This window comes from Rhinolophus hipposideros (genome assembly GCF_964194185.1).
Source record: "Rhinolophus hipposideros genome assembly, chromosome: 21".
Lineage (NCBI taxonomy): Eukaryota > Metazoa > Chordata > Mammalia > Chiroptera > Rhinolophidae > Rhinolophus > Rhinolophus hipposideros.
In genome coordinates, this window is record NC_138067.1 from 14,374,742 (window position 1) to 14,446,830 (window position 72,089).

Here is a 72,089-nt window from a genome sequence, read left to right on the forward strand (position 1 = left end):
TCCCACATTAAACCGCACAGCGTAAATATGAGATAACCCATATGGCTCAATCAATTGAATGGGTACCCAGTTCATAAAGGTGTCAGAATGTGTCAGACACAGTGGCTACTGTGACATTTACCAGCTGGTATCTATTGGCTTTTAGGCAACAGAAGAAAAAAGAAAGAAGATTTTTTTCTGTTAGTGTTATTGTCATGTGGACTCTCTCAAGAATTGCTTGCCTGCTTAGTGGCTCTGTACAGCTTCCCATCACGCTGCTGTTACACACACACACACAGATTAATTTCTATATGGTGCTTTGGAGCTCTATTAGATTGTTTTTGATGACTAAACTAGCATAACTTGGAAGACCTTTTTATTGAATTTCTCAGACAGTCAGAAGAGTCTCCAAGGGGGTTTTTGTATGAGAGCCAAAGCTTTTTATTAGAGTCATGATTTCTTGCATGGTCTAATGAGAAAAGTCCTTTAATTTTTCTTTTGTAGAAGTCACTACACAACAAAAATTAGGAGCTGGAATATTGAAATATTTCCCTTGATATTTATTTCGTAGAAAATGTTGAAATGTTCAACAGTGTGTATCAAATACCTACTATGAGCTAGGTACTGTGCTGTCACCATCCATTTGTAATTTCATTTCATCCTTATACTGACCAGAAAAAGCAGATAATGTTTTATAATTTTACAGAAAAGAAAACCAATGAACAGATTTGGATAACATGTTAGATTACAAAATCCATGCTTTTAAGCTATAGGTGAGATTTTCTAAGAAGAGATCTTTGTATCAAATAGTAAAAGTTAGCCAAGTTATTCGAAAAAAAATAGTATGCATTGGTTGCCTATTTAAGGATTTTGATTGATAATCTACTTATTTTCTTAAGTGACTATTCAGTGCTCAGCTTCAAAAATATGTACAATATAAATATATATTGTATAAATACAAAAAATGATAAACAGCCAAATCCTACCATGCACAACTAACTAAAGGCAGTCCTTGCTTTGTATGATTTAAATAGGCACAGTTTTCAGTTATAATCCTTACTAAATAACACACTAGTCCCCCCAAAACACAGTTCAAATGTCAGTAACTATGGTATAATAACTGAGGAACTGCAAAAAGTACAAATGTCCCCGTTAGTTATTCAGTCCACAAATCACTACATAAACAAATGGACATCCTAATCAGTGATCACTCACCTAACTTCTTTGAAAGAATGTCAGTGATTGGACACAATACATCCATTTCACTTCATGCACAGAAAGCAAAGCATGTGGTTGTGTTGCCTCCTTGTCTCCAAATGGTGTGACATTTTACAAAACTGGATAATTGAAAGAAATAGCCAACAAAGATGGATGTGCATAAAAGAAACAAAAAGTGATTAACCATGGAAGTAAAACTGGATGTGATTAGAACATGTGAGAGGGTGACAGAGAAGTTGAGAGCGTTGTGGGAGGGAGTAACAAGTAGCGTGTACACACCATGACAGAAACATCTGCCATGTTGTACAAATAGTTTGCAGCATTTGGATTGAACACAAATGAAACATTGACGTTGCCACTGTGCAAGAGACTCTGGATATGCAACAGGGGAATTTAGTGAAGGATAAAGTTATTGACGTAAATAAGGAAAAAGATGAAGAGTCCCCAGATGAAAGACACTGGCACAAACGTCACATTAAAGGAGTACTCAGAGATAATTTATGACAAGGAAAATACAAAAGATAAAATACTGGAAGGTGATCCAAACTTAGGTTTATAATACACTCTGTATGGTAAATTATACAAGAGGAAAGCAAGCACTGTGCAAACTACTCCTGCTAAGTTTTTTTACCAAGAAATAAAAATAATAAGAATAATGAATATATTTCTAGTATTTTGCTTACAGTACACGAAATAAATATTAGATGTACTATTTTATTTTTATTTCCCCATACATCTGTAAAAGACAGTAAGAGAGATTTTAAATGTCTTGGCAGATTTTTTTTAAAGATCACAGAACAATCATAATGTTTCCAAATGATTTTTAAGATCACTCTGCACGTCCTACTTACATGGACATTTTTATGGTTCTGTACTACCGTGCAAAATGAGGGCTGCCTTACTTTTGTATATATCTTTGTATATATCTTTGTTTACATATTTTTCTTTTCTTCTCAAGTAACATTTGTGAAGCATTCCTGCTGGAAAATCTAACTTAAGTGAAAATTTGCAAAGAGGCTGTTCAACTGGAACAATCTACTGTCATCAAAACACCTTTTGTCCTATAGTTACAAAGCCTTCCCAATCCAGGAATCCGAATACAGTAGTCCCCCTAATTCGCTGTAAATTCATTCCAAGAACCCCAGTTGATGCCTGAAACCACAGATAGCACCAAACTCTATAAACACTGTTTTTTTTCTTATACATACATACTATCAATAAGGTTTAATATATAAATTAGGTACAGTGAGATATTACCAATAATTAATAATAAAATAGAAAATTATAACAATATACTGTAATAAAAGTTATGTGAATGTGGTCTCTCTCTCTCTCTCTCTCTCTCTCTCTCTCTCTCTCTCTCTCTCTCTCCCCTAAAAAATCCCTGTGCTGTATGTACAGTGAGGATATGCTAGACAAACGGGTGATTCACATCTTGGTTGGGATGAAGCAGGACATTATGAGATTTCATCACGTCACTCAGAATGCTGCACAATTTAAAACTTACAAATTCTTTATTTCTTAATTTTCTCTTTAATATTTTCACACCATGGTTGACCATTGGAAACTGAAACCACAGAAAGCAAAACTATAAACAAGGAGGGACTGCTGTAAGCAAACTCTTTATCACATGGCAAGTAAATTACTCATTAAGAATAACTGAACCTACACTGTGAATCAACTAATAGCTTTGTTTTAAACACCTGTAATTAGCAGACACTTCACTTGGCTCTACCTTCTACTGTAACAACCATATTAAGTACATTTACATCTTGTGTTAAATGTAACTAAGAGATGAGTTGCAGTTGACTGATTCCAATAAAATTATGCATTTTAGATATTTGATCACACTTTTTTAAATCAAGCTATTGTCATATTTTCAAAGTTGGTGACATAAATTTTCTTTTGGCCCTCGAACAGTTTGCAAGCCTTTGTTTTTCAGTGGGTTTAATGGTTAAAAATGACCCAAGGGTCACTTAAAATGATGTGGTTCTTATGACCAGTGGCCACTTAATTTTATCCAAGATCTAATTTGTGTTGACACATTGTTTTAATCCATGACTATAGAACACCAGCTTTGGCTTAAGTGGTCTAGGTACAGTTCTCTGATACTTAGGTTCTGCCTCCAAATCAAAGCTATATTGATTATAATAACACATAACTATAACACTCATTTTCTCCACTGTGAGAGTGAGGTCCATTTTAAATCTTTCTTGATGAAATAATTGCTTCTTTTTTGGTTCCAAACTACAAGTAGGTTTTTCTCTTTTCCTAAATGCTACATGACCTTTCTTGCACAAAGCCATTGAGTAATGACCGATGATGTTACTAAATAATCAATCACTCCATGCAAATTTCATGTAAATTATGTGTGATTACATAAATAATTTATTGTGCTTTGCTCGTTAAATATTGTTACATAGGCATTTGTTTTTAAAAGAATCAGTCCTTAATAGAGATATTGTACTTTCTCAATGGTATGACATTACATGAATACACTGTAGTTTATTTCTTAGGGATTTAAATTGGTTCAGATTTTAGTAAATTTACATATAACAGCAGGAGACATTCATTTGCAAATTTGTGTTCAAATTTCAGATTATTTCCTAACCACTATATTACTAAGTAAAAAGAAAAATCATACTCATTTTTAAGGATTTTGATATATATTAACAAAATATTTTCTGGTGAGATATTTATTTACTTAGGATCTGAAAAATGTATGGGAAATTTATACAAATAGAATCTCAATCTTTCAGGTCATAATGGCATAAATGTTCACAAAAATGATGAGGTAGAATTTTGTTTCTTCTTCTTTCAACCTGCACATACAATGCCAAGCATGGGAAGTTAAAGGAAGTTAAATTGCATATTTCTATCTGATAAAAGATCATTTCAAAGCATCATACTACTACACTCATATTATTGTATTAAATGCAACAATCAGATTTCTAAGCACTGTGATTGGTAATATATGTTATGGCATTTTTAGTCTCAAATTCAAGAGAAAGAATATAATATTTTCTCGTTCATAGTTTTTAGTTAAGGAAATAAGCAAAGGCAATTTGTAGATAAAATCTCCCTGTGCAGATCCCTCCATATATTGATAAAACTACCGTGTTTCCCTGAAGACCTAGCTGGACAAAAAGCTCCACTGCGTCTTTTGGAGCAAAAATTAATATAAGACCCAGTATTATTTTACTATAAGACCTGGTCTTAGATATGATATGATATGATATGATATGATATGATATGATATGATATGATATGATATGATATGATATGATATGGTATAACGCTGGGTCTTATATTAATTTTTGCTCCAAAGGACACATTGTCCAGCTAGGTTTTATTTTCGAAGAAACAGGGTAGTTTGTCTGCTCTTCATTAATGTATAATCTATAAAGTTGCTAGGTCCAGAGAAATATCTATGTATCTCTAAAATGTCATTGCTCTGGTCACCTGGCCTCAGTATCAATATAAGGAAGACACTGAAAACAAAACCACAATATTCTACAACAGCAATTGGAATTTAAAGCAATGTTTATGAGCATTTTGAGGACCTGTGCTGTCTTGGAATAAAGGTAATTTTCCCCATGATTTAATTAATATTTGCTGACAAATTACTATGTGTATCTAGCACAATTCTAAAATATAGTTTTATAAAAGAGGCGAGTGTTACATCAATTGCAACAAACATGACCTGAAACCTGCTCACAATGACATACTGACTCATCAAAGTGATTATTGAAGCATTTGGATCATATGTTGAACTATTTTTCCCTCTTTTAGTCTTTTTCCTGATTGAAAAGAAAGCTAATTACTAAATATTGTATATGAAAACTGGAGCAGCTCTGTAACATGTTTTATTGTGTAGAAGAACATATATTTATATACAGATTTGAGTGAGTATTCAGCTACTTCAAAGCTGGGGGCCAGAGTTTTAAAGGCTGGTCTAATTCATGCTTACCATTACTTGAACTTGAACAGCTCAGTGTCACACCTGAGTATCTAGGGCATTATCAAGAACCCTCACCCTTAGTGGGATCTGAATTCCATTTGTATTTGTCCCCAACACTAGGTCACTGCTGCAAACTACTTAGCTTTACAACCTCTATGTGTTTACTTTCTTTTCTTCTCCTATGACAAAAACTAGAGCGAAAACATGAAAATGCAGTAGCTAATAGGAGTACTGAATACCGAAAAATATATTTAACCAAAAATCAAAAAGAGAAAAAAGACAACGTAAAGGTGAGAGTAAGAATAAATGAAAATTTAGATGATAAATATAAATTAAAGCATATCAATATTTTAAATGTAAATTAATAAATGCTTCAATAAAAAAATAAATATGGTCAGAAAGAAAAATATATTTTAAAAAAGTAAACACATGTTTCTTCCAAAAGTCACAATTGAAATACAATTATAGAGAAAGAATAAAAGTAAAATAATGAACTTCTGGTTTCTTTAGCTCTGGTTTCTAAGAGCTAAAGATCTTAGAAGTTAAATCAACAACACTTCTTAGATTCATGAGAAAATGGAGGTCACAATGTAAAAAAGTTATTTAAGATAGTTAAGCCTTTCATTTTTTTCTTCTGTAAAATCAGAGTTAAAACTGAACAATTACTAATGATCCAGTTGAGCACTAATATATATATATTTTTTTGGTGCCCTTTGTATATGTATATACATATACAAAGGGCACCAAAAAAATGTATACACATTTTAAGAAAGGAAAAAACTATTAAAATTTTAATACTCAATACATACTGATAACAAAAGATGAATATAAGTCACGTTTGACTTCTGCAGTTACAAGAGGTGCTCAAAGTGGTTACCATCAGTGTCGAGACACTTCTGATTATGGCGAACTACTGCTTGAGTAAAGCTGACCAGTGTCCACTTGTATACATTTTTTTTGGAACTCCTGGTATATCAACACACAATTTTGGCAACATAGTAGCTTCTAGAAGACAAATAACCTGTTAAAATTTTAGACATGAAAATACGGAAATTAGTTCCCTAGAGTTTTATAAATATGAGTAAAACAAGAGCAATTTTAAATAGCATCTACATTAAAGATTTATTTGCCATAAGCAACATGAAAGAAAAAGAAAAAATGAAAATGTATACACATTGACATAAGTAAAGAAAAAAGGTCCTCTGTGGAGGAGCATAAAGTGGTTGCTTTTGGTTGCAGGGAGTGATATAGCTATTTTTTTGTTTCCTTTTTCTTTTGTTCTCTTTTAATAACGTTCTTAAGAATCAATGATGGTACATATAAGTACTATGTACACTTACGCACGTACGCAGACACCGTACTCAATGTAGAGGGGAAAAAAATCTATTCCGAAGGCCGCAAAGCAGTTGGATATTAAAAGTGATGTGTTTTCTTTTTTCATATATGTTTGATTTAAATAATGATCTATTTATTATTTAAAAGCTCGTTTTGCTGCAATGAGTTATCAGTGGTAGGTTGATCATCAATTCACTGAATCGATTTTATTCTTAAAGGGCTACCTCAGTGGCCCACTGAAGAGGCACATCTCTTGAGGATGATTTTACTCTCAATCATTCCGGATAAGTAGAATGGCACATTCTGACTTTTTTTTTCCCTCCCTACCACCATCTGGCCTTGGTGTGAGAAATCAATTCCACGGCAGCCATCGAACGCTGGTGCACTGAAAGGCATGTCCAAACTATGCTTGCTTCTCTAAATACCTTTAGCACAATTGACCTTTTGTTCTTGCAGAAACAGGCTCAATTGGAACAAGAAGGAACCTGTCATGCCATTTCCCTGCTACAATATTCATTAGCTGGGGGGCACGATCTTCAGTGTCTCTACAGAACATTCTCGTTAACAAGCTCAAGTCAGCAGTCTGCTCTTTCCTTGCACCTCAGTAACGTTGTTTCAGGATAACTAATTCTTAAATGAGCCTTTCTGGTGGCATAATCCCTGAACACGTCTGGACACTGTTTCCTTCAGTAGTTACTCTTTGATGACAGAACAGACTGTATTCCATAGCATGATATTTAAAACCCCACAGGCCAAACCTATCTCAACTTCACTGCTGAATCCACTTTCTGGGCACAGCAGTTATTATAAAGTAGAAGTTTAGCCACCAGGACTCTGTGCGGCTCTTGGTTTGATGTGTTTATCCAGGAAAGTTGAGTCAAGGTCCTCCTAGATTCATATCTTCTAGGAGGAAGCTTTGTTTTTGTTTTTTTATACTGCCAAGAAAGTTTGAAAATCACTACAGGCTCTTCACAAATACATAAAAGAGAATATCAAAGAAAACATTTTGGGTCAATATACACATTAGTGAAAATAATGATTATATTTGAGAATCACTATATATTTATATAATACATTTCATCTTATATTTTGCATTTATAGATTTCTTCATAGTATGTTCAAATAGGCTACACTGAGGGGAGGGCTTAGAGGCACAGATGGCCTAGAGGAAGATAAGTTGATCAGGAACAGGCTACAAGGCTTTACAGAATAATTCAGCTGACTGAGGAAATAGTGACCATAGGATGAGGTGTCATTTATATGAGCATGGTATCCTTTTTCTGGAATTTGTTTGATGAAAAAAAAAAAAAGCAATGTGCTTCCTCAAATTTGTGAGACTGGAATTTGGAGTGTTTTCATGTGCCTTTAGGGAGAAGAGCTTATATAATCGGAGGTCATATCAGGTGCAGGAGCAGAGCAGAAATAGATTTTCTATCTCTGATATCCTTCCCTTTTTCTATGTCCACATGTTCTGTCCCTAGGTCTTAATTTATAAAGGTGACTTAGTGACAATGTGAAGAAGCTAATGCTTTTAAAGAAGATTTCTGTCACTTCTATTTCCCAAGAGAATGGGGAATGCCATGCATGGCAGGGCCATGGGAGAGTGGAAGGGGGAGGGGCATCATAATTGGATCAGGAGGCAGAATCAGTAGTGAGGGAGAAGCCAAGGTCAAAACATTTATTGGGGTTTCTGAAGGTCAGGCAATGCAGGGCAGGGTAAATCGCTCAGGACTGAACAGTGTGAATAACATAGATGGGTTCTGGAATATATGGATGGTACCTGGCCCTGGGCTGATTTAGAGCAGGGGAAATACCAGTGTGTGAAGGTATAGACTGTGGGTTGTTTGCTTGATATATGAAAGGCATGTTCCCCTGAGCCCTCTGCTTTCTCCAAGAATTGGCTAGTCCTAGAAGGAGCAGTCTCTCCTCAGTCAGACAGGCCACAAATACCAGAGCATCAAGAAGAGAGCAAATAAGACAGTAGAATCAATATAATAATAGACGCTGTGCTGAATGGATGCAAAACAGACAAGCACAGAACCTAAGAAAATACAGAGGCACTAAACTTCTGGGGATGAATACATAAACCAAGATTCAGAGATACTGTTAATTAAGCTTTATTATTATCTGAAATCGAGTTTACCAATATCAGAAGGAGAAACATTTGTGTTTATGGAAAACTGATTCCAGTGAATCTGGAAAAGCAGACCATGTTGGTCTATCCTCCCTGATGGAGCCAATGACCTTGAGAAACCTCTCCAGAATGGTCCAGACTAGGTGTTGACAAGATGGCAGCAAAGGAGAGAAGCAAAGGGAAAGGAGAAGAGAAAGGAGGATCAGAGAAAAGTGGGACTCTTAGACATTCAGTGTAAGGAGAGGAAATGCACTCAAAAGTGATTTATGCTGTGCAGCATCTTAGACCCTGAGTTCACAGGATAAACTACAAGCAAAAGTTTCCCCCTTGGGGATGAACTGCCCATTGGCATTCTTCCATGTGTCTGATATTCAGATAAGGATACAGTGGCATCTTTGACAAAGTATTATTACACTGTTACATGAAACCATATAGGACAAAAGTAAGACTCCCTGGCAAAGCCATAACAAGTTTTGGTTCAGTTGGTAGTTTTAAAAGGAAGTAGTATTACTTTACAGGAGGGAGAAGCGCTAATATCAGACCCTTAAATGTCCCGGGGTAATCCAACTTTCAACTGAGACATCAGACAAAGTGGCCTCTAAGTTTCCACATCTTTATCAGAGTGTTGACCTGACTTCAATACTTTTTATGTAATAGTATGTGAAGCTTTTTTACTTATTAGGGGGGAAAAGACATAGTTAAAATTCTATGGGCCTTTGCGTCAACAGAGTAATAATTAGCACTGAAAAGTATCCTATGCCAAAGGAAGAACTGTGAAAAATGTCATCTTTGAAAAAAATAAAAATCTAAGACCTCTTTCTCTAAAGAAAATGTCTTTAGTTTCAGCAAGCTCTGCTAATTTTCAAAGGCACCTAAATTCCATCGAACTCAGTAATGCCATGCAGCTGGTTAAAGATAAAGTTAAGTATTTCACTACCTATAAAAGGTCTCCTTTTATTATGTCTCAAGAAAGCAATATAATATTTCTACTTTAATAAAAACTAATATCAATATGTTCCTCCTCATTAATATAAGCCAGGTCCTTCTGGGGTTACAGCTCTTTAAAGGAATCTTGTATTTGGGTTTATGTACTAGAAATAGAAACCCTAAAATGGAATATATATATTTGAGCTATTAGAAATTGATGTAAATTTTTAGCTGAAAATACTTGGATTTTTTTCTAATGCCACATAATAACTATAATTTTACCTGATGGAAGGTAGTTTTGTGCTCACCAATTTCAGCCTAGAAGCAAAAAGTAGATATGGGACAGAACCCAAAAACCAGCTACCTGCTGTTAAAGAAAAATTATACCTAGGAAGACATTTTATTCAACCCACCAATTACATGCAAAAGATTTGGGTCAGATACTTTCTGTCTGAATTAAGCACCTGAATATGACAAGCTGCATTCAGGCATAATATTGTTCTTTAAAAAATTAATAAATATGTTATTTAAATTTCCATAGCTTGGAACTTAAGATAACAATGTCCAAGAAAAACGAAGCAAAAAAATGGTTTTCCAAGTGTTATTTGTACTTTTCTTTCCTTCATGCTCTAAAATTTTGTTCTAACCTCTCCCTATGCAGAACATGGAACTGAAGTATAAGGAAAATAACATGCAATCATTTAATCATTCATTTATCAATGTACACTTATTATGTTCAGATATTTAATACTGCATTATCTCACTTAACTTTCATAACTTTTCAACAGTTTTTGTTTGTTTGTTATCAACCCCCTCTTTCGAAGGTTGAGGGAATTAAGAAATTGAATAACTAATTCAAGGTATGGTATGAAATAGCAAGGATTTAACAAAGTTTAGTCAAGCTCCACATTTCTACAATAGCTGCTAATGCATTTCCATAAGCCCCTCTTTGAAAAGGGACGGGTGAAAACAAATAAACAAAAAAATAAGTCAGAAAACAGAAAACCATGAGAGCAGATTGCAATCTTGTGACCTTGTAGTCTGTTTTTCAGCCAGCACAGAATCCCTCAGTAATTCTAAAACAATTACTCTGAATTTAACTACAGTTAATGCCTAAGCTGAAAACCATTCTAGTTGTAATTATTTTTATTGTAGTCTCTTTGTACTTCCTTAAGCATAACCTGGAGACTTTAAGCTGCTTTTGAAGGAATATCCCCATCTAAATTTTCCTTCAAGCCCTAGTCTTTACCATGACCATTTAAAAAGAGAAGTCATTGATGTACTACCATTAAAGATAATGTTTTATTTCCTATTCTCACTTGATGGCTGGCTACACCTGCCGAGCTATATCCTGGGGCATTTTCCTGGTTAAATACATCCCTAAGGGAGGTTATAACTTAGTCTACTGCTGGACTTCTCCAAGCATTTGATGTAACATGGGCTTATGGCCATCCCATTGCCTCTATATGTTTTCCTGTAGAAGATAAGTATGCTATATCTTTAACTTAATGTGAGAGACAGAAGGACTTGTGGATTTCCATGGTTGAAAACGGTCACAGTGTCAGAGGGTGAGAGTCACCTTCTAATTTGGGACAAATGGGTGGGCATAGCCCTTACTCTGCTAAGTTTATCACATGTAAAATGGGGATTATATCCCTACCTCATAGGGTAGTTGGGGGATTGAATTACTTAATAGAAGGACAGGACTGAGAATGGTACTTTTAACGAGAGTGCTATAGAAATATTAAACATAATTGTTACCTTGAGGTAAATAGAAGTCCGTGTCTCAATTCAGATGAAGACGGAGTACTAGCAAGGAGAAAGGTAAAATTTGAGCTCATCTTACCATTTACAGAATGGCTATTTAGAGGATAAGAATCTTGTTTTAATGATTTGCGTTGAAAATGAAGTCAGAAAAGCAAAATTTTGGGTTGATATGGGGAATATCTTATCGGGAACATGGAGGGAGTTTTATGCTATTTTATATACACGTGGTTTTAAAGCAATAAGATCCTTGCCACCAATGCTTTCATCCAAGGTCTCTACATCAATTCCGAATTTATTAACTCTACATACCCCTTGCTTAAAACTTCAATAGCTTCCTATTTCTCTTAGAATACAGATGAAAATATTTAGTATAGCCTCCAAGTCTCTATACAATTGACATGACTTCCCAGCTTCAAGTAGAATGCTCTCTCAGTTCTGTGCCTAAGCCCCTCCTGCTCTCTCAGTGTTTAGAGCTCCACATGACCTCCCTCCACTGGGCCTTTGCTTATGCTGTTTCCTCTGTGGGGAGGTCTCTCTTTTTTGTTTAGTTACTTGCCTTCACTATTCATATTTCAGATCAAATATAATTTCATGGATGAAGACTTCCCTGACGCCGGAGATAGAGCTAAGGTCCTATATGTTCTTATTAAACTTTGACACTTTTTTTCATAACAATTAATATGCTTTTTACTTCAAAATCAAATCAGTCCTTCTAAAAATAATAAACTAGTTTGGTCAATGTTTATGTGAGTATTAAAAGAAAAGTATTTTGGAGCACTCAATTCAGACATTGGAAAACTTTTAAGTATGTTTGGAACACGAGGGTATGTGAATTTACTTTTTCTACTGCAAATATTATGAAATCCAAATATAGAAGATGCTTTTGAAGAAAAATTAGCATCTTAATTGAAATATGCTATAAGTTTAAAGTACATACTGTGTATTTAAGAACTAATATGAATAAAATATTTCATAATACTTTTACATATTGATTATATACAAAAATGATAATATGTTGGAAATATTGGGTTAAATACATATATTATTACAGCTAATTGTACGTTTTTTATTTAAAATTTTTAAATTACATATGCATCTTGCATTACCATTTCTACTGTTCACCACTGGTCTAGCACTATCAAGTATCTGACTAACATAAGATAACTGATACCTAAACGATTATTTGGCACATTTGTATGTTAATGTGTTCATTTGTAAACATTCCTTTCAATTCAGATTGAATTCATCTGTTAGTAACCACAAAGTTAAGGTTATTAGATTGCAGACTACATTTCATTTTGTTATTTTTCCTTTTTAATATTAATTCTGACGATTTAACTCTCTGCTTCATCTATTACAATTAAGAAACATAAGAACTTTAAAAAAAAACATGAAGGGGATATAGCAAAGAAAACAAACATTCACAAACTGTGGCAGAGGTGATGTCTTGTTAATTTCATCTAATGACACAGATGGATGGAGTCACTCAGTGGATCCTTAAAGTTAATAACCAAAGTGAATCAGAAATGTTACTATCTCATTGTATGATATTGGACTTAAGAATCAGCTAGATCCTCCCTTTTATGTTGAATTTAGAATAATTTTTTTCACAAATATAGGAGGGTTGATTGTCCTCATCAACATCATTTAACTTTTATTAAAAAATTATTAGGATTTTTTTATGTGTTGGTACAAGTACTTTAAAGAAATTTTCTCATTATCATTATTATTATTATTATTATTATTATTATTATTATTATATTTACAACTCTAGGAGGTAAGCTTGAGTTTTTCTCCCATCATATAGATAAGAAAATAGTCTAGGCAACATCAGGTAATTTGTATAATGTTCAAGATGCTGAGAATATCAGCGGTGGTGTATGTGGACCTACTATTAAAGAAAAAAAAGTGTCACAGATAATATTTATATCCTTTCAGGGCACACTCTTGGCACTAATGTTTGGTATTTAAGACAACTATGATAAGTTGTTGTTTCCTGGCACCTAACAAAAAATATTGAAAACAAAATATGTTAAAACAATAATCTAATTGGAACTTTCATCTTAAAAGGAGTAATAAGGCAGATTTTCTTTAAGAAAGGTCCAGCTCAGTGCTGCCACTTAGCTACTCACCCAATCCAAGAAACACACTGACTTTGTTGTGACACACACTGCTGAGCTCGATACCTTAGCTAGACTGTTTTGTCACATGGTATTCTCGGCAGCTACCATCAATAGATCAGCGTAAGCATATATGTGCCATTCTTGATCCAATATGGCAGGTCTATGAAAAACTTCTGGGACCAGTTAGAAGAAAGGAAAAGATAATGTGTAAGTAGTAAGAGCAATAAGAGAAGTCAACTTGTAGATTGCAAAGTAGGGGATCATTGCATGGTGTCCTGACATTCTCTTCTCTTCTGAGAACCTTGACCAGGTGAAAAAAGATTTGAAAAGGCAAGAGTCAAGAGCCCAACACACTGCAGAATCTAAAATGCTGAGGTATCCTAGCAACAGAAAAGATTGTTCTTCTTTTTTTGATGAGAAGGTGTTAAAGGCTAAAGCCATGGCATATAGCTGCTTGCCTCCTGGCCCACATGTCCTACGTCCACAGTTATTAGAACCAGCTGTCCTGCGTGTAAAAATTTCACTGCCCTAGTCCTACCACAAGGGACTCAACAGTAGAAGGGGTACTCCAAATCCATCTCATCTTCTGTGAATGTGTGTGTGTGTGTGTGTGTGTGTGTGTGTGTCTTATGCCAATGTCATTCCTGCTTTGGGATATTTTATTTGCTGTTTCTCCTGCCTGAAATACCTTCTCCCTGTGATCTTTGTAGATCTCAGATTAAATGTTATAGCAAAGGGAATCATGAAGTCCACAACACAATGGGTCTTACTTATGTTGTTTACTGATAAATTGCCCCTAGGTTATCTGAGTGCCTGGTACACTGTAAGCCCTCAAATATTTATATATATAAATATTATTATATATTTATATATTATATATTAAATGTTAATATTTAATATTATTAATTATAAATATTAAATATTATTATGTATTAAATATTATATATTATTAATAGTATATATACTATTAATATGTATACATATGAATGACTATATAAAATGATATTCATTTAGATTATATTTCAGATCTCAAAGCTCTTTTAACATGTGCAAAATTATCAAAAAGCTTTAGGCAATTAGTACTTTATTGTCTTTAATTTTTAGTTGAGAAAATGAAGGCTCAAATTAGAAGACATCTTGCCCCATGTAATTCAGCAGGCAGGTGAGAGCATAAGACTTCTGATTCCAAAGCCTATGTTCTTTCTAATGCATCAAAGAAGTAGATATTAGGGATTTGTTTGGCTCTACTTTGTAGATGTGGATAAATAAGAAATGAATTTGTATGACTCATGCCCATGTTTTGCTCCTTGTGCTCAAATATCAAATTTGTCCCCATGAGCCCTGAGATACTACAATATTAAATACTTGTAGTTTGTGAAATGTACCTTATATCATCCATGCTTTCATAGTTTTATATAGTCTGTGCTATCTTCCTCAAATGCCTTTCCTCCCTTTGCCTGCCTCTCAAAGTCCTATCTTAAGATATCTTTCTCTAGATAGACTTCCCTGAGCCCTTAGAAAGAGTCAATCACTCCCTTCCCCTCACTTATCTCTGTCTATACTACGCCTGGTACCCATTCCTACTATTAAATTTTCACGGTTTATTTTGCTTATGTACCTACCTGATCTGCTCACTAGACATAATACATGCGTTAGGTATTTGTAAACATACAGTGCCTGCATTTCATGTCAAAACGTTGATACTGGGAGCATAGCAAAAGCCCAAAATGTGATTATATTGTGTGGAAAGACTTTTTTAAGTATATAGAGAACCGGAACCATTCTCAGCAATTGAAGGAAGAAATCTAACACATTCCCAACTGAGTAACACAGAAAAAGCCCGGATGCTGCAAAATAGAGAAATAGGTAGGATACAATGTATTACTAGTAATTAACCTCTTCAAATGTGTGCACAACAGCAGTCTTCCACAAGGGTCAGGCAACTTGCAATGAAAATAAAGTTTAGGACATAAAAGGAAGAAAGACAGGTTTCATAAAAGCTCAATTTTACAAACATCTTTGTGCATTTCTGATCAACACAGGTTGTTATTAATAATACATGTATCTGTAATTCTTTATGTCTTTTTCTAAAAATGGAAATACCTTTAAAAAGCAGTCTTAAATAAATATAATAAAATGTACCCATTTCTGAAGCAAGGTTGCAGTGGAAGCCTTATTTATTATAGTTACAGCTTGAATACATGTACTGAAATGAATAACAAACTCAGAGAGACTCAACAGCAGGGAAGATATTCTAAGTTCATCTGAATTCGTATCACAGAGAGAAAGAAAAACAGACAGACATAAAATCATATTCGGTTGAATGATATATCAAGTAACTCTGGGTCAAAACACTAAACAATACTTATAACTCATACAAACAACCTGATTCTGTAAATTTCTTTCTAAATTGAAGAGCAGATTCCTGCAGGCTTTGAAAGGGAATTTTTTTCTAAATTACCGGGTAATTTTCTCCACTCCAATTGAGCTATATAATCAGACATGGTCAAAACATTGTACTAGGAAGCACAATAGAAAATGAATTCAAAAAAACTATGACTTCATGGACCTACAGCTTCAGAAAGGGGTCAGAAATGAAAAATGGCAAATGTGTGAGCCGGACGCTAGCTGGTATTTAGTTGAAATAAATCCATTGTGGTTTTGTATTCATGGAGTTTTTAAATTATTGTAATTTAAAATACAATTTAAAGTGTATAGTTTACAGTATTGGACCCTTCGAAATCTGGACCCATTGTGATATGTGCTTCACATGCTCTTATTTCTCACCCCTAATGCTAATTACAACAAAATTAGACCCATGAAACTGAACAAATCAGGATAGCCAAAGCGTCCTTTATGGTAAAAAATTAAATGTTGCTTCTCAGCCATGCTTAAACCAACTAACACTCCCTTCCAATTATATTTTTCTTGATGTCAGCTGCCTTAAAAAAATTGAAGTACACAACACTCTCCGTGAAAAAATGACATCTGATTTTCAGAAAAAAATTGTGTGTTTATTTCAGTGCAAATCAGGTGTATAAACATTTTTTTGTTGTTAAAAATGTATGTTTGGTCCCAATCCTGCTGTCTATGAGAACAGGTAGCTCTTCTGTTTTAGCCTCCAGAAATGGGAGAGAATTCCAAATCAAGCCCCTATATAATATCTTGGCCTGGCACCCACTTATTCTTGTCCTTGTGTAAGGACAGAATCGCCAAGCACTTGGCTAAGAAAGAAGATGCTTATTGAAAGAACGTCCTCTCCCACCCCCTTTCTGAGCAGGGGAATGCACCTAGTATCACAGGTTAATGAGCTGTTGGCAAGTTCTCAGGTTGATAGAGTACAAATGGTGAGTGACATTACAGCTTTCATTGTGGACAGCTTTCATTTACAGTGGACAGCTTTCATTGATTTATCCATTCAGTAACTATTTTTTGAGCACCAATTGTGTGCCAGGCAATATTCTAAGCACTGATCATGCAAGGTGAACAAAACAGTCATCTTCTACCCTCAAGAGACTTACATTTATTGTCTGGGAAACAATGAAGAGTTAGGTAAGGTATTCCTGTTGGAAGATTTCTTCTTGCTATTTTTTAAAAATATTTTTCCATAACACTTATTAGATAGATTTGGTAAACTAGGATGGACCAGTTAGTGAACTTCCTGGGAAGGTGAGTTTTGAGCTAACAACTGAAAGATGACACAGAGCTGCCCATATGAACAGCTAAGAATGGAGGTGAGAATGTTGGAGGGGAGTATTTCAGATAGATCAGTAGGTAAACAAGGCATTTCTTCAACTAGGAAATTCTTACATTTCAAATGTCCAAACATTCATGCCTTGCACAGATATATTGAATTTGCTGCAATTTCTTGATTATGTATTTTGTCTTATCTCTAGAACCATGCACAAAGTATTTTGTTGGCTTTCTCTCACTAGTGCATTTTCCCCCTGGCTCACTCCTTTAGTTTTGGCTAACATCTACTGTTCTTTTTAGGTTTAATATCATGTACTCTGGAAGTTTTCCATGACCCTTGAGTATAAGCATATATGAGTCTTCTTATTTCTATATTCAGATTATAGGTAAATATATATCACCACTCCAAGTAAGTAAGAAAAATACATTAGCATTCCCGCAATCACTGTAGCATTGTAGACAATTGCAAAGATGTGAAAACAATCTAAATGCCCATCAACAGATGAATGCATAAAGAAAATGTGGTATAAACATACAATGGAATAGGATTCAACTTAAAAAAAGAAGAAGAAAATTCTGCAATATACAACAACATGGATAAACTTTGAATGATGCAGGACATCATTCTAGGTAAAATAAGACAGTCACAGGGCAACAAATACTGCATAATTCCACTTATATGAGGTATCCAAAGTAATCAAACTCACAAAATCAAAACAGTGGAATCTTTGGTTGCCCGGGCAAGGGCTAGGGGAAATGAGGAGTAACTAATCAACGAGAAGAACATACCGTTTCAGTTAAGCAGATGAATAAGTTCTAGAGATCTGATGTACAGCATATAATCAAAGACACTGTCCTGTACACTTAAAAATTTGTTAAAACATCATGTTATGTGTTCTTACCACAATAACATATTGAAAAAAATAAAAAAAGATGTGAAGAGACGATAATTAGTTCCAGAGAAAGCAGAAAACCTACCATCAGCACACGTGATCACACGAAATGACCAAGTGGAAAATGGTTCACAATGTAGCGCCACAAGGACACTACCCAGGAGTCTCAAGAGAAGATAGGGCAACAGACCCTTGCTCTTGATTTCCTGGAGTCTAACGACTCTGGCCAATCTTTCCAGTGGTATGGATATGGTGACCAGTGTACTAAGAAAAAGAGTAATTACGGCAGATTATATGCTGACCAAGCATTGCAGTGATGGTATATTTGGAGGGAGGAGTTCTAGTAACGTGGCTGTAGGCAGGGAAGGGGCTTTTTGCTATCCACTCTGCAGTGCAATTACTTTACTAGATTGTTCCTCTGCTCTTTGACATGGTTCGTCAGGTGCAGGAGTGGAAAAAAGTGGTTTGATGGAAAACTTTGACATGTTACACCTTGACCACAAAAGCCACCAATCCAGAATAGCACCATTTCTAAGATCTTTATACAGAAAATCTCACTTGGTCTTAACAACACATCTATGAGTTGGGTGCTATCATTCCCAAATCCAGATGAAGGACCAAAAGCAGAAAAGAGTTGAGGACGTTCCCAAGTCAGAATAAAACTCAAGAGGACTAGCACTGAGGCCAAGTACTTAACATATCCCCAAACTGAGTCAAGGAATGAATGAATTAATGAATATTTGGTAATGATAAAGCATGCATTTGTGAGGCCGTTAAACTATGTGGATTAAGTAATTATGAAACACATGTGTAAAGGCCAAGGGTTTTCAACTGGGGGCAATTTTGTCAATTTCCCCAGGGTACATTTCACAACGTCTGCATACATCTGTGGTTTTCACATCTGGAGCCAGGGGAATGCTACTGGCATAGAGTAGTAGAGGTCAGGGAAGCTGCAAAACATTCTGCAGTGCACAGGCTAGGACCCCACAACAAATCATTATCTAAATGACCTAAAATGTCTGACTTAAAATGCCAATTATACTTTTGTTGACAGATTTTGTTCATAGGGGAAAATCAATTGGAGAGATGAAATAGTAACACAGGAAAGAAATAATGCACATTTGAACCTGGGTAAGTGAAAAAGGGATAGTCAAACCCACCTAACACTATTGACTGATCGCACTGATTTGGATGGGAGGTTGTTTTTTTTTTAAATTAATTAATTTATTTATTTTTATTTATTTTTTTGCCACTTCATTCATCTCTTTCTATGAAGCTGAGGATATGTGAATTTAATCTTTCTTTGCAAGCAACAATGTCTCACTTCTTATATCTAAAAAAAAATTATGAAATGAATTTTATGTTTACAAATCAGACTGTCATCTTCAGGTAAGCTGTACGTGCGTACACACACATACGAATCCAATTTGGAGTTGTGAATTATTATTTGAAAGGTATAAGTTTCACATGAGAAATTCCATCATCTGAAATTGCCTTGTCATTGAGAATAATAAGAATTAAATTCATCTACTGAAAGGAACAAAGACAAATATTGAAAGATGGGAGACTTTTCTAATCTACTGTAGAACTGCAGTATTCTTTGAGATTAGGTTGAGGCACCATTTGCAGAAATCACTAACTGTTTCAGTTTATTAAAAGATTAAGAGTCAATCTATTTTGGGTAATATGTGGTTTGCAAGACTAAAAAAATTCTTCAAAATCAATGTTTTTGCTTTTCCATTTCCTCTCAACTCACCGAGAGGTAATCAATGTGTGAGTAGCTGTCATCATACTAAAAGAACATTCTGATCTTCATTAGTGCAGGGTCGATGCAAGAAAATTTATTTCACATCAAAAGTTAGAGACAGTTCCCCAGAATTAAAACCCTCTTCTGTTTCAACACGTGAAGCCACAGTGTTTCATAATCCCTATGATTAATACACTACTGTGCATACAACTTTCAAAATAGGGCTTTGGAAGTTACAAATTGAGGCTGCATTTTTGAAAATCGATAAACTGAGATATTTCTCTTCCTTTTACTTTTCACGTTTTTTTCCTTCCTTTTGTGGGATTATGGAGGGGTGAAATGTAAGATGATGCTAGGAAATGTCAGAAAGACAGATTACTTTTCCTTAGCCTTGAACTAATGTTTAATACTATCTTCTTTATATGTAGCATTTTCTGCATGAGATAAAATGCAGATTATTATTCCCCAGTGATTGTATTTATTTGGTGATGCAGGTATTGATGAATCCATTATTTTGTTGTCAGTCATTAAAATATTTCTTGAGCATATGTACCAGTCATTTTGCTGGGCACAACATACCAAACCCACACAGGGTCCCTTCTCTCCAGAAACTCAAGGTCTTGAAGGGAAGCAGGTATAGAAACACAAAAACATAATAATTGTGTGAGAAGTGCCGTGATTAAAGTAAATACACAGCACTACAACACTAAGGAAGAGAGACTCTTAGACGGTCTTGCGCCAAGTGTCTTTGAGAGAGATTTAGGAAAGCAATGACCAGTTTTGAATTGGGTGCCATCAAAAAAACCAGGGGCAATCCAGTAATTGGGCAAATTTATTTTATTTCTCTTTTTTTTATATCTATGGGAGTTAGGAGGATTAAAGTGGAGCTAGAATTTTTATTATGTGCCTAGAGTTTATAGAATTTCAATTCAAGAAATAGTAAATTGGTTAATCAAAACACAGGGATGCTTAATTATTTCTGCGATTGCATGGTGTCCTTATTCTGTCTCGTTTCAGTGGTGATTTCAGAGTGACCTTATCTCTCTCTTATTCCATTATAGTTACATAGTAGCCTGTTTGAGTATTGCTCATATTCTGTGAAAGTTCTTTACGTTCAGTAGGGAATAGTACTGACCTGTCAACCCCTAGCTGTCAACAAGCAGCTGTCAGATATCAGGACCATTTTTGAAAATTTATTTTCTCAGTACACTATGTGTCATTGAATTATTTCTCTATACAAAGGTATTTATATTGTTCCCATGTTCTTTGTCACATACAATGTTGCAGTGAATATCAATGCACATACACAAAGCTGGAATCTCTCAGGAATAGGGATATGCATATTAAAATTATTACATACTGCCAAATTCCTATTCAGCATGTCAGAACCAATAGTCAATATTTAAAGTCCTTCCAGCACTGTAAGGGAGTTCTTTTTACCTTATATTTGTGCAAGCAATTCATATTGATAGACTTTTTTTGTTTGCCAATCTAATGGCATATAGATGTACATATGTACTTTATATATTTATATAAATATATAACATATATATTTTATATGTATTATATATTTACATTCATATGTACATATATTTATAAGTATCTCTATATACATATATGTGTGGTATATATAATATAAAATCATTGCTTCCATTGCCCTTCTCCTGATTAAAAGCACTTATTCATATGCTAATTTCTCTCATTAAGTTTTTCTCTTGTGTGAATTACTTCTTCCATTACTCAAATTCCCTGTGATTATTTTTCTCCATGTTAATTTTTAAATAGTTCTTATATTTTTTGAAAGCAAAGAAATTGTTGGTAGCTATTATCTCGACTTAATATGTTACTTATTTTTAGGGCTAATTTATACTATTTTTTTCTGAGTTTTTTGATGAAATCATGTGCATAAAAAATCATAAGGTCTAGAGAAAAACATGTAAATTTTTAAAAAGAATGTTAAGAGAAAGCATGTCTTAATTTAAAAGAATAGATAGGTAGATAGATGATAGATAGATAGATGATAGATAGATAGATAGATAGATAGATAGATAGATAGATAGATAGATAGATAGACAGACATACTGAGTTTCAAGGTTTAATTTAGATTTCTACTTTGCACTGCCATAAAGTTTAGAAGGTAAAATTTACCCCATGACACTATACTGAACTTTAGCCCATGATTGTCGGCATGTGTCTTCAACATTTCTCACTGATTTATCTATTATACTGGAAATTATCTGTAGCTTTAAAGAGTGTATTCTGCATCTTCACATGAAAAGAAAAGTTATAATTTATTATGTATTTTGCAATGTTTTGAATATGAAGTAGATGTTGAAACATTTCTTGAATAGACTCAGAATTGTTGAAATGTTAATGTCCTTCAGTTGAAATTCTTTTGACTAGCATTTCCTTATGAAATAACTTCATAGTGGACAGACACTTTTTTCTTATACACATTTGTTTCACTTAGAGGCAACTGACCTTAGACTTCAGAGCAAGACCATTTTAGTCTTTAAACTCATCTCTGTCATTATCAGCTGTAAAACCTTGACCAAGGTAAACAGGCATTTCAATACTCAATGTCCTCATCTACAAAAAATGGGGAGTTGTTATGATGAACTCCTAATAAACTCTCCTTACATGGTGGTGCAAGGAGGTCTTAAGTACATTAATCTTGTTTTCTTAGGAAATAGGTACAACTGATGACTGCACCTATTGTGATTAAGTAAGGTTAACTTTGTACACTTTGTTTAAAAATATGCTGTTCTCTTTACTACAAGAGATTAACTCAGGAAAACTTACAGAGCCTTATACTACATGTTATAACTCTGCCCTTGGAACCTATTGCTTAAATACTTGAATAAAATAATTTGCTTTTCTGAGAAATTATATTTTAAGAAATATTAATCTGATTTCTAATGAATATTTTACTTAGTGTAGTTGATGCATCATTCAGACATCCTGTGCCTCCCACTTACCCAAGAGTAGATGAACTAACTCATCTTTAATTCAGAACTTAACTAAACCTTTTAAACCAATTATGAAAAAGCCCCTTTTATTTGCTTTTAGGGTTGATTCTATGGTCCAATGTTGGCCAATGAGATATAAGATGAGGCTTAGATGTGGGCTTGTCACAGAGGGTTTCATTTCTCTTAAAAACAGACACAAGGCAAAGGAGAATGTTCTTCTGCTTTTGATCATTGAAATGCTAAATGTGACTTATGAAAGCATTGCAACTAAGTGGTTACTATAGAGAGAGCTGAGGACAGAAAATCATGGGTTCTTGAAAACATACGAGGTAACTAACTTACCTTTGAGCGAGGCTCCTTTCCTTTGGAGTCATTATTAAGTAAGCTAATAACTATTTATTTTTGATGTCTGTTGGCTTGGTGTTTTCTGATACTTGGACTTCAGCTGCTTATAACACAGATGCTTTATAACAACCAATGCTTTCATCCATTCATCCAACCATCCATCCAAAGCATAATTATTGAGTGTCGATAACATCCCAGGAAACATGTCACAGTCTAGGGATTCCAATGAGGACAAGACATGCAAGGCCCTCATGGATAATGTATGATTGAAACTAATGTGTCTAAGTTTTTCTCCCATTAAACTAAAGAAAGGTTCAGCTCATGAGCTGCTGTGATGATGTGTAAGGAGCATGCGTTCTCCTCCATCTATCCGAAGACATTGGTTCTACCCATAACTACACTCATAATTCTCTCAGAGAATAGAACATTAGAGCAATCATTATAGGACACAACCAGGCCTCAAATATGGCATGGACCTGTGACTATTATAAGATGGGCATTCTGCACTCACCCTACGATCTTCAGGTCTAATTTTAAAAGCAGTATACATGCATATTGTTGTCAGTTCATAGGAAACTTGCATGAAGTGATCATCTAACAGCCCTTTAGCCTGAATTTGAATTCAGATATGTCGTTGTCTAAAATAAAAGCTCCCTTCCCTAACGTCAGGCTGACTGAAAACTCCCTTCGTTTGGAATCTGTGATAATATTGTTTCATGAGCTAGATTTGCCTTTTGCTTTGCAACTGGCTGTGGGGGAAATACAAGAAAAAACATTATATAAGAGAAATCTCAACAGGCAGGCTCAAGCCCAAATCACAAACGAAAATGCCCACAAAGGCAGGAAGGCACGGGAAATGCACGAAGATACACAAAACAGTGAGTGGGGACCATGGCTGACTAGAGAACACGTGTACCACCCAATTATTGCCACAGAGAAATAAGACTTCACTGTTGCCAGATGTCAACTTCAAGGGAAGCCAAATGTAGATGTTGATGTGATTTCAGTGCACAAGTAATTCATGTTTATAAGACTATACAGGCAAATCTCTATTGCATTCTGATAGGCACATTTAAAAATATGCATATACAGCCAAGAATGTTTGGCAAGCATAATGACTACACATAAGACATTTCTAGACAAGCTATTTATAAAACATTTAAGCAAAATTTCCAAAAAACTTAATTGATTGCCATGTTGCAGAATACAAATTATTTTTGAACTAATTACTATCACTACTTATAATTAAGTTGAATATCTTGTATCTTGTAAAAGTGGATCCAGACTAAAATTCTCTTCAAACATAGTTTGCCATTATCCCTAGTCATAGAAATTAATGAGATAATAGTACTGGACATTTGTTAGAAACATATAAAGTAATTCCTAACTGTTCATGATTAGAAGTAGAAGTTAATATTGTATCTTTTGATTTAGCATAATTTCTCTTTTTTCACACTTTGGAAATTGTTCAAAATTTTATGGAAATGTTTCAAAATAATTTCACATTTACAGAAATCTGGCAAAAATAGTATAAAGGACGCCTATACACCTTTCCCTTCCTCCACCACCTAATCTCTCTTTCTCTCTCCCTCTCACTGTCCTCCCCCAACATACTCATACACACAATATTTTTCTGAATCACTTGAAAGTGCATTACATACATGATGCTCCTTTAGCCCTAAGAAATCCAGAGTGTATTTTCTAAAAATAAGTATATTCTCTTACATAATTCCAGGATTACAAAAATCAGGAAATAAAAACTAATGTAGTACTATCGTTTAATTTCCAGAACTTATTTAAATGTTGCCAATTTTCCTGTTATTGTCTTCACTGAAAAAAGAAAGAAAGAAAGAAAGAAAGAAAGAAAGAAAGAAAGAAAGAAAGAAAGAAAGAAAGAAAGAAAGAAAGAAAGAAAGAAAGAAAGAAAGAAAAGAAAAGAAAAGAAAAATCTGGTCTGTTATTAAATTCAAGGTAGTGAGATGCATTTAATTATTATGTATTTTATATTCTCACTCAGAAACCTTTCTCAGTCTGTCTTTGTCTTTCATGATATTGATATTTTTGAAAAGTACAGACATTTATTTTCAGAAAATCTCCCAATCTGATTTTCTCTGATATTTTCTAGTTGCTTAATATTAATATAGTTGAAGGTACAGTCATTTCTCAGTATCCACAGGGAATTGATTCCAGGACCCCCCAGATACCAAAATCCACAGATGCTCAAGTCCTTTATATAAAATGGCAAAGAACAATGCATACAGCCAGCTCTCTGCATCCAATTGAGGATAAAAAATACTGTCTCGATTTATGGTTGGTTGAATCTGCGGATACAAAACCCAGGGGTACAGAGGGCCTACTATATATATATTGGGAAAAAAATCCATGTATAAGTGGACCTGTACATTTCAAATCCGCATTGTTCAAGGGTCAACTGTATTCATTTTTATCTCTATTGTTAAAGCTTTGAGATCCTATTTTAAGTAAGCCTTTCTTACCCCAAGATCATAAGGATATATCCATTGTTCATAGGCTTTAGTTATTTAATTTTTACCTTTAAAATTAAATTTAATTAATTTAATGTTAATTAGATTAATTTTAATTAGATTTAATTTTAATTAGAATTTAGATTAACAATCTATCTAGAATTGTGGTGTTTGTTTTTTTTTTATGTTTGGTGTATTGTAAAAGTCATGATTCAATTATATATATGTATATGTATGTGTGTACATATTGGAGATAACACACACACACATACACACAGGTTTTTAGATAAATAGTAAGTACACATGAAACTGTTCATACATGATTGATCCAACACCATTTATTAAAAAGATCCTAATCAAAATTATATATTAATGGAATACCAATTCCATATATGGAATATTTCCATGTCATATATATTTTCTATTTTAACAACATGAAATTGTTAATATTATCACATTTTTAACTATTCATTAATGGTAGATCTGTAGTGATGCCTTCTGTTTATGGTCTTCTTCTATTTTTAAATTTGTAGTAAGTTTCATTACAGGTTTCTCAATATTATTAGTCTTTCTAAAAACTAACCAACAAATAACCAACTTTAGATCTTGTTGATCCTCGATATATCTTGTTTTCCATTCCATTTAATCTTGCTCTCACCTTTAATAATTTTTTATAATACTTTGACATTATTTTGCCATTCTTCCACTAGTTTTTTTTTTTTTTTTTAAATATTTGGTTCATTAGTTTTATTTTTCTTTCCTTTCTATAACATACATGGAAGAATTGAAACTTTTCTGTAAGTACTGCACCAAGTGAAACTTAATGAAACTTAATTTTTGATGTTTTTTTCATTATTCAAATCAAAATATACACTATCATTATTCATTTTCTGTTTTCACCCTTGATTATTAAGCAGTGAATTTCTAAATAACCAAACACAGAGCAATGCTAGTTTTATTTTTGTATTTAAATTTGACTGACTTGAACTATTGACAGACAACAAACTTTGAACTTCTAGGGAATTGCTTTGCACCAAATAGCTGGTCAATTTTTTATAACTGTTCTGTGAATGCTTCATAAGAATGTTGATTTGGTGGTTATTGGATACAGTGTTCTATAGATCTCAATAAATAAGATGTCTAAATAATGCTATTTGATTTTTAATATTATTTGTAATATTTTGTCAAGTTATTCTATTGATTTTCCAAACGTTCTGCTAAAATATGCCTATTTTAATTTTTATATTTCCTGTGGCACTTCTGTCCATTTTTGTTTACTTATTTTGAAGCCATATCAATAAATGGAAAAAAGTAATTAAAATTGCACACAATTTATTATTGTCAATTAATGTCTACTTGCATCTCCATAACAGATTTTGCCTTACCTTTTTTTTTTAGTTGTTGTTAATAATATAAATTCATAAGTTTAATTTGGTTAGTTTGGGCATATATTCTTCTTTCTTTTTCTTTTTCAATTAGGAGGCAATAAGCCTCCTAATTGTTGCCTGCTTGCCATTGCCCTATAACATTATTGTGTGTGTGTGTGTGTGTGTGTGTGTGTCCCCAGACACTTGGATTGATACGTCTTTCTCTAGAAAAGCTTTCCATTTGTTTCTGTTCAGCACCTAGGGGCAACTAGAGACCCTTCCATTTGGTACTGCTTCAAAACTCGTTTAAAATTTGAGGGTCCCTGAATCATCAAGACTATGAATTCTTAGGATAGAAACAGTATGGACAAAGGAAAGGAAGAGGCAATTATATATCTGGCTTCCTTTCAGTCTAAGAAAATAGCCTTTAAAACCTAAGATCCATGTGGGACGGTTCTCCCTTAAGCCTTTCCTCTCTGTTCAAGCCCTGGGTCCTAACCTCTGAATCTGGCTCAGAGGGGCATAGAATCAGGAAACAAGTGTGTGTGATGAATATTTGAGGTTCTTTGTAGCTCTGGTGCTGTTATGTTCTGCATGTCTTTCTGATTATAGGGTTCCCAACACTGGACTGGGAATTCTACATTTTTTTTTTCGATTCTCATGTTTCTTTTGTTTGTTTTAACTCATTGTTTGATGGCTACTGTTTGTTGTTCTGACTTAACTAGCCTAGACTGCCACTACCACTACATAAGCTGATGTTCTTCTACACACATTTCCTACTCCATGTTTTCTTGACTCACTCATGTGGAAATAAATTACAATTTTTATAATGCTAGCTCATCAACTTCAATACCTTCTTTCATTTACAGCCAAAAAACAGTTTCCCTAAAAGGAAGTGTGAATTACTCAGGACTAGAACTATTGAATTGCCATAGAAAAAGCCCACAGACTAATAGGACGGAATTAGAATGAGTTATTTTCAATTTGGAAGAGGTTGTTTACTTTTATTTCCTGACATCGATACGCATTCACATTATCACCAAGTTTGTTGATTAAGTCTCTCTTTATGAGTGTAACACCGACATTGTGTCTTCCCTCCCGCCACCATTACACCTGGAAAATAACTCCAGAGTGTCCATCTAAATTACTTTCTTTGATGAAATAAATCAATACATAGCAGAATGTCTGGCACATATTAGACTTTTAATGTATGCTTAGTGAATGAATCAAAGTGTTAATTTGTATCTGAAAATTACTCAGCACATATCAAATAAAATTTAATGGTCAGCTTGTTATACTGCTGTTTTATGTTTATAATGCTTTGAAAAAATAGATAGGTAAGACAGCACAAAAGGAAGACAATTAAAATTTTGCACAAATCTCTCTCTCTCTTTCGAAACACACACACACACACACACACACAGGGTGCCAGAAAAATGTATACACATTTTATGAAATGAAAAAACTGTATTAAAATTTAATACTCAATATATACACATAACAAAAGATGAACACAAGTCACATTTGACTTCTGCAATTACAAGAGGTGTTCCTAGTGGTTACCATCAGCATAATTTTACTATAGTTTTTTCCTTTCTTAAAATGTGTAAACTTTAATTAAAAAAAAGAATATGTATACAGTTTTTTTGGCACCCTCTGTATGTGTGTGTATACACACGCACACACACAGAGACTACACACACACAGACACACACATTTCTCCTCTGTAAGTCTTTGACAATGGTTTATTTTGTTTTTGCATGAGTGCTTAAGCACATGGATTAACACTGAATGTGATTTCTGTAAAAGTGAAAATTGAATTCTCTTTGGGGAGTATGTTTCTCCTTCATATCAACCCTCAGCTTTTAAAAAGGAATGTTAACATCATTTTGGGGTACACTGTGGTGTGTGTGTGTGTGTGCGTGTGTGTGTTTAACACATTTCAGACAGATATAAAGACGTATTGAGCAACGCATCATTGCTTGAGGAAGGGTTTTTTAAAAAGGACAGTGTTCTGAGGTATAGTTCTGATTTGCCTCCTCCATATTTAGTCTCCTCTCTTGTCTTCAATGCTACCTATTCTCAGAGGCTAAATGAGTGGACAGTACCTGCAAAATCACTTGATGTGCTCCTTTGCTTTGAGTTTGGATCACTAGAAGCACTGGCAAAAGTGGAAGGAGGTTTTATACATAAAAAGTCCTAGTAGAGATCAGGCTACTTGGAGCAAATGTCGCTGGAGACATAAACTGACGGAGACATAAACATCAATTGTTAGAGACGGAGTGTGGACTAGCGTGAGAGTGAGAAACTGTTGGGGGAGGCAGTCTTAAGGAGCCCGATATTTACCTTTAGGGCATTACCTTACTAGATTCTCCTGGTGAGGAATTGCGAAAGAGTTCGCGATTCTGGCAAGGAGTAGAGAAGAACAAAAATTGCGAAACACTCCTTGGATATTCTCTATAACAAAAGGCTACTCTCCAGAGAAAAGACTTTACCAGAGCCTGATCCCAACTGGGAGAAGGGCATTTCTTCCATTACAGCTTTTGTCTTCAAAATGATGGAAAAAATGTAAGAACTACTTATGACAAGGTAACAGCCTAGTGACACAAGTTCAATAAAGACTAAGATTTAACCGCAAGATTGTTGTAAATATTTACAAAATAATGGTAACATATATAAAGAAAGGCAAAGGTCTTGGAATAACCTATAAGATACTGAGGAAGGAGAAGGAGGAGTAAAAAGAGAAGATGGAGGAGGAGGAGAAAAAGAAAAGATGGAGGATTCACATGATCTTTTTTCAAGATTTAATATAAAACTACAGTAATCTAGACAACACAGTGTTGTTGAAACAATTTACACATATATCAGTTGTACAAAATAGAGTCCTATAAATAGGTCCACAGACATCAAACTGATGTTTGACTAAGGAGCAAAGTCCATTATAGAAAAAATTATAGTCATTTAAACACATGGTGATGGAACATATGAACGTCTATGAGCAAAAAACAGAACAAGGCACATACTGTACACCTTTCACAAAAATGAAATAAAATGATTAAAGATCTAAATGTAAAAATGGAAGAAAATAAAACATTTCTAAGAAAACAGAAGGAAAAGTATTGAGGACCTTGGGTTTGGTGATGAGTGCTTACATATAACAGCAAAAGTATAATCCAAGAGAGCAAAAATGGTAAGTGACTATATTAAAATTATAAATCATGTTCTGTAAAAGACAGTGTTAAAAGAATAAAAAGAAGCCAATGACTAGGACAAATTATTCGCCAAAACATATCTTATAAAGGATATGTATCCAAAATATACAAAGATCTCTTAATAATCAATAAGAAAAGCAGGCAAAAGATCTGAATAGACACTTCACCAAAGAAGATATGCAGAAGAAAAATCATCATCATTTTTCATTAGGAACTGCCAGTTCAAACAATGAGACATCACTTCACATCTATTAGAATGGCTAACACCCAAACAAAAAAAGAAAAAAGAAAAAGCCTGACAACATCTGCTGCAGAGGATGGGGAGCAATAACAACTCACATTCTTTGCTGGTGAGACTGCAAAATGATAAAGCCACTTTGCAAAGTAATTTTACAATATATTTCTTAACTTATGATCCTGCAATTGTTCTCCTAGGCATTTATCTAACTTAGAAAATGTATGTCCACACAAAAACCTGAACAAAAACGTGAATGAAACTACTTTAAAAATGCTAAGTCCTTTATGCTCTCAATTGTATGCCATTCTGGAAAAAGAGAACAGTAAGAATGTTAAAAAAGAAAAAAGTCAGTGGCTCCCATGGGTTTGAGAGGAAGGATAGAGTTCTACAGATGAAGCACAAGGAATTTATTAGGTGAAACTCTTCTATATGATACCTTAACGGTTAATTCATAACACTGTGCATTTTTCAAAACCCATAGAACTTAGGACAAAGAGTGAATCTTAATGCACACAAATTTTAAAAACTCATTTAGAATTTCATGGGCTCCTTGGATGGAATATAGAATGCAACAAAACAATCTCACTATATTACAGATATATAAAGCAACCTCGCTGAAGGATGCTGACCTAAGCAACTTTGGAAATGAGCAGTCTTAAGACTGCAGGAAAAGTAAACTGTATATAAAAGTAAACAGTATCGTGCAGTTTAAAAAAATCATTTATCATGAGGGTCTAGGTTAGCAATTGTGATACTATCTTACATATGTACTAGAAATGAACAATTATGTAAATAAATACATAATGCTGGAGTGGAAAGTTACAGATAAATAAGAAGAGTCTAGAATGATCCGTATAGTAACGGATTTAAGTTGGAGATATTAGTATGAAGTCATGTTTAGCTTAATATAGATATGTATAGCTTAGTATATGTAGATGTGTACATATAGAAATATTTATTGATATGTGTCTATATGTAGTTTAGTGTACATTTATCTCCATGCTCTAGCAGCTGAGAATGTTTAGAAGCATCAAGACTTCAGTGGTAATGATCACACCTAGATGCAGAACTAGGTTTCAAATACCATTCTCCAATAAAAGTACAAGGGCTCCTCGGAGGAAATGCTGACTTTAGACCATGGAAGGAATTATACAAGGTGAGCTTGGAGCACCTTGTAGTAAGAAAAAGTACTAAAGGGCTAACAAAGGAAAGAGGGCCTCAACAACGGTAGCATTTCAAAGGGAAACAGAAGCGGGATGAAGGAGAGTTCCCAATGCCCAAAGCTGGAAATTTCGTGAAATAAAATAAATACAGTAGGATTGTATTATAACCCAAAGTATAAAATAAAAATCAATGAGTCCAGACTGGTATAAATAAATCATTGAATGAATAAATAAATGGGAGAGAGAGAAGAGACAAGTATCCTGTAGAGAAGAATTTCAAATTTATGGGTACTCTCCCTCAGGGAGGTGAAACATGACTCTCCACTCCTTAAATGTTAGCTGTACATAATGACTTCTTTCCAAAGATTACAGTATGAAAAAGCAGAGGGAAAGAGAACCTACAGTAGAGAGGCCTGACATAACTACCTCAGCTAGGTGATCAAGGTTAACATCAATGGTAATAAATCATGTTTATATAGACTCTTGATATGCGCTTAAAGTGGCATTTAGCTCTGTGATATGCTTCCCCCAAACCCATAGTCCCAATTTAAACATGAGGAAAACATCAGACAAATTCCAATTGAGAGACATTCTATAAAATACCTGACTAGTACTCTCCAAAACTCAGGGTCATCCAAAACAAGGAAAGTCTGAGAAATTGTTACAGAGAAGAGGTGCCCAAGGTGACATTGTGAGTACATGTAATGTGATATTCTGTGTGAGATACTAGAACAGAAAAAGGGCATTAGATAAAACCTAAGGAAATCTGAATAAAGTATAGACCAGTTAATACATCGATACTGGTTCATTATGTGACAAATATATCAAAGTAATATAAAATGCTAATAATAAAAGATATTGGGAATGGAGTTTATGGGAACTCTCTGTACTACCTTGGAATTATTCAATAAATCTGAAACTGTCATAAAATTAAAAGTTTATTTTAAAAGGTTAGTAAATTGATACTAAAATAATTATGAAACATAGTATGCAGTTAATGATACTTTCTATAAATTGTGATGATATGAGACAATCCACCTTAACCACTAAAAATAAACTTTTCTATAATCTAGAAAATGCATCCATGTAGTCAGGAGATAATACTGGAATGCCTAGATGTTACTCTTGAAAGCTGCGATGTCAGAGTGGTAGTGGATAGTGTCACTCTGTGAGGGATATAAATGATAAATGTCTAACTATTACACTGTTTTGTGCACCTGAAACTAATAAAACAAATGTTAAAAAATAATACTGTACTACAATGTTGTAACATGGCAAATATTGCTTCATGGCAATCATTACAATATATAAATGCATCAAAGTAACACATTGTACACCTTAAATTTAGAAATTGTGACATGTCATGTTTAACAAATAAAAACAAATATTTTAATAAAAATAGAAAAAACACTATAAAAAAAGAAAATTTAGGCAGGTTAGTTGCGACAGCTTAGTCTATACCTGCCACATTCACATTCTCAAATCCCTCTGTCAACTAATCTCACATCACAATAGAGTCCATTCACTCAAATGTTAAAGGAAACTCAACTACTTTTTTTTTTTATAACCATAGCCTCTCAATTCTTAAAGTCATAATTTTTACACTAAGTTATGTTTTTCATAATGTTCTCTTTTTACCATCCCAAATATGTTCATTCTTAATTGACCTCCGTATCTGTGGCTGAAATACATTTATTCTATAACTTTATTTTTTCTTTCATTATTTACATACAGCTATTTCCTTACTGTCTTTTACTTTCTTTTTATCTCAGTCTAAATATTAAACTTTTTGTAAATTCATTTAGTTTTGAAGTTGACATTATTATTCACATGCAATAGATTCTGAAACCTACGCCTGCTAATCTTGGCCCATTTTCTAAGTCTTGATTTCAAACTTCCTTCCAGCTATCTCCATCTGGGTTTCCAACAAGTAATTCACACTTAACGTACCCCATTCATTGAGACAGCATTCTGTCCATCGTCAATGGCATTTGACGTGTGTATCCAAAATATAATTTTTGCATGGATATATCTTTCTGAGCATTTTGATTCTTTTCCTCTTTCTCCTCTGTCTTTTCTCATTATGTTTGTTTCAGGTCGTGGGCATAATCCTCATGCCTCATTCAACTTCCTCTGTTTTTATTCCATTGACTTCATTTATGGTTGCAACTTTCCTGAAAATTCTCTTTATAATTCTGTTTCTCTACTTCAGAAATAAAAACAGGGATTGTCTTTAAAATTTCATTCCATGCTGTTGAGTTTTGCAATTTGCTTTAAAGAAAAACATCTTGAAGAGGTGCAGTTACAGAGTTTTAGGGATGAGAGGAATAAATGGTAAATTCCCCACTTCATTGCTCTTCCAGTGTGTAGGTGGGTGACAAAAGAGAAGAAATTAAATATGATCATTTACAAGATTAGGTGGATAGTACACCATTAAGAGAAACACAAAAGATGGAGAAACAGATTTGAATGAGAGAATAATAATGTATAATTCAGCACATACTCTTCCCACGTGGTCAAACAGAGTCCAACACACAAAGATATCTGCAAAGATACTAATAATGTATATGTTCTTATACTGGGGGTGTTTTTACTTTACTATGCTTTATAATATATAAATTCATTTCAGACATTTTACGTAAAATATTATATATATGATTAAGTGGTCTCCAAAATGGAGCCATTTATGTACAATTTCCACAAAAATACATTTGCATTAGAAATCCTCTTACTTTTTGCCAAATGACAATTGAGCTCAAAGCTTCCAAGTTCCAAAGAGACATAAAACTTTCTTAGAAATACACAAGTAATGGCCGATTTAATCATTTTAATTTGCTTTCTCCTCTGACACTCTTCTAGCCCTTCATCTGTTATTTAGGCTCAATGAAAGGTAGGTAAGAGTAACAAATCTGATCTGTTAAATAACTACATGTTTCTGATCTCTATTTTTACTTTTACTCCAATTATCTTTGATCCTGGAATAAAACTATTGTTCTGTAAATAAAAAGAACCTTAACATTTCATTGACTCTTCTTGAAATCCAAACTCAATTTCTAAAACAAAGTGTTCACTATGTTACATTCAGAAACATCCTGTTAATCGAATCCATTTTCTCTGCAAGTCGTCCGTGCCCAAATTTGGGTCTCCTTCCTTTCTTTCTTGGGCTATTTGCCAGGGTCAATTATTTACCAGAACTCACCCACTTATTTTTTGTTGCCAAAGTCATAAAAAGGGACTTGAGTCAATGGATCAGAAAGGTATATTGTTAGAAACATATAGAGCATTTTTCAGTTTAACACATGAAGTCAAAGGAATCTTGATAAATGTACCTGAAGGCTATTTATCTGAAATTGAGAAGTCCATATGGTAAAAACAAAATATGCAAATATGCTTTTGGGAGGTAGGACAAAAAGAAGAAGAATGTAGAGGAAAGAGCTTCACTGTATAATACATACATGATAAAGCTACAAGATATACACTGGAGTACATACATACTTATAAAAGACATACTTTGGTCCTGGTATAGAAAGAGAATTAGCTGTTCACGTAACATTTCCAATATCCTAATTCCAATGGAATACTGAATTCGGAACATGATAATGCCAGCATACTGAATCAGCAAGATGTGTTTTTTAATAAGTGTGTTTGGAGCAACTGGTTAGGATTTTAGAGAAAAGCTGCTGCAAAATACATTCCAGTGAACATGAGATTAAAGGAAAATATTAAACCTTAAATGGCTAAGAAAATGTGTTTGACATTTTTATTTTAAAATCTTACTTTAGAGAGGGCTTTTCTAATAATGACAGAAAACCTAATGGCCATGATTTGTAATTTGACTCTATCAGTAGGTAGTACATTCATTTGTCAAAATATTATGATCAAAGTTAAAAAAAAAACCATGAGCAAAGCTGATTTTTAAATGGATAACAAGCTAATGAATATATATACACTCTCCCAAACTCACACATACACACAGAAATAACTTTTAAATCAATAAAAAAATGTGTGTGTGTGTGTGTGTGTGTGTGTGTATGTGAATATTCTCACTTGGATATTTAGTGTACCATTCGCTACTCTTTATACAATTGTTTTACCATTATCCCTGTCAGTTAAAGAGAAGAAGTTATATTTTACATCTATAGAACAGATTTTAAAAGGCACAGAAAAATACTCAGTCAATCTCTAAATTAAAAACAAACAAAAAAGGAACGAGACTTAGCAAGCTTCCCTATGAAATATCTCTGACCTTATATCTACCTGTTCTTATTATTCAAGGGTGGAGGACATGAAGCATTCATGAGAAAAATAGCAAAATAGCACTACCACACCTTAGAGATAAACAACTAATAAAGAAGTTTAAACAACCTTCAGACACATTCAAAAAGAATAGGAAGTCAAAATTTTAAGATAGGATGTATGCAAAAACACTAAATTTAAAAGATTGGGGAGATGGGAAAAAGGAAGGGAAAGCCTATGAAATGCAAAGAAAAATGATGAATACATTTCCCATATTTAAGATTTTCATTGTCAAGTAAATTTTAATTTCAAAAATTAATCTGTGACAGAAATTAAAATTTCAGAAAATATGTTTTGACACTTTCAAAAAACACAGAGAATATTGTCTTTAATATTAATGGAGCTTCAAAGAAGGTGCAAAAATAGGCAGCAATATAGCAACGGAAGAAGAGTAGTGAGATGACAGAATCAAAATAGAGAAAAGAAAAATTCCCAAAAAACTCATAATAAAATAACATTAGAAACAGCAATAAATGGTTTAAATGGAGCACAAAATGCCGAAGATACACAGAATAAAGAGAAGAAGAAGGACTAAAGCCCTCCTGGTATTTCCAAATCCAACCACACCAGCTCCCTCTTCCTTTTGTCCATTTTAGAAACACCATTTCTCATAAACTCCACACAACTACTGAGCAATGATATTTACAAATGCATTTTCTTTTCAGAGGCCCTGGTTTCCTGACTTCAGTGAGTTAGCTTCCGTTCACCTTAGTTTTCAGGTTGAATATCAGATCCTTAGAGACTCTTTCCCTTGCCACCCTGCCCAGGCTGCCTCTACCCGTTTTATTCTGTATACTCTTCTTATACCATGCATTTACCATTATATATATTTACTTTTATTTATTTATTTTTGTTGTGGTTATGGTTGTCATTGAGATTGTGCATTTTTTTTCCTTTAATATCTACTCCCCTGTTCAAGGCTATTTATTGCGTGCTGCAAAACTTGCAGATTGCAGTTTGCCAGGAACAAAGTAGGTGCTCTTTAAGTGCATACTTGATCAGAAACTTGAACGTGGCATAATATACATTATGATCTCCTAGAGGGGACTAATGTGTGTATTTTCTAAATTTATTTGATCCTGAAATACATTCTGCGTTCTTCTTTTTGTGTTTACTTGGCCAGCTTTAGATATTCCCCATTCTCCCGGATATACACGCATGCACGTGAGTGTGTTTCTGTGTGTTTTCCACTAATCTCACAAACAAGTGATTTTTAAGGGAAAATAGCACCGGACTTGGTGCTTACAAAAGTCAGTGTAAGATACATTATGTTAATTTACATCATGGGTTTGGGCACCAAACTAATCATGATTAACAATTTAATTATCACAAGAAAACAACAGTAATATAAGATATCCTCCACTTACTGAATACCTACCATGACTTGAGCTCTGTGCTGGGCACTATGAATTCATGATGTATGATCCTAACGGGATCTTCCTCATTGCCGCCATATCACAACTGGTTAAAGCCCACAATCATAGCTACACCTCATAGTAACATCTAGGCCACACATGAGTCAGGATTTGAATCCAGGTGAGAGAGTCAAATGCTCGGTGCTTTTCGCTGATTGATGTGGTTTCCCTAAACTCCTTTTCTCAGCATAAAAGAGGTGACAGAGTCTGCCTCCAAGACATCTGTAAGGATTACATAGGATATAACAAAATAGCTACTCCAGTATCTGGAACATACTAGGGGTTCAATAAATATCGATTGAGAACAAATTCTCACCCGAAGGACGCATCTTTTAAGTGTTTACTATATATGTACTAATTGACCTCATCATATTGGAAACGCCATGAAGACAGGCATACCTTGAATTTCCAACAGCAAATGAATGGGCCATACTTGAGATATAAGTCAATACTTGAGACAGTAACTGATAGAGGCAGTAGGCATGCAGTTCAATTGTTCAACAAACACTCACCAAGCACTCTTTTAGGGTCTGGGTAAATCAAGAGTTATCTATACCTCATAAAAAGAAGAACTGTTAGAGGGCTCGTAAACAATGTGATAAGGGCCACAAAGGTGGGAAATAGATGGTATATTGGCTACATAAACTCCATTTTCTTAATAAAACTGCCAAGCTATAATTTAAACCATCATTTAAAAAATATTTATTGGGTAATTGTTTTCCAATGGAAAAGTTATGTAACAATCTGTTTCGAATGGACTTGTCCTTACTTAGTAGACAGTCTGACGATTACACTTAGCTTCGGCAGGTAAATGGATGGTATTCTGTTCTTGCCTCATTTGCTTTCCTCAATAGTTATTCAATGAAAATAAATAATTCACCTAAATTGTCACAGACTGAAATTCAGGATCATTGCTCACTCCAGACATGATTTTAAGTAGTAATAGCATAATTACCCGCTAATTGTTCTGTGATTACATTTACCTTTAGTTGTCACAACTTTAAAAGATATCCTAATTGCAGCTCAAATAATAGCACTCCTCCATTATGCGATCTTCAGCTTAACTGCAATGCAGAATAAAGGTATTTAATTTCTCTGCAACATGATAATCTCATTCTGGACATTAAACATTTTTAAAGAGAGGCAGTTATTAATGAGGAAAGCTTATGCTATTTGTGCTTGTCCAAAAGGGAAATTTATCAAAAGGCACACGTGATGCGTTCATGTAAAAAGACGCTCTAAAATTGCATATCTAAATGCAAAGTTGTTTTGATCTTTGCTTTGTATAAAGTGTGACTGGCAACTGAAGTTTTTTTAGAGTACTAGTAATTGGAATAGCATGGATCACTGACAAGCACAACTAATATTGTTTATAACTGTCAATGCACCAATGCCTTCCTAATCAGATGACTTTTAGCCTAAGGGAGAAGGACTTAGGCAACTAAATGGAGGAACAGAAACTGCCAAGTAGGAACTACTTTCTCTCTCTGTCTCTCTCTCTGTCTCTCTCTGTCTCTCTGTCTCTCTCTCTCTCTCTCTCTCTCTCTCTCTCTCTCTCTCTCTCTCTCTCTCTCTCTCTGTCTCTCTCTCTCTCTCAATTAAAAAACAAACGAAGAAACAAAAAACTTACTGCTTGGAGTTCAAATGATTGTAGCCCATTACTTTTACCCTTTTGAAACTAAATGATAATGTAACATGCAAAGACTAAAAGCCCCAAGGCACAGAGTTATTGTGAGGACTGAATGGGATAATGTACTTAAAGTACTTGGAATAATGCCTGATACATAGAAAGCGTCATTATACTATTATTATTTATTATTATTATTATTATTATTGTTATTATTATTTTGATTAAACTTGTGTCATGCTCTGAATGCCTAGTGTCAAGATGGTTTTCTCTAAGTTCTGAATCTTAACTTTGGCACATCTAAATTTTTGCTAAAATATGAATGCATTTTACTACATTGTATATAATGTGTGTGTGTGTGTGTGTGTGTGTGTGTGTGTGTGTGTGTGTGTGATTTATTTAAAATGTCAAACTGCTCTACCTGACCCCAGGTATTTCCATTTCCACGGGTATTCATGGCCCCTGTCTCCTTTAAATGATGATTTTTTTTTTTTTTTTGGTTTCTGTGTCTTCTTGACAGATTATCAGTTGCCAAACTTTATTTGCCAAAAATATTAGTATTAGTGAATCTGCACTTTGCATCTTTGTAATCTGATTTTTACGCATAAGTGAGATAATGTATTAGAAAGTTCTAGTTCTTTACTTTTTAATTAACTGCTTAATTAAGACAGTATTTATATACCTAAAATCCACACACTGTATGTGTAAATATACATAATAAATTTATATTCAGTAAATTTATACATGGCCACTATCACATTTCCATCATCCCAGAAAGCTATTCCATGTTATTTGAATGCAATCCCCAGCCCTATGCAGCCACTGATACTTTCTATCCTTACAGTTTTGCCTCTTCTGAAATTGAGTATAATATAATGACACAGTATGTAGTTTCATGTATCTAATTTCTTTCACTTATCATGCTTTTGAGGTTTATCCATGTCATTGTGCATATCTGTGGTTTGTTCCTTGGAATTGCCAAGTAGCGTTTTATTGAACGGACATACCTCATTTTATTTGTTTAACTATTGATGGATATGTGCATTGTTTCCAGTTTGAAGTTAACATAAATAATGTTGCTGTAAACATTACCTCCTCTATGTTTTTATGTGAATGGATCTTTTGGAATCTAACTAATTTCGTTCCTATTTTCAGAGAAACATAAATGTGCTCCTGGCCAGGAAAACAGGAATTCAGTTTCAAGATGCATAGGCTCCTCGAATCCTGAATGTCACCTATGGTTCCCTGGATCCCAAATGAAAAGCTTATTCCTAACAACATGCAGATCATTATTTTGAGAGTCACACAAATATTCTTGTTCCCTTACATAAAATTATAATTATACTGCGTTTAGAAAAAAAAAATGGAACAATTGGCTTCCAAAGAACTGAAGTCATTTATCAAGCTAGTCACGGTCACCCACACATACGCAGAGTGGCCTGGGGACAAGGAAGAGCGTGAGCTGTTGTGGCATCTGCAAAGTTGTCAATGTACAATCAAGGCTCTAGAAATCTACACCCCACAAAGTGCGTAACGTGGTCAAACAACAAGATGTGTTCATATAATGGTTTGCTCTCAAGTCCTGAATCCTCAAAAAGGAGGGACAAGAAGTAACACACATCATCAATAGTCAATCACCACTGTTTGGGTACATGTCCATGTTATATGTTAGCAGTTGTGAAGGAGACAAAGAAGTGTCTGATGCGGTGCCTGCCTTCAAGGAAGCTGGAGTTCACAGATGTTCATCTTAAGAGGAAATCTCTTCTTATTGAGCTTTTAAAAAACGGTATCTAAGTGTCAATTTCAACATCCTGTTGTCGTTTTAAGGTCATTTTTTGTAAGATTTATACAGCTGAGTTGCTTCTAAATATATGATATAATGATGTGGATATGGTGCCTAACACAGATTAGTCATTTAACTCATTATGGCCTTTAGGACTTGTCTCATTCCAATACAATGTTGATGTACGCTGTTTTCCCGAAAATAAGACCTAGCTGGACAATCAGCTCTAATGTGTCTTTTGGAGCAAAAATTAACATAAGAGCTGGTATTATGTTATACCCAGTATTATATTATACTGGGTACTATATTATATTATAGTAAAATAATACCCGGTTTTAAATTATAGTAAAATAAGACTGGGTCTTATATTAATTTTTGCTCCAAAAGATGCATTCGAGCTGATTGTCTGGCTAGGTCTTATTTTTGGGGAAACATGGTAATAGCTAGAGAATCTGATGCATAAATAAATAAGAGCAGATCATTAATTAGTGTTATAGTGGAAGCACATAAAGCGTGTTTTCCAAGCACAAAGGAGGAGAGGGTTGCCATAATTCTGGCTGGATTAGAGAGAGATGAAGATGAGGTACCGAAAGAAAAGGTTAACTTGGTTTTGGAAGATGAGCAGAAGTTGACAGAGCAGTTCAGAAATAAAGATTAAACAGAGTATTTCAGGCAGAGGAAAAACATGCAACAAGACATGGACAATGGAAGTCTGTGGAATATTCGAAGAGCACAGAGTTTTCAAAGGTGGCTAGAAGGGCGTTAGCAAAACAAGTATGGTGGAGTGCCGGCCATCTCAGGGTTTCAGGAGTTGGGGAAAGCAGGCAGCTGGGACAGTCCAGTGAGGCTGATCCATGGTGATGCCCAGGGTTAGGGTTTTCCAGGAAGATGTTACTACAGCCTATATTTTCATATTTCATGCTGCAGAAAACTGCTCATTTGTAATAAGTCTGATTTTTTCCTTAACATTCCCTGATGATGGAGGTGGCATAGGTAACTTTGGCCTCATTTTTAATCAGAAAACCTTTCCAGAGAACGTAATTGATTTTCCTAAATCATACAGGCAAGTAGTTCTGTGATTTAAAGCTAAGACTACTAACTGCAAATATGATGGTGATTTTCAATTGTCCTTGGTCTTTGAAATTAGAGTGAAAGTCTTTGAAGTATTACTATGGAGAAAACGAAGATTTCCGACAACGCTAGTGAGGATTATGATGCTATTAATTCCCAAGATTATGAATGTATTTATTTATTTCCTGGGTTATTTATCCTCAAACATAGTAGGCTCTATATTGTATTAATCTATATTTCAGATTGAATAAATGACTTTTTGTTCTGGAATCAGAGTGAACCTCATGCCAGGCCCATTATTAAACAAGAAGCAAAAGAAGATGATGAATCTCATGAGGCTTCTTTCAGAAGCTTGCTGTGCATCAATGTCTCAGAATGACCAAACTATTAAATAGGATTATCATGCAAACTGAATATACTTCTTCTTAATAACATTGCCCCAAATTTAAATGGCTGGTCATCATCAAGGGGTCATAGAACATTAAAACTACCATGTACAATTTCTCTTTTTCTCTTCTCTTTTCACTCTTCCTTCTTCTTTCTCTCCCTCCTCCCACCTCTCTCTCTCTCTCTCTCTCTCTCTCTCTCACACACACACACACACACACACACACACACGCATGCACACACCAATCTATATCTAAAGAATACTGAAATACAGTACACCCTTTTTTGTTAAAAAACTGCTTAGCAACATCTTGAGGTATGTATCACAATGTAGCTGGGTTGCAATTACATATGGAAATGCGTCAGCCCTAGCCTTTGGGTTCCCTCTGCATAGACAGTTTCCTTACCAGAAATGGCTAATGCTGCCTGATGAGATGCCTCCTGTGAAAGTTGCCCCCTGCCTCCCTTCACTCTTTCCCTATGACTACATATGTTCTGGTGCATTTGTAAAACCAAAAGAAGATGGGGCATATTGACAAAGAGAACTTATGTTGCTTTTTTGTTTTTCCCTTCCAAAGGATGGAAGCCACTGAAACATTTATAAGAGAATGGGAAAACAAAATAAAATGTTTTACAAACTAAAAGTCCTTGCAAATTAGAGCATCCACTTTTACTACCACTATAACTAATATTAGAACTGAAAGAAGGACAGATTCCAAATATCTTAAGGGCTTTTAGAGTAGTTTATTTTATTATTTCATCCAATCATCACCTGAAGACAGGTGATATGAAAACCTTCAATAGAAGTTTACTCTTTGAGGCATTTACTTAATAATTACATTATCTAACATTCATTGAACTCTTCTTTTGGACCCAGCAATATGCTATATCATTGGCTGCTAAAACCACAGCACTATGGGGTATTGAGAATAACTTAATGTAAATGGAGAAAGTCTGAATCTTTACGAATCAGTTGGAATTAGAGTCCTAAAAAGTATGACCTGGAAAAAAAACAATTCCCAAAGAGTGAATCAACTTGCAAAGGAAGTGTTTTCTCTGGGATTAAGGTAAATGGCTGGAGCAAAATGGCCTCGATCGATGGGATGTAAAGAGTACTTAAGTGGAGGCCACAAAAGGAGATTTTTGTATAAAATCGTGACTCAGGAATTGTAATTCACTCAGTTATTGAACATACTTTCTTAAACTCCTCTACTAACTGCTAGAGGTAGTGAGATTAAAATAGAGATGGCCCATGCCTGCATAGAGGATAGAAAACTATTTTTGGAGGGAGCAGACAATTGAAAATAATCACACAAATGAACCTGTAGCTGATGCAATTGTATAAGCATTATGAGGACAATTTTAGAATGCTGTGTAAGAGTTTTAGTCTTTGGCTCTTGGGAGTCATCAAAGGTTTATAACCACAGGAGAGGAATGGTTAAATGTTCTTCAGGATTAGATTTTTTAAAACCACAGGTGAGGAAGTGGAGTCATCAAATTTGGACTTGGTTTAAGTCATTTTCATCTTCACTAATGGTTCGATATCAGCAGTCGAGGGATGAAGAGACCCAGATAATTTTAGTAGAACTCTCAGAAGAAAATGCAGTCAACTGTCCATGAGGGACAAGTTAGAAGAAGGAATTTACTGAGCTTACAGCAATATTAACAGAAGTAAAATGCATCCATGTATTCCTTGTACAAAATCCAAGAGAAGATGGTAGGATATTGAAAGAAGAATTCAATTCAGTTTTCTCCCTCACAGAGGAGAAATGCAAAACAGGATCCTTGGATAACTGACATATTTTACAAAATTTGGTTCAATTTTTAAACATAGACTGGAAAGCTCTCAACAAATTTAGCATATTTTTCCAATTTCATACTTAATTTAATATTTACCCACTTTGGTGATGAGTTTATTCACTGTGCTTCTAAAGACCTACTCTTCATTTGTTTATGAAATCAGGCAATGAGCAACTATAACATGTCAGACTGTGCAGTAGGCATTCAGTAACAATAGCAAAAAGGAGAAGGAGTTCCTATCCTTACCTGGTGCATACAGTCTAGGAGAGACGCCAGACCATAAATATATTATGACAACGTGCAAATAAATTATGGTGAGAAGGGATTTCAGGTACTGAAGGATAATGTGGTATAGAGGGAAAACAGAGCTTCAATGGAAGTTTATATCAGGAGAAAAAAACTTTAAAAAACTTGAACGGTCAACAACATTAAAAATAGGGAAGAAAGGTCATCCTGATGAGCAAAAATAGCTTCAAACATTCTACTATCTTTCATATGGGGGAAGAAAAGATCTCCCCTCATGGCCTTAGAAAGTAGAATCGTGATCATTAGGAGACAGTTAAAGGTAGATGATTCATATCAAATCAATATAAGGAATACTTTTCTAGTGATCAAAACAGTCTGGTCATGGAGAAGTCTCGATCTAGATGCACAGAGCTCCTTGTCACTGAAAGCACTCACGCTCATGCTAGAAGAATTCCTAGAAAATGGGTTCTGGGTGTGCAGATTTGGATGGAGAGAGGCTGGACAGTACACAAATATGAATGAGGTAAGTGAAAAAAGAAATTACGGAAGATGGGCCAATTGATGAGAACAAACACTGTATAAAGCATTCATTTTTATATTGTATTACTTCTGCACTTACAAATTGTTTATGCACAAAGGACAGTTTTAGGATGCTACAAGACTTTAGTCTGGTGTACTGCCCTACTGGTAGCAAGTCTGTGACCCTTATTAGGTTATGTGAAATGTGAGAAGGCAGATGAAATATGGAATCTGAAGTCATTACTTTTGTTTCACACCCCGATATCCAACAGTTTTATAATTTTCTGATAAAATTCCAGGATACTGAGAAATGCATCGTGAAGCACAAGCAACTTCCTGGAGTCCTTTAAATTATACGCTGTCTGTAATCAGGGGTCTGGATAAAAGGACCCAGAATATGCACCCGCTATGATAACCCAAGTGTCTGAGATCATCACTGAATGTTAGATTCCCGGTCTGCAATTGGGAGACTTGGCTTTAGCAAAGTAAAGCAGCAGAGTCCCAAAAGTCAGCTGTCATGCTCAGTGAGCCAGATCTCTTGTCTGGGCAGAGAAGGTATGGGGAACGTAAGGCACTTTGTCCCTATGTCCCAGTGATCCTCTGCAATGCCATTGTTCCCCTGCTCCTACAATCAGGTGCCACTTTAGTGACTTCCCCCCCCCCCACACTTGTCCATATATTTTTCTGGGGACTAGATAGACAGCAACTTACAGGAGTCCACCCCCTAGTTGATTGGCTCACCCATGATCACCCATGATACAAATTAGGTCGATCACAATATTCTGACTCCCATCAGCTACCTTGCTGTAGAACTGGACATAAGCTGGGTCAATAATTTCCTTCCCTGGGCTGTTTAGATGTGGGAAAAAGAGGCTGAAGTTATACTAAAGTCAGGGGCTGTGTTTTCCATCATATTAAAAAAAAAATTAAAACATAATCCCTGTCATGCAGAGAAAGAAAGACATATAAAACTACCCTTTGGAGAGAAGACAAAATACAAACCAGAAAGCTCCAAAAATGCCAAGATCCCCGTAACAGCCAGCCTGGTGTCTGAGCCCACCCCTCCCGACATGGGTTGGTAACTTTGTGAGATTATTTCAGCATTCTAGCATTCTCTCCAGGAACCTTTGTTTTTCATGTAATTTCCCTACTTTCATTACCTATTTTGCAAAGTCCTAACAAACACATCCATATCATCTTCTTTAGAATTAGTTTGCTCAAAATATGTACTGATAAACGAAACCAGCAATCAGAAATGATACGGTTCTCTTTGTACTTTTATTTGTTTAATGTTCAAACCGAAAAGAAAACTATAATGTCCATGATAACTAAAGGACTGCTGTGATTAGCGTACGTTATTATGAGCATTCCATAAAGTAATGCGTTTTGCCTCACCTGCGTCCCTGGCTACTGGCTGCCCTTCAATCAGCTGCTAGGAGGACTCCTTAGGGGCTGGAGGACTAAAGTCTGCGCTCGTCTAAGGTCACCACACGTATGAGTCGGAGTCCTTGGCTGGACACCTGAGAGAGACAAAAAAATGTCATTAACAAAGAAACTTGGGACCTCTCGTCCTGATATTCCTTGCACCATGTGGGCAATTGCCACTTAGTAATACCTGGGCAGATGCTTTGGAAACAGATGGCAAACTCAGGGGATATGTGGTGTCCTGGAGAGAGCAGACTTCAAAGACAGAGAGACCAAGGTTCAAATTTTGACTTTGTCACTCTCTCTTGGGCTAATGATTTAGGTTTTGTTTTTTGTTCTTTTGGTTTTTTTGACCCTCAACTACTGTAACTATGAAGTGCAGTAATTAAGTGAACAATACACCAGCCGCCTTCATATTTAAATGAGATTATGAAGTGTCTTGTACACAGTAAAAATGTGATTAAAATGGTGCTTCCTTCCCCATTGGATTCCCTCTAAGACCTCCTCTGGGACAGCCTGACCAGAAAATTAAAGGAGATGGGGAGGAGGGAAAGGAGGAAGGGGAAGGTGACACACACTTATTTTCTCATCCGGCCCAAGTTATCTGGCTAAGTGCCGAGGCAGGGATAATCACATTTCGAATGCATACATGCTTCCAGGTGTAGCTAGTACTCTTTGTTGTTCTATTTCCAAGGTAACTTTACGCAGGGTGTTTTAAGAATATGTGACAGCTTCGCTGCAAGACTTTCCTCATTCAAACTGGATACCTGTCCTCAAGCTCCTTTAGGGCTGTGAAAGGATAATTAAATAAGTACCTGGTATTAACTATTTATTTTAATGACAGTATTGGTACACTAGAGGGAAAGGATTGAGACAATACTTATCAATCTTATTTATTGAGCACTTACTATATGTCAATCACGTTCTAAGTCACTTCCATCAATATTATATTTGTAAAAGGAACTTTCTAAGAAAAATACCTGGGGATTTCACCTTACATTTGTTAGAAATGGCATGTACAAGATAATATATTTAGAAAGATTTTTAAAGGTCAGTGGGAATTGTGATAGGCATAGGAAATAGAGAATTGAAAAAAAAAGCAGTGCTTCTGATGTCAAGAGGCCCAAAATAAAGAGGAGAGAAATGTCAAATCATGATCATAAGATAATAATAGTAGTTGCTGTGTATTATACAAATGCATATCATTATCTATTTGGCATGTTTTTCATATTTTCCCGTTTTCCAGAAAAATAAACTGAGAAGCCGTGAGTATATTATATGGACCAACATACTCTCTTTGAATCCTATAGACATAAGTAATACCACTTTAGAGTAAAAAGATTAGATATAGATATATATTGTCGCAAAGTTAGGCATAGGGATAACACAAAGGATTTAAATATCCTGTTGTTATATGTGATCCCTGCCCAAGTGGGTATTTAGTTCTTCAACCCCTTTTAATTCCTTGTTAGCTCCTTCACAAACACTTGTCTAATTCCCAAAGGATCTGAGGAGACTAAGATCCATGACACCCTGACAGAGTTTCTGAAGAGCTTTCCCAGGAATGCTTATGGAACAATCAAATTACTGGAATGAGGGTATCTGGAAAAGTGGAAGAAATTACATGAAAGAAAAAAAAAAAAAGACACAGGTCCACACTGATATTCTAAACTATGTTAGTGTCTATGTCTCTTAAAAATGTACCTTTATTTTCCAGGTGAACTGTTCTTCTGGGCTTGGCTTCTTTATGCGTAAAGAAAGATATGTGATATAGTTCCAAATTTTATGCATATGCTGAGAAATATTGTACAATGTCTTATTTTATTTTGTCTTGTTCCTCTGTAATTGTTCTTTTGCCAGCAATCTTGGTGTTTTCTGGTATTGCCAGACTTGTGGGGAAGGAATACAGTCTTATAGTTAGTTTGGAGCAGCAACTCCTGGGGAGCCGTGACCCAGCTGAGGTTTTCCTGGACAGATGTGGAGTGGTAATGGTAGAAGGTGGTTAGGGACAATTTGTTAAAGCAATCAGTAGGTACAGGCCAAATAAGAATAGTTCAAAAATAATAAGTTAGATAATAATAAATAACAAACTGAATAACATTTTGTAATGTGAGGAAACCGGAGGATTTGCTATGCTGCCTACTAAATAGACTTTTTCTTTTTTTTTTCCCCTCAGAGAATAAATTGCTTATGGTCAATAACAGAGTTACCTGAGCTGCTGGTTAAATGCAGATTCAGAGGGTCAGAGGCTATGAAGATGCAATATGATACCGTGTGAATGAAATGTTAAGGAGATCAGGGTAGTCCCTACAGTTATTTGTTTTAATATTGTATTCCAATTCCTAGCACAATACCTAGTACATTATAGATGAAGGAAGGGAAAAAGGAAGGTAGGGAGCGAGGCACGGAGGGATGGAAGGAGGAAGCAAAGAGAAAGTAGCAGATGTCAGAGGTAGAGCTAGGGATTGGGGAAGGAGAGGAGATGAGAGGAAGGGAAGAAACTTCCATAATACGAAGAAGCCATATTGAATTTTTGTCATTTTTCTTTTTCATATTTCAAGTTTTCAGGTTCAAATTTTCAATTGGACACGTGTGAGGAGTGTGTGTGTGTGTGTGTGTGTGTGTGTGTGTGTGTGTGTGTGTTGAGGAGGGTCTTGAAGGGCTTCTCTCTGTAGTAATAAAAAGTAGATGATTTTCTATCCCACTCCAGGTTGCCCATGTTATTGCAATTTTTTGATGCTGATAGGGAGAAATTATTTGGATCTTTACATTCAAGAGCACAGTCCCAAGGATATTTGTGCTTAAGGTCAGGTTTCTGTAGCAGCCACTATATCCCATTTTTCTAATCAATTGTACTATTGATTATTTGGGTAATTATAACATTTATTGCTATATTATAACCATTACATGAGAAAGGACCTGGTAGATTACCGGGTAATTGTAGGTATGTACTACAGAAATAAGTGTTATGTGTTTATATGAAAGGCTAACAATTGAAGGGTCACTACTGTATCACAGGACTTGATGTCCACTCTGTTTGTTTTTGTATCACTTTCTTGTGAACCATTCAGTCTTGCCTGAGAATGACAGTGAATTGGAAGGACTGGCATGAAAGAATGTTGGTGAATTCAAATGTAGAAGACATGGTTCCACTAAAGAAAGAAACAACTCTATGGGGAATGGGGTGGGGGGTGATGGATGAGAGAAAGGAATTAAAATGTTCTCAGAAGTATTAAAATAAAACTTAAAAAAAAAAATGGGGAGGGGCAGTAATAAAGAAACTGAGGAAAATCTTACCTGCCAGACACTGATTGAAGGTAACAGGTTTTTCAATGGATGTCTTGTTTTGCTACTATTATTTTCTATTGTGTTATCTCTTTTGAGGTACTTGTGATAGATACGGTTGTGCTTTTTCCTCTACAGTCCTCTCTCTTATATGATACGTATTATGCCTTGCTACCACTTTATTTTTATTTATTTATCTTTGGCTAAGCATGTCCTGAGTTCATACTTAGAGCTATTCTGTGCTTTATGTCATCTTGCAAACGCATCTGTTTCCACATAGACATGGTATAATCTTCCTCGCGGTTAGGATATTGTTGATTTTGCAGCCAATTATTATCTAGGTTCTGTGTAATCTTGGCAGTCTTACCAGTGATGATGCATGTGAACTGAGAGGTACCACGGAGCCCAAATTTCAAAATGTTCTCATATGAACAAGCACTTCCAAACTCATTTCCAGGGTGCACACCAAAGCATACTACCTACAGGAGAAAGGTTAAACCGCAACGAGTTTAAGCCCCTTCTAGCTAGTATATTACTGCCGCATTAGAGCACATGCCAGGATAGCTTCTGGTGAGTTTTTCTAAAAACTGGGCCTTTCTTATTTTGGCCTGAAGCTCACAGAAAGAGAAAAGATGAGAGGAGAAAATTAAAAGCAAAGCAACTATAAGATCAAATCTATACGTTGCAATTGCTGGTTAAAAGAAGTGTGCTTTAATGGTGGGTGGGATGTCTCAATATTGAGACAAAGTATAATGACATTTGCAGAATTCTATTCCTATGAATTAACCTTTAACATCATTTTATCTATTTAGTTGTAAGCCGAGTTTTTCATCAGTTATTTATTCAATGTAGATTCATATGTCCCATTTCTTACTTAACATCACCTCACGTGTACACAAAAGAAGATTTAATATGGACAAATGACCTCCGTGAACTTTAGTCCCTCTAACCCATTCTTAACCTCTTTTTCCCTGATCTTTCCCGTCTAAGAAAAGCCATGTAGTAGACATTCATCTGGCTAATAAAGGCATTTCCTTTAAATTCTTTCTTTCCTTCATACATCATATCCGAGATACCCACAAGTCCTGCCCATTCTTCTATTATTACCTCCTGTTTCCAAGAGACTATATACTCTCATGAAAGTCTCTTAAGCAGTCTCTTAAGAGACTTTCCCATTGCTACTATATTCTAGTCTTTCCATTGCTACTATACATACATTCCCATTGCTACTATATTCCAGTCTTCATACAGAAGTCAAAATTGGCTTTTTAAAAAATATATTCCCATTGCTACTATATTCCAGTCTTCATACAGAAGTCAAAATGAGCTTTTAAAAAAATAAGTCATGGTTCTTCTTTGTTTCGAACTGTTCAATGGTTTTCCTAATAAACCAGAAAAATATCCAAATTTGTTTCCTTGGCTTACAGATGTGGTCTCTGTCTACTTTTCCCCTTAACATCATACTCCCTCCTTTTTCCACTACTTCTAAGCCATACTCATGTTATTCTCTTTTTCAATCATGTCAAATTATTTTTAACCTAGAGCCTTTGTAACAGTTCTTCCCTTAGCTGGAATAGTTTTTATTTAAACTTGGTATGATTGAGTCTTTTTGAAGAGCTATGCATAGATGTTGCCTCTTTTAGACAGATTCTCTTGGCTATCCAAATTAAAATGGCCCATACACAATCCTTATCACTCTACTTACTGCGGAGCATATTTTTACACTAGTGAGCAAAGAAGACAGCAGCACATCTTAGTTTATTGCCAGTCTACCCATTCTAGATTGTAAGCTACATAGGCATAGAAACTGTGTCTATACTATTCATGCCAAAGTCATATGATCTAAAATAGTTCCTGTCCCCTAATAGGCTCCCATGAAATACATGGTGAATACATATGTATTCAACAGGTTTGATTCCATGTAAAACCCCATGTTAGGTGTTGGGCATTCAATGCTGAGCAAAACAGATATGGTCTCTTTCTTTATGAGGCTGGCTACCAGAAAGGAAAACTCACATTATTTAAATATTCTTACAAAAAGATAAGTATCACTCAACAAGTGAGAAAAATATTGGTAGCATATAACTGGGGGAATCAGGAAGTGTTTTCTCAAGGAAATAATAGTGACACTGGGATCCAACAGCTGAGTTAACTAGAAGAAAGACTGGGCATGGGGAAAGGCTGGCAGTGTCCTAGGCATCTAGGTGGAAATAACGACATATAAAAACCATGAAGCTGACAAGATAATGGCCTAGTTGAGAAATTAAGTGAAGGCCTATGGGGTTTCATTCTCTCACAAAGGTGAATGAGGTGAGAAGTTCTAGATGAGAACAGAGGACTCTGTGAGCTGGGAAATGACTTGGTGCTCACCTTAGAGCATTACAGCAATGGAAATCACTGTCCTCTCTCTTTGCTACACTCCGGTTTTCGAAGTCAAAGTGAAAAAGCACTTACAAGAATATAAAACGGCAATAATAAAAGTATACAGAGTATACGGTGGTCATCATGTTTCAAAGAGGTGGAAGTGAATTAAGTACACCTAGGATTTTCTTAGGCAAGATTTAAGAGAGATGATTCCTAAGCAAGGTTCTGATGGACACATAGGAATGCACTTGGACAAACAAGAATGAGGTGGCGGTAGATGAGTAAAAATTTTCATAAAAGCAAAGTCTTATGTTCTGGCTACTGGACTTAGTTTGGAATTACTGAAGAATGAAGTATGAGCCAAAGGTGCCTAGAATTGATACTGCAAGAATAACCAGGGTTGGATTATGCAGGGTTTAGCATGACTTGCTGAGTAATTCAGATTTCACCCAGGTTAATGATTCTCAAAATTTTCCATTCAAACACTCTTAACAGAAGATGAGCTAGAATGCATACACTCAGGGGACTAGAGCTATAACCCAAACGAGCCACCACTAAGGTAACTTGGTTTTCAAAATGTCCTATTTCAGCTTTAAAAATGTGTATGAATGTTGTATTCTAACTATGATTAGTTTGGTTTAGTTTTATTAAAAAATATATAATGTTTGTATATGTGGAAAAAAACATTCCCCTTCTTATCCTATGCTATTGCATATCCCTGGAAGACCATTTTTTTTACCCTACTATTTAAATTAAAAAGAGAGCTGACAGAGAGTTATTGGAATCTTTAAAATATAAGTGGCAGGATCAGATTTCTAATTTTAGAAAATCACTCTGACTGGGAATGTGGAGGCTGGAATACAGGGGAGAAATAAATTGGAAGTCAATAAGTTTTGTTGAATTGCTCTGTTAATGTTCACTAAAGCCAACTTCGCATAATCACATGCAAACATGTTTGTATGGCTCATCCGGGTTCAAAAACTTCCTCTTCGGAAAGTTACATATGGTTGACCTAAATCATCAAGAAGCACAGTCTGTGTTAATCAATTGTGCCAAAGACTCATTTCCCACTCTATAATCTCAGGTTTTATGAAAAATTTTTATCACCACACTTTCAATCTGGTAAACAAGAGTTTGTCATTGCTAGAGTAAAAGTTATCCAGTTAAGGCATTTCTTATGGCATTTATTTGGGAATAGAGTCATGAAATTATTTTGAAGATGGAGAAAATTATTCCAACAAGCAAGAATTTTCCCAGTATGGAAGATCCCACCTAAGTTAAAGATGGAGACTCTGATAGGCTTAGATGTGTTGATGATAGGGAGCTATCAGCTCACAGAAGAACTGAATTTTGTCTTTCCTGGTCTTACTCTCACTAACCAAAAGGCGTCATCACTTATAGCTTTTTTTTCCCCCCCCTAGGACTCTTTTATCCAAAATGATTTCCTTGATAATCACTAAAAGAACCTCAGCTGGCTCTGAAGTGAATTACCCTTTAAGAAAGAATGCTTGCTGTAATCTACCTGGTGTTGGAAGGAGATAATCCTTTCCAGGTGGAAAGGAAGTAAAGGGAGGTCCGAGTTTTAGGGAAGAGAGGCCTGGGATGAGTTGAGGTGAACCTGGGGAGAATAAGAAAGCACCTTTTCCTGCAGGAAGTGTTGGGGATATTGTGGTCTAGTTGACCAGGCAGGCAGTACTTGCAGCTCAGTTTCTTCCTCAGGCATTTTAGGTAATTCCGCAGAAAAAAGAGCTAACTTGGGCCGGGAAGCGTAAAGAGACCAGGCTTTCTTATAACATCTTAGAAAGAACCCCTCTCCCCTTTTCTCTGTTAGTCTGGCTACTTAAACATTTGAATGTGTTTTTTCCCTTATATAAAATATGCATTATATTCCCTACCTCCCAGGAACGTTATAAGGTGATCTAAGGTACAGGAAGTTTTATGTGATTAAGATGGTCTGAATATTCCCCTCAGATGACTAAACTTTAAACATCATTCTTCTGGACTATAGGCGCCTAACTTCCCTTTTCTTAGAGCATTTGCTTTGGAAAACTTCCAAATGTAATGTCTCTCTCTGACTCTTTAAGATGTAAATCTTGTCCCAGCCTCTTGCCAGTTTTACTGCTCAGGAATGTCATTCACAAGGCTCCGGGAGCCTTCTTTGAAATGTAATGAAGAAGACAGAGTCCCTATTTCCCTGTATCTATGGGAAGGGAGGAGCCCAAACTTCCATAAATTCCAATTAGCAAACACAGATGGCCTAATGCCTTGACCACCTTCCCCTCCAACACCCCCCAGTACTTTTCCACTACATCACCCCAGCACTTAAAACTCCCCACTTATTGCAATAGTCTTGAATAAACTTATCTAACTGTATCCACTGTAGATTTTCTTTCATAAATGCATTCATTCTTTCTATTTCAAAGATGTTGAAAATCTATGCAACATTTCCTCTAATACTAAGCCTTGAGAGGTCAATAGATTTTTACTCGTTCCTTAAATATGTAGTGCAAAGTTGCAGGCGATATTAAAGTAAAAGTATTAATTAGAATCAGACATAGCATTAGTGAAATCAAAGTGGAGTACTGAAGACATCTGGGCAGCTAGGCAGGCAGCAATTTTATGGGCAGTATTTTCTATTGTTTATCCTCTATGAGTTCTTTCAGTAATAGTGAATGTAAAATAATTGACTTAATATTCCCCAAGAGAAAAATATGAATAAACAGTTTCTTAATATCTGTGTGCATGGAAGTATGATGAATACAGTTGAGAAGGGCTAATATTTTTTCTCCTGAGTCCCAAAGGAAACAATTTGGACTTGATACTACTTACTGCCAGTTAATAGAAGATGTTTTGTGTAGTAACTTAGGGTGGCAGAGTTGGTGGAGGGCAAGGATGTTTCCCCTAGCATAATAAAAACAGGGTTAGAAATTTGTTTCTGTGAAATGCAGTGCTATTAGAAGCTACATGAAATTGTCATATGGACTCAATAAGGGTTTGGGAAGAACATTAGTTCTCATTTTTGGCAAGATATGATTTTCCATATTCTAGGAACTAAACATTTACAGCCTCTGGTGAAAGCTCCCCTGCACCACATCCTTTCCCTGACTCATGGCATTCCCACTACTACCACTAGCTACCTCGCAAGGATTTACCATTTAACTTCCCATGGCAATACCAAAATCTACCCTTCCTTTGCAGAGAGGCAATAACTAGACAGATCCAAACTCTCTGATACTCCATGAACACTTCAGACTTTGAAACTTGAAAGATATAAGACAAGGCTGAGTCCTGATTATTTCTCTAGATTGGTTGGGATATTGTAGAATGTGGGTAAGAAGAGAGTTTAAAGGAAGAATTCTGTGGGAAGTGAAAAGGAATGGGTGAAATTAAGAAACAATTGGATGATGTCCTTGTCAGATACCTTAGAAAGCACAGAATTGGATCAAGGTATAAAGCAGGTGCCCTCTAAACACAGTCATAAGGACAATTAGTTATACACTTTGCAAGCACCTGCTTACATTTTATTGAGCCCTGGATACATATGAGTATAAGATAATGATATTATTAATATGAGCTAGGGGAAGTGAGAACAACCTGTCTTAAGAATAAGTTAAAGAGATATTCCCAAGTTTTCTATCTAAAGAAGGTAGCTGGTTACCTTTTCTAGGAGGCAAAAATCAAAAGAGTCTACTACCAAAGCTGCATTTTATTTTTAGAATGAATTAATTCATTCACACTTGTAATCATTGAACCAATATTAGTGTCAAACATCTACTGTGTATTAGGCATTATTCTTTGTTCTGGGGATGCATCAGTAATTACAGCACAATCTTTACTTGCTCTCGTGGAGTTTATATTTTAGTAATAGGTATGGAGTGAAGATGAATGGGGAGATAGATAATTACAAAACGTGGAGTTTATATTTTAGTAATAGGTATGGAGTAAAGATGAATAGGAGATAGATAATTACAAATTAACAAATAAATATAGAGACTAACCTTTGGCATTAACTGTTGCTGTTTTTTGGTAATCGCAAGGTAGCCCGAGTAGACAGATTAAATGGAAAGAATAAATGGAGAAATTAGAGTAAATGAGTAAAGGAGAGATTAGTAGGAGATAAGGTCAAAATGTGGTGGAAGACCAGACCCTTTTAGAAAATTATATGAAATTTGATTCTATCCAAACAAGCCAGGAAGCCACTCAAAGTTTTTATGCTGGAAATAACTGATTTTTATTTTAGAAAGCTCATACTCGCTTTGAGATTGAAAAATAGACTGCAAGATGTGGACAAAAAGAGAGGGAGTGAGGGAAAGAGGTTACGGAGAGAGAGAGAATAGAAATTCATTCAGAGGACAGAGAGTATTATGAGAAGAACTGGTCAGACACCAAATTGCCTTGGAAGGCAAAGCTGATATGATTTGGTGATGGATTAAATGTGAGGGCAATAGAGAGAGAGAGACCAGGTACGACTTTAAGGTTATGGCTGAGAAACAGAAAGAATTAAGTGATTTACTGACATAAGATAACTGTAGGAAGAGTAGATTTAGAAGGATGTGAAACCAAGTGTTCAGATTTCAACAGGGGTGGGCAGTTGGATACATTTATGTTGAGGTCAGTGAAGATATCTCCAAAGGGAATCATACAAAATTCTACTTACAGATAACATTTAAGGTCATCATAGTAGATGAGATCACCTAGACCCTAAGCCCTAGAGGGTGAGTACAGGGAGAGGGAAGAAGAGCTGTTATTTACAACTTGCTTAGATGAAAGAAATAATCGGAAGAGATGGTGGAGAGAAAAGCCAGCTAGGGAAGAGGATAACCAAGAGAAAGTGTATATTAGAGGAGAATTGAAGAAGAGCTGATCAACTATGACAAATAAACATGATAGATCAAGTAATAAGATCGTGAAGAATTGATCATTGGGGTTAGCAAAACTGAGGCCATCGGGGTCTTTCGTAAGCACAGTGTTGATGGATCTGGGTGGAGGTGAAAGCAAAAGTCTGATGGAAGGTGTTCAAGTGAAAATAGGAGACTAGTGTTTATAAGTAGAATACAGAAAAGAGTTGATAGTTACAAGGTAATATATTAAACATAGATTTAGATGAGAGAAATAATACCAAGTCTTCATGCCAATATCTGTGACTCTGTGGAGAAAAAAAAATTGATGATGTGGTAAAGAGAAAATACATCACTGAGGAAACACGCTTGAGTAGGCTGTAGGGTATACAGGGTAATACATGCATTAGCGAGGAGCCCAGGTAACTCATCCAAAATAATAGGAGGGAAGATAAAATATAGGGACATGGACACAAGCGTTCAGATAGATGTAGCAATTGGAGTGTACAGATATTAATTTTAAGACTGCTCCTATTTTCTATGAACAAAGATACAATATCATCAGCTAAGAGTAGGATGGGGTAGAGGATGTTTAATGTTTGTGGAAAGAGTGAGTGTGAAATAGGAGATGGAAGAGCAAATGGACTAGGGAAATAGAGCAGAATTGGCTGGCCGCACAGAAGCCTGGCTAGAGCAGGCCATGGTGACTTAACGTGAAACCATTCTGCATAGTTTTGTGTACCCCTCTCTTCCTACATTTACATTAACTTGCAACAGTGCAGATGGACTTAACTGATGCTGGTTCTTGGCAAAGGAGAATTCAAAAGGGCGAAAGACCTAATGGAGTTTAAGGAATAATTCTAATTGACCATGGAATCTAAAGTTGGAAAGAAGTGAAGTGAGAATGTGAAGCGGGTGAGTAACCATTACAGGATAACAGTGTCAAAGTATTAAAAGTTTAGGTGGGGTGAAAAATAGAAAAGACACATTTGAGGGAGTGAACCGGAATGGTCACAAGTTGAGACGCTTGGAATTTCTGTCAAGGATGGATATATCTTTGGGTAATGTAAAAGTTTGGGTCATGAGCATCGGTGACTGATATAACATTAAAGACCAGGTCATTGGAGGAGAAGGGGAGAAACTGAGATGCCAGGGTCTTGAAAGGATTATCGACATGGATCTTAAAATCACTAAGGGTTTTGAATGCAATTGTGATGGGGAGAGACAGTGAGCCAGGGGTTAATGTCTTCAAGCCACAAAGGGGAATGAAGAGTAACCTGAAGATTCCCACCACAAAAGCTTTAGAGTAATTTGGCATGATGAGGAAGGAGGTGAGATAATTGCTAGGGAGAAGCTATAAAAGCACTGAGAAGACCTACTTTTTGTCTTTGTCCAGATGTGGAAGAGAACAACCATCAAGATCCTAAAAGGAAAGGGGGATGTTTGGAGGACAGGCTGAAGAAATGTTTTGGGTTTCTGAGAGCAGAATAAAAAAGTTTCAGGTGCAAAAATAAAATAAAAATGGACTGCAAGACAAGTTTTATCTGTTTCTAATAGAAGTAGATGCTGGATCTCTAAAGAATTATTTGCTCAAAATTATAAACCTTGCAGAATTTGAGACAGAATTTAAATACCAGTATCACTCTAAAGGCTCAAGAACTTTTAAAACCATTTCCTATCATAATTCAGAAACTATCTAATACAGTTAGGGAAAGAGTAATTTCCGTGTGGGAATTACCTCTGACCATGTAATACTCTCCTATTTTCCAAATTTATTCTGCATGACATGCCAGAAAATAGGACATGTCTTTACCAATTCTAAGATACTTCTGAAAATTATTTTTTTTTCTGCATAGCTCATACTGAAGATTTGATTATCATTACAGATCTGCAACATAGTATATAATGCAAATGGACAGAACAAAACTGTCTGGGTTCAAATCCCAATTCCAGCATTATACTATCTTTGAGGCTTAGATTAATCAATTAAATCAATTATATTAAGTCAATTAATCTCTCTAAGTCTGTTTCCATGTTTGTGAAACTGGGATAACAATACCTACCTGCAGTTATATTAAAATGGTGTTGAGGGAAGTTGGGAAAGAAACTTCAATTAAAAAAAAATTACTATAGTATAAGGAAGATAATATAATTAATTAATAGGAAGATTATTTTTTCCTTATTCTCTCAGAGACCAGTAGAGAAGAAGAATGTCATTTTAAAGCTGTTTTTAGACCTTCTGTACCTAGATGTGTATCCTACTTTGCTGGATCTAGAATAGATTTTCTGGTTTTGTTTGTTTGTTTTTAATAGCATAGTGATAAATCATCAGATATCCAAAGGTAAGTCTACCAATTAATAGAGAGTGAAAGGTAATTTATATTACAGAATAAAAGGAGGATATTAGATGCCAGAGAACACCGGAAATAGGGAATAGGAATTACTGAGAGAGAGAGAGAGAGAGACAGAGAGAGAGAGAGAGAGAGAGAGAGAGAGAGACAGAGACAGAGAGACAGAGAGACAGAGAAAGAGAGAGAAAAACAGAGAAATTTTAAGCAGTATGGTGAAGAAGGTAATGGGGTTTTATGAATGAAATGTATCTGAATGGAATTTTATGAATGGAATTTTAGTTGTTTGCATGTTGCATTTCTTTAATGTAAAATCACTCAGTTATATTAAGCTTTCATTAAAGTTGGCTACAAACACATGTCTTATTAACAAAGAATTGAATTAATTGTTGGAGGAAAGACTAAATTATCTTTTCAAAGCCATAAATTACTTAAAGGAAGCATGCTTCAACTCCACAGTCAGCTCTGACCTACTCCCTTTCCTACTCTCCCTTACACTGCCCTTCCCCGATCTCTGGTCTGAGATCTGGGCTCTCTTCATCATACAAGTAGCCCTATCCTTATGGAGCTAACATCTTCTTTGCATTTCAGAAGTCAGTGTAAGGACAATGCCCAAAGAGCTTTATGAAGCAAGACTAGCCCACACAATTAATTTAATCTGATGTTTTCCTAATGAAAAAACATAGATAAAAGGTTAATGTTTTCACTGAAGTGAGACTTCAAAGAGATCACATTCCAGAGAAAGGGAATAGGCTGGACTTGTGACATTCCCATGAATGACATGGGTACTGGAACAAATTATCGGCACTGCCAAAGACAGGAACAGTGGATATTTTCATGGAAGGCTGTGAGGAAGTGGACGGTAAAGATGGTGGCCATGGAAGCAATGGCTAATATTTTCTGAGGCTGAACCTGTTAGCAAAGAGGACCTCTGTGAGGTTCATAAACACAGCCTACCTGTAGAATAAGAAGTGGATAGATTGTTGTGCAAAAATTAGGATTGGGCAGGAACATTCTATGCAAATGGATGGAAGGAAACCATGGAAGTCACCAGGACTGAATGCAGAATCAGTTCCATTTACCCAGGACCAAGTGAGTCTTTGAAACACTGCATAATCTAGGCAAAGGGATAGTGAGCTCTGAAAATGAGTATCATTAGAATCAGGAAAATACTGACAAGTGGAGTCTAATCCAGTTTAAGTTGATGTTGGAAAGTACAGACATTTGATATTTCTAGAACCCAAGTTGTCAACACCAAAATGAAATCAGATAACATAACTCATTTACGTACAGAAAGTTAAGTATCTTGGTATAAGATAGGAATATGACTTCTAAATATTTGCATAACTTTATTTTTGTTGAAGACCACAGACTTGAGAGAGAAACTTCCTGAACTAGAATCTTAATTTAGAGTTATTGCCTGCCTCAAAGGGATATTGCCAGCACTGAATGAGGTAATAATTCATGATAAATAGCTCATCACAGTTCTAGGTACATGAGTGGCACTCAGTAAGTTTTACCTTCATCAATAATATCACTCTAAATGAGTTTGCAAAATTTGCCAGCCACACAACAGTTTTTCACTATACAACACATAACTAAAACCACTCAAAGTTAGGAAAATTATAATACTATTATCTGTGAACCCATTAGTTGGAAAAGTACAAGAAAAAGTACAAGAACATTGGTCTGAATTTCTCTGGAAGATAAACAAATCCCTCAGCTGTACTCCTTCCTTGCAAACAGTGATTTCTTCAAAACAGCTGTGTTGAGTTCAGCCTCAAAATTTCCATCACTGAATCATCCATGTTGCTCTGATTTGTAAATACTTTTTTTTTTTAAAACTCAACCTATTTTATGAACAAAGTTAAAGACCCCCAACATTTAAACTAATTAGATTTTAACAGGAGGCCTTCGTTTTGTAATATTTCACAAGATTGACAGATGCTTTCCTACTGTGACAGTTGTCTTCTGGGGCAATTAGTCAGCCAGCAATTGAAGACTTTTAACACTAGCATTTCTTTTTCAGCTTTCAGAATTGGCCATTTAAACATGTTATGGTTGTTAATTAATTTACACTTTCAGAAGAATGTCAAAGGGTTTCTGAGTAGAAGATGTGCATAATCACATGTTGTATAGCATTACACGATGGTATAACCCTTTATTCTTATAAATATCAACCCACGCTCCAATCTGGAATCATAGGGGTGAAATGCAAACTAAGAACAGTTATTGTTTTAATGCTATAAAGCTGGTGAAATCAAAGGTATATGCCATGTAAGGACTACTACCATGTTTCCCCGAAAATAAGACCTAGCCGGACCATCAGCTCTAATGCGTCTTTTGGAGCAAAAACTAATATAAGACCCGGTATTTTGTTTTATATTATATTATATCATATCATATTATATTATACCCAGTTTTATACTAATTTTTGCTCCAAAAGACGCATTAGAGCTGATGGTCAGCTAGGTCTCATTTTCAGGGAAACACAGTAATACAGCTACAATTAATATTAACATTAATGGGGAGATTTCTGGTCAAGATAGAGGAGTAAGTAAATGCTGTGCTTGCCTCTTCTCACAACCACATCAAAATTACAACTAAACCACAGAACAACCATCATTGAGAATCACCTAAACTCTAGCCGAACAGAAGTCCTACAACTAAGGACATACAGAAGAAGCCATGTAGAGACTGGTAGGAGGGGCAGGGACATGAAATGGGATGTCCAACACCTACGTGTAGCAGGGATATATGGGGCTGCAGAGGTCAGCCTGGAGGAGTGAGACGTCTCAGCCCCACACTACTGCTACCTGTTTGCTGAGAATAACAACCTGTTTTAAAACATATTATGTAGCATTATGAATACATTCTATGCACACAGAAATTTATGTGGCTATATCTCTAGATTTACCTAGTAATTTTGTAACTCTTTTCCTAAAATTACACATGATTTTTGGAACATTATTTATTTATACTATGGATATTAAAATGTCTGGTACTTAAAAAAATAGCAATTATATTATATGTTAATTATACCTCAATAAAGTTGATTTTAAAATATCTAAATAAAACATTAATGGGGATACTATTTTCCAGGCTCCCTGAAGATTGTTTTTTATATATAATAACTATGGCCCCTCTTTCATTCTATAATTATCCCCATTTGGCATGTGATAGACTTAAACCTCATAGAGCCCAAGAAACTTGCCTCAGGCACAAATAAACTAAAAGCAGAGCCATGATTTGAATCCCAAACGTCTGATAAGCTTTCTGCTACCCCCACTCTGACTCACTTAATGGGTCTGAATGGAAGATTTTACTGGTGATAGTTGGAACAGTCAGTGCCTTAACAGGAAACAGATGGCATGCTCAAATTAGGATAATCTGAGGAAAGTTTATCTAAAAAAGGGAACTCTATATTGAAGCATGGCTGGTAGGGTAACCGCAATGAATGTTATAAAATTCCTGGGATAGTAATAGAAGAGCTGTTACTATCCCTGGACCTAAAGGGGCAAGGACAATTAATGGGTCCTGAAATACAGAGTTATGTTCAAAATGCCACCTTGAGAAAAACAATGACCTTTAGTAGAGGACACAGCAAGCCCAGATAACCCTACAAAAGGAAGGTCGGAGGCTAAATACACTCACCTCAGTTATCTTTCTCCCTTTAATCTTTTGCCAGGGCTCCTTAATGTCCTAACCCAACCCCGTTAACTGAGTCATGGGATCTATTCGATGTACTTTTTACTGATCTTTTGCAACAGAGAGCAGAGAATGGAAAAAGGAGACGGGAAGGGCAAGGCAAGAGACATGCGACCACTGTTTATGTTGAGCTAAGTGTGGCTAGAAGAGAGGCCACCTGTTTCAAAAGTGGTTTGTTATAGCTTTTTATCTCTAATCTTCAGTCTTAAAATGCATTTTCCAAGATAATTCTTGATTAAATAATATGGTGGCTTTTAAATAATAAAATATAATTGTGAGACATACACAATTATAGGAATATCAGGAATATCATGTTTTTTTCTTCACTGTGATTCAGTGTGGTGCCTCCTCTCACCATCAACAGCTATTCACAAGAGTAAAACAGTGGTCTGTTTTTGCTTCCCAAAGGCCAAGGACAGCCCTTGAAGCTGTTAGATATCAGCACCAGAGCCAAAGTCAGCACTGTGTGAAGGCATAGATGGAGGGGGAGGGGAGTGGGTAGAAGAAGTCTGATGCATGCAGCTGGGACTGTATATTCTTTCTTCAATACGATCCTCTTCTAAAGTTAAAAAAAAAATACAAGAAAAAAAAACAGTTAATAAACAGATAACAATAATAGATTCCTCTGACATCTAACTTATGTGTGTTCTCATTTGTTATTTCTCTCAGCCACTAAAGCATAAGTTTCAAGAGAGTTAGGACCTGTGTGTCTCTTTAAAATTAAATCCTCAGTACCTAGAAGCATATCGGACATACGATAAGCACTGACTACATATTTGTCAAATTGACTGAAGAATAGAAATCAACCATCACTGGAGCATTTGAGAAAAACAAAATATGTTTTGCTGGCAGAACATGTTACTTGTTTGTACTTTTGAAAGATATCTAAAAAAATAAACAGATTCACAAATGTTGGATGATATTTTAACTAAATAAGTTCACATTGGAAAAAAACACACAACAGTTTTATTATTCCCATTTCACAGACAAATAATCTGAACCTTAGAGAATTTCATTAGTTCTCAACGTTGTGTTGCTTATACATTAACCATGACCCAGTTGAAATCCAAACGCAGTTCTTCTAGCTAGAAAATGATATGTAATTTCTACTGCCTTACTCTGACGGGGTGTAGCAAACGATTCCCATCTGAAATTGCTAATGAGCTTGGGTTTGAAGACTAAAAGAAGGCCCTCCCCTGGCAAGCAATAGCACATGTAAAAGAGAGAGAAACATGCTGAGAGACAAAGGTAGGTAGGTGACTGTCATTTCATGATTTCAAGGTTGATCAATTTTACTTGTTTTGAATGGACTCTTTCCAACTTAAATAGCAATGGTCATTATTTTCCTGTTATGATTCCTAAGTGCTGTGTCCATATCCCTGTCAGCCTATAGTCTTTGCCTCATAGGCTTTTCTGGTCATTTGGAAGGAACAGTATTGCAGACTCTAAACAATTTCATGAAGCTCCTGATGACTGAATGGGAGCCCAGCACAAGATGTCAGCATTTTTTGTCAATGTTCCACTGTACATCTGAGGTCTCTCTCATTCTTCATACATTTGAAGTATGAAGCAAGGATCAAATTCTTGAAGGTCTGAACAATTTTCCATGCTGCTAGAGTCATGTTAACATAAACAATACTTTTTTTTTTTTTAATTTCCTGTTTTTGAGGAAAAAAGACCCTTTAAAATTTCATAATCTGATCATAGGTTATACTTTTTAGACCGAAGCTTCAAATAGTTATAAGAAAAGAAGAAAGCAATGCTGTCTTATTCAGATACCATACCATGCCCCACTCACTGCCACTGGGTTCCAAATATGTTGCTCAGGATCTAAAAGACTCTTTCCAAGTGATGACTAAGATTTAATATTAAAAGAATAAAGGGAATACAATAAAGTTGTATCTTAAACATCGGCTAACAGCTTATCTCTATCAGAAATACCCGAGAGCCCCATTAAATATAAGTATTTCCAGGATCCACCCAGACTTCCTAAACCTCTAGGAGTGAGTACCAGCATCTGGATTTTTAACGAGATCCCATGTAAGATGGGACATGTAAGATGATTCTTCAACATGTAAGATGATTCTTACATACCCTAACATTTGAAATCTAACGACTTCTTATACCTCATCTGTACTTCCCTGTGCAGTATTGTGCTCACAGGAAGCTCACCACGTCTAGAACTACCAACCTCAATTCTTGCACAGCTCTTTCTATTACAACATCTTTTACTAGCTGATAATGTGTTTTTTCTGTAGCCGCCTACACACTAGGTCAAAACAAGATCACTTTTGACAGTTTTATAATGAGCATGGAACTCAGTATTCTGGAATATTTACCTAACTTTAAAAGGCTCGGAACATTTAGAAGAAATACAGCTAGGAGATCTTAAAAACAACAGAGATTCACATTGACACAAAGTAAAGTGAGAGTATTTGATGGCGGAGCCAAACAGAAATAGAAATTTCATCACTGGATGGTTCCCATTGTCAACAGAACCTTTTTTCCTATAGTCTGAACTTCGTCGTTGTGAAAAACACATAATTCCAAAAACTGAGAGTGAGTCCCATCATTTCTTTATCCCACTTGCCACTGAATAATATGGTTGGCCGTTAGATTATAAAAGGGCAATGTCCCAGTTGTTCCGATGGCTACACATCAGTATCTGATGTCAACCATTTATGCAGCATCCTCTTCTGCCCACCCCAACAGTGCTCACCAGAGCCTGACAGACTGTGTTTCTCATACTTCTAGTCAGATCAGTCTTTTCCTCCCTCTGTACCTTAGCAGCCATTGCATCGTCTGATTGAAAATCCCCTTTTCTATTTCCCTTCTTTCCCCAACAACTATACATGTCTGTTATGGACGGAATGTTTGTGTCCCTCCCAAATTCATATGTTGAAAATTGAACCCTCAATTAGGAGGTAGGGCCTTTGGGAAATGATTAGGTCATGAGGATGGAGCCCTCATGAATGGGATTTGTGGCCTTATAATACACCAGAAAACGCATTCATTTCTTCCCCCATGTGAGGACACAGCAAGAAAAGGGCTGTCTAAGAACCAGGAACCTCACCAGACACAGAATCAGCTGGCACCTTGACCTTGGACATCCAGGTCTCCAGAACTGTGATAAATAAAATCCTGTTCTTCATAAGATACCTAGTCAATGATATTCTGATATAGTGATCTAAAACTAAGTCACTGTCCCTCCTCCCCTGAAAAAGGTGCACATTTTCCAAGAATAAGCTTAAAAGTTTCCTCTTAGTGAAATCTTTCCTAAACATCTGTAATAGTTTGATATATTGTAGCACATTTTGTATTTGTGTGATAGGCTGGACTCTTACCCACTTAAGTAACAGTGTTCATCATTTCCCTAGGTAATAAATATAGTTGCCCTTGCCAGTCCATCTTTTAAATATATTCACTGTAGGAGAGTGGTATGATGTAATGGTTGAGACGGCAGGATTCAGGGTCTGATTTCCTACGTTCACATTCAGACTTTACCACTCATGGGTACGTGCGATTCGGCAAGTTCCTTTATTTCTCTATGCTTTGGTCTCCTCTTCTACAGAGGAAGATAATAGAAGAACCACTCTGAATATAGGGTGATTTATATATAAAAAGTTTATACTTAATATACTAACATTTAAATACATTCTATTTAAGCATAAGTAAGTAAATACTGTAAGGTTTAACCTCTTTTTCATCTGAGAAGTTCCTGGGACATAATAAGCACTTCATTAATTCTAATCATTTGAAATATTAATAATGTTAGTATTATTTCAACTTCATCATTTTTTAGTTATATCATTTCACAGACAAGAAAACTGAGACACAGGAAAGAAAGCCATCTTAACCTAAATCTTATAAATAACAAAAGATGGCTACTATAACAGATATTTTAATATATGTATAAATGTTCTTCACATATACACATTCTCCATCATGGATCCAGCGCTCAGTTTATTTTCCACCTGAGGATGATAGACGTTACTTCTACACACCTGTAATTACCATCTTTGCCAACCCTACAAAATGTCTCTGGCAACCTGCTCAGATTTCATCATGTCAATTGTAAAATAGGTTAGAAATAAGTATAGCATTCTGTCATCTGACACCTAATTTAGAAAATTAGTATATTAACAACATTAAATATTATTTTTCCCCTCTTACTCTTTTATATTTTATTGCACTGAATCATTAGGAGTATTACACAATTTAAAAATACCCTATAAATTGAATATGCTTTTTTAAAACTTATGACAGATCATGTTTTGATTTAATCATAATATGCCAAAAATATAAGTAAGAAATATATATATATATATTTTAGGTAATTAACACTTGGAATTAGAGATGAATAGCACTTCCTCCCCCTTACCAGTTGGCTAGTGATTATAACTGATATTTTTGTCCAGGACAATTTTTATCATCAGTCTTTCTTACAGAACCTAACAAGCATTTCATTTTCTCAGCTGCTGTAATTCATTTGATTTCATATGAGAACTACAGAAGACAGAGTTGAAATCAGAAAAGAAAAACACCACTTCTCAGAGTTTTGGGCACCACTGGTATTAATCAAATGGGTAGTATGTAGATATTTTCATAATATTGAATGTAGAGGGTTAAATAAAAGACTTTGCTTTCTCTTGCTACAGAAATTCTCTAAAACGTGTTGTTGTTTGATAGTTCTCACCTTTCTAGCATGCTCATTGTTTCTTTTCTCTTCAGTATGACACTGACAAAGCTTTATCTCCCCAATTCTACATCTTCAACAGCAAGGGAGCTATAGCACAGCCTGCTATTCTCTTTTTCTCTAAGACAAGTCAGACAGATCTTTCAATTAATATCAGAGTTATTGCAATAAAAATATTTGCCCTCATTTATGTGCAAAATTGTCCTCAAAAGGAGATTCCATTAGTAGGAATATTCATCTTTCAGAAGCATTTGCTTTATGAGTCACTGTGCTAGGTACTTAATGCATGTCATGAATCCTGAGAAACCCTTGTTAATTAGGTGGGATTGTCCCCATTTTATAGCGAAGAAAACTGAAGGTATGAGTGGTTAAGCTACTTCTCAGTTTCACACAGCTGAGGTAAAGCAGAGCTAGCAATTAATCCTGGTTGGACTTTTTTGAATAAAAAATGTATGTTATTTTATACTTTCTGCCTATATGGGGTTAGATGCTGAAGATGAAAAAGAGAGGACTGCAGAATTTGCAATGAAGTAGAAGGAACTCCGGGAGGATCTGAACTAAGGGAATCACGATGGAAATGGAAAACCTGAGATGGGAGCCTGAATATTGCTTATGTTTCGTTAATGCTTCCTGTGGACCACAGACCATTGTTGACAATATTCACCATTCACCTACGAGATAGGAACTGACATCACATTTGAATTCTAAGTTACTAGGAGCATCATGATTCACAGGAAGGAGAAACAAGATGAAAAGAAAAATAATTTTTCTCTAGCCTTTCCTCAGTTAAACAAGATATGTTTATAAGCTGTAGTGTGCCCTAGTATAGGGTTAAAGTTCAGTGTAAAATGTTCGGAGCATCCTAATAAGCTCTATAACAACAATGAAAAATACATAAAATTAATGTTAATTGAAATCAAAGGATTAAAAACAACTCATATAGAATATAATAATATAAAGAGAGTGAAACTTTTAAATGGACCCCCAAATAAACCTAAAGGCTGTCGATGCTAGTATTTTATTTTATATTAAAATAAATAAGTAAAAGTAGTATTTTATTTTGTTTTGTAATGGGATCATGTGTTATACTTTTTCTATTCTTCTAAAATCTGTCAGCATAGTTATGTCATTTTTAACATGGAAAAGTAATCATTTCAAAATGCTTTTAAAATCTCACATGGTTAAGTGAGTCCCTTGGTTTAGGAAATTATTTCGATGTATTAGTATGGTCTGTGATTATTGCAACTGAATTTATCCCTTAAATTCTAACTGTTCAAACCAAACTCCTCCTAAATAATGACCCAGGTTTACTTCAAATCTAACTCTTTAATGCTAGGGCTCACTTCACATTATGGTCGTCCAGTTACAAACTCTCAGGGTTTTCTATTGCGAGTTACCCTGTGGGCTAACAGTCTCTCCACAAAACCCTGCTTACCCACAAGGCCCACACAATCACCAGTCAGGCTCCAAAGACAGACATCAGGCCTGTAGTGTGATAATATGATACTCCAGAGGGCCACTGAGACCTTCCCTTTCTCCTTTTGCAAGAGGCTATGATGCAGAACCTATTTGTGAACATTGTCACTTGCATTCAAGTGTTTTTAATAAGCCCATGTATGTTTTCATTTTAATGGTTTGTAAAAAAAAAAGTGTTAATTTGTGAAAAAAAGATTAAAAATTAAAACCACAATTTTAGGAAAATCCCACCTTGCCTAAAAATATGTTCACACTACAAAAGGCTAACTATATTCTCCATATACACACAACAGCCTTGCTCAGTTGACAAACCATGGGCTTTAGAGTTAGCGTAAGCAAGATGTGAAAGCCAACTGCATTAGTTAGCAATGGGGTAAGTAATATTAGAATGCTTCAGAAACAAGACTCTGGAATAAGTATCAAAATATATTTGGAAGTGATGACAGGAAACACCAGTAAGGAGTGGGGGAATGACAAAGAAGGAAATAAATTGATGCAAGTGTTTATAGGTACAGGTTACTATTATAACCAACTAGGGCTCAAACCCATTGGAAAATAGTAGAGAATATGCCTCAGAGCTCTCCTACCAAAAGAGCAAGAAAGCTGGGCATTAGACTCTTATTTCCATCAGTCACTTGTGAAGAGCTGTTGAGAGGATGTGTTAAGTAGTAGTCATGAATGCTAGCTGGCATAAAGTCTGTGCTCTAATGCTTTCTTTCCCTATTCAGGGTACAAAGTGTTGACACTGTACGTTGCTTGGAGGATGATATCAGGGACATCCATCCTTTCCCTTGTGATTTGGCCTGGCAACGTCTCAAAAAGCTGATAATAATGGGAAAAACAGCATTTCAGTATTTTCCAAAGTAATAAGTACATACATAATGAATCTGTATTTGCTGTTCTATCATAAAGACGCTTATTTAAGATTATCCAGGGAAGTAAAATTATTACATTGCAAGAGTGCAAATTAGCCCTAATATTATCTAGTCATGATCAGATATTGGAAAAATCAATTCCTTGTGTAGGAATTCACATTTGTCATCTGAAACAAGCACACAAAAATATGGGACTGCAGAACTAGTGTTAGTGTGGACGCGTATAAAGCTCTGCCTCTTTCTAGGTTCCCCTGATGGCTCATGACACAGTCACTCAGGACACCACACAGCACGCCCAGATATCAGTAGCAAGAGGAAAACTTTGAACATATAGTGGATCATATTCCACTTCCATTCCGTATTTAAATTATATCTACGATCATCGGGGGATCTAATAGTCAAAAACCCTGGGATTTTCTATCCTATTTTAAGTAAGTGAGAATATCAACATTGATCTACTGTTGGTTCAGATAAAACTCTATGTGAACTGCAATTGTATAAGGTCAGAAAAATCAAGTGGGTTCAGCGTAGGGAGGCCTGTGGATGGATCTGTTTAAGGACTGAAGTACCCTGCCTATTATTGGGCCCTGCGGCACACTTGAAGAATGCTTGAGCCCCAGAAATTAATGAAACAGCCCTAATGAGTAGAGGCCACTGGACCAGCCCACAGCAACCTGGAGGTAAAGCCAAGAGTGAAATGGGCATTGGCAACTCCTGGATGACGTTCTTCACAGCACTTAGGGCTCGGTGCACACGATTAGGCCTGACATAGCTCTCTGGTGAAGGAAGTCCTATAAATCTCCTCATTGGGCTCTCACAACACAAATCATTCTTGGTTAAACTGTTCCAGCAGGATTCAGAGGCAGGGAATAACACATTCCCTAACATTCCTGTGAAGACGGATTGTTCCAAGAAGAGGTGTGCTGACTTAGATATGTCTTATTATAGCATACAGCTTCCAAACAAAGTGGACTACAAAGGCAAACCACCAAAGAACAACCAGATACAACTTACAGCAACAAAGGAACAAAACAAAGAAAGAAACAAAGCTCTTCGACACAGATAACAGTTTAGTGGTTACCAGAGGGTAAGGGGGGAGGGAGGATGGTAGAAGGTAAAGGGGTCAAATACATGGTGATGGAAGGAGAACGGACCCTGGGTGGTGAGCACAGAATGTTATATATAGATAATGCATTACAGAATTGTACACTCGAAACCTATGTAATTTCTCTATCCATTGTCACCCAAATAAATTTAATTTAAAAAAAAAAAGAATAAGCAGAAAAGGGAGAAACGTTGCATTTGGAAAGCAGAGAAACTGAGGCTAAATAAATAAATAAATAAATAAATAATGTGAAATATGGTAAAAGAGATCATTACTGTACTGTGACAGCTATTATAAATGCCAGAGTTGTAACCAGGAAAACAAATCCCAATATTTTCAATAACTATGCTATTAATTCTGATTTCAACATTTATGAAATTTGATCATTACACTCCTTAACCCTGAGAAAGTAGTACAAGATTTTTTGTGAGCCCTAAAACTATTGGAAGGGGACTGATATACACAGATAGAATTATATCATAGAAATAGTGTAAAACTGTTCACATTAGTTTTTCTTCTCTCGAATGGCAGCTTCACCCACATTTCAGTAAGGTCTCGATTAAATTACAATGTCTGTCAACAGGAGGCCAAGAACTTTTGTGTTAACTAGAGGTAGTGGGTTGATCCTTTCCGATTTCTCAAGTTTTATATAACTTAATTCCCTGTAATTATATAGAAAACATAAAAATTTGATATTTCCATATTTTTAAATCTAAAGATATCCATTACCAACCATCAATACACTTAATCATTACCAACTTTTTTTTTTAAATCTGTTTAAAGTTTTAATTTATCTTCTTTGATATGATTTGACATCATTTTTATAAACTTGACTGCAGTAATAAAAAATGTTGATATTCCGATTACTATGTATTTTTCAATTTGCACATTAAATCAATTATCCAACTCTTTACTGATTAATTTAATTATTCAGTTATTTTAATATTTGTTATCCTAATAGATATTTATTGAGCCTTTACTTTGTGTCGGCACTGAAAATACAGTGATGACTAAGATAAACCAGGTAGCTGCATTTATGGACCTCACATTTAATTGAACCAATTATTTTTGTTTTGTTTTGTTGATAATATTACACTTTAAATTTACAAAGAGTCTATTTTGTATCAGCTGCCTTGCTAACTCTAATTATTCTGGCATCCTTACAAATTTGGTGTTATTATACCTACTTTATTGACATGGAAACTTTAGGCTCAGGTAGGATAGATGATGTCTATATAATAAAACTGCCAAATTAATGGCTAAACTATACA